The following is a 68,952-nucleotide window of genomic DNA, read 5'->3' as shown; positions in this document are numbered from 1 at the left end:
ATAGCACATTTGTGCGTTGACAAACAAAAATTCCTGACACTTTGATTCCCCAAACAGCTGTCAGATCTTACTCCGCTTGAGAAAATAGGAGACAGCACGAAGGCAGCTTGCCCAGAGCTCACAGAACGGTTTTATGATTTTAAGAGCCTTCCCTGAAGGAGGGAAATGACCTCCGTTTCTGCGGCTCTTATGAAGGTGCACAGATGGGAACCAAAACCCGCAGGCCTTAGAGAGGCGTCACATGCCAGGGAAATTCCTTCTCCTCCATTCTGCCTTCCTTGTTTTTGGTTCTTCAAGACACGTTTTTCCTCATGGATCCTCACTTGTGGAGGTTAAACACAGTCATGGGTCGGTGATCGCGGGGGATGGGTTCCAGGACCCCCTTGAACACCAAAATCCGTGGATGCTCAAGTGATCTTATAATAACCTCAGCACATCCTCCCGTATCCTCGAAATCATCTCGATTACTGGTGATGCCTAATCAATGTAAATTCTGTGTAAACAGTTGTTGTACTCTTTTGTTTAGGGTATAAAGACAAAAAAAAAAAAAAAAACTGTACATGTTTTAATGTAGGCTCATTTTCCCCCCGATTATTTTTCTATCAGAGATTGCTTGACTACGCCGATGCAGAATCTACGGATAAGGAGTGCTTACTGTAGACATTAACTGATGGAAAAATTCCAGAGTTTTGACATCATTCTCAAACTGCCCTACTTCCCTGCCTTTATTCCTTAAACAAAGGGCTGAGGTCTCCAGCCTGCTATACAAATGCTGTACCTCTGAACTATGGCCCCAACCCCGATTTTTTTCCCTTTAATTAGAACACAAGCTGGTGCTGAGAGCGAGTGAATGCACCACGCAGGCAACTGCCACAGCACATCTGTCCAGCTTCCACTGCCCTCTTAAAAAGGCAATAAGGATGATTCAAAAATTCTTTGCTTACCCAAATAAAGCCTTCAGAGGACTCTGGGCCTGATAAGGCTCTTGAATTCCAGTCTTTCCTAATTTCTATCAGGCATTGAAAATAGTTCTGTGGCTACAACTAGGTACAAGATAGTCACAGAAGATAGAAAATTGCAAAAGAAATGTTGATAAATTATAGAAGTATCATAATAGAAGAAGAGCAAGGTGATAGACGAACAACTATTAGGCTAGTAATCTAGCTGGGTACATGATACAGTACTTTGTTTTAGGTATTTTTCTAACATTGCCCAGTTTCAACTGATTTTTAAATCATTTGATTTAAATTTTACTGAAAAACAGTCTTAATAATTATATATGCATATATGCTTCATAAGTAATACTCAAATACATCTAGAGTACTTTCATGTTAATTCCAGATATTTAGACAACATAAAGAATATCTGTCAAGGCGTAGTGAAATATATCTGATCAAGTCCCTAAAGTAGGAAGTTCAGCAAGGTATTTGAAATGAAATTATCATGAGAATATAAAAAGGCAGAATCAGCCCAATTGAGTACTCCTAGAAATGGATTATGCTCAAGAAAATAAATGAGTAGGGCTGGGGTTGTGGCTCAGTGGTAGAGCCCTTGCTTAGAATGTGTGAGGCACCACATATAAATAAATAAAGAAAATAAAGGTCCATCAACAACTTGTAAAAAAAGAAAATAAATAAATAAACTGAAAGAGTAAATAAATCTACAAGAGACAAAAATGCTAGGCAGCCAAGTAAGGAGAGCCAAGAAAAATACTTGAAGGATTGAGAATACATGAACCAAAGTGGCATGTCATTCCCCAGACTAATGTCTTCTTGTGTCTATTAGAGTGAGTAGAGGGAAACATGAAATAGATTAAGAAGGGAGGTGATAGAGAATCAGTTTGCAATTTCAATGTTTGGTGGCACAAGACAGTTTTCTGTGGGCAAGAACACAACAGAATGTGTTCAGGCTCACCATATCTTGTAGAGATTCTTTCAAAGATGGCGAAACGCAGGATAATGGGGGAAGGAGCTATGAGATGAACTGTAGGCAAAAGGAATGGAGAGGAAGGGTCTTTGAAAGAATGCAAGCTAGAATAAATTTCCTATATCAAAGAGTTGTACAGTGGCAAGGCTTTCAAAGAATATGGAGAAGAGCAACCATTTTAGATTCTTGCCACAAGGGCAGTCAAGGAGAACCAAGAGAAGATACTGTAGCTCATTTAAATTATATTCTCCTTTTCCTCCTCTCCTGGATCTCTTTAGCCTCCACCATGTATGCAGATTCCAATTTCTCTATGTCTTCTCCAAAAGTAGTTATTCTCTTTCTCTTGCTCTTTCTCTCTCTCTCTCTCTCCCTCCCTGCCACACCCTCTTTCATTATAGCTATCCTAATAGAACCATAGTGCTGTAGGGAAGTGGCATCACATTGTGTGTTTGATTTGTATTCCCTAATGACTAATGATGTTGAGTATCCTTTCAATTGCTTATTCGTCATTTGTTGCCCTCCCCCCTTTGGAGAAAGGTATGTCCATTTTTAAATTGGGTCATTTTTTAAATTGTTGAGCTAAGTGCTCTTTATATATTCCTGATCTAAGTTCCCTATCAAGTATATTTGAAATTATTTTCTTCCATTTCCCATTCTATGGGTTCTTTGCACTTCCTGGATGGGGTCCTTTGGAACATAAAAAGTTTTTTAATTTTGATGAAATCTGATTTATTTTTTCTTTTGTTGCTTGTACTTCAAACTAGGCAATGGTTTCTTAGTACATCAAAAGTTACAAGGATTTACTCTTGTGTTTTCTTCTAAGATTTTTATAATTTTAATTCTTACATTTAAGTTTATGATCCAGTTTAAGTTGGATTCTGTACATAGTGTCAGGTAGGGGGTCTAAATTCATTCTTTTGTATTTGTATATTCATTGCTCCAACATCACCTATTTTGCAGTATTAGGAATTGAACTAAAGGGCTTCTTTACCCCCTCCTTTCTTCCTGATCTCCCTAAGTTGTTCAGGCTGGTCTCAAACTCGAAAACTTCCTGCTATAGATCACCTCTCCATTTGTTTCAAAGACTTCTTTCCCCATTGGGTCATTTGGGTATCCTTTAAAAAAAAAATAACTTGTGAAAATTTATATAAATACTCATTCTTTTATTGTGATGCCCTTTGGGGTTATTATAATATATAGGGTTGTTTGTGTAGTACTAAATTATGTTTTATATACATTTTAATTTTTCATTTGTGCATTATAATTATGCAAAATAGTGGAATTTCTTGTTACTTATTCATAAATGCACACAATAGAACAATATAATTTGGTAAATTTTATCCCCCCAGTACCTATTCTTTCCCCTCCTTCTTCCTCCTGGTCTCCTTCTCTACTCTACCAGTCTCCCTTCAATTTTCATGAGATCTCCCACCCCTTTCCTTTCCCTTTTTTTCTCTCTACCTTCCACATATAGAGAACACATACCACCATTGACTTACTGAGTTTGACTTGTTTCTCTTAGCATAATGTTCTCAAGTTCCATTCATTCTCCTATAAATGACATAATTGTATTCTTCTTTATGGCCAAATAAAACTCCATTGTGTGTGTGTGTATATATATATATATATATATATATATATATATATCACATTTTTTTAATCCATTCATCCATTGACAGACACCAAAACTGGTTCAAACCTTGGTAAGCATAAGTCACTACAGTACTCTGACTTCAATTCTTTAACATAAATATCAAGGAATATTTTTCCTATTTAGCTGGGTCTGCAGTGGATCCAGATAGCAGTTCCATTCCTAGTCTTCTGAGGAACCTCCACACTGGGTTCCGTCATGGTTGTACTAATTTACCATCCCACCAGCAGTTCCTTTTGCCCCACACATTCTCCAGCTTTTATTATTATTTGTATTCTTGAAGCCTGCCATTCTAACGGAGTGAGATGAAATCTCAGTATAGTTTGAACTGCATTTCTTTCCTTGCTATAGATATTGAATACCTTGTCATATATTTGTTGGCCACTTGTATTTCTTCTTTTGTGAATTGTCTGTTTAGTTCATTTGTATTTTGGCAACCTTGCTGATTTTTTTTTCTAATGGTCACAGTCTGAGACTGCCATTGATGCCTTGAGTAAATAATTGAGGTATTTAGGTTTTTTTCTTTAACATTTTCAATGCATAACGTACAAACTGTGATCCCCTTTCCACCCACCATTCCTTTCTTATGCACTTTACTTTATTACAGAGCAGGGTCAACTCAGTCCCCAGTCTTCCTTCTAGTGGGACATTCATTCCAGGTGGCCACAAGTGATAACTTATTTTATAAGTCAGAGATTCTTGCCAAACACTGCCAGATTTCCTTTCCTTTTTTTTAAACATTAACCTTTATTTTATTTGTTTTTATGTGGTGCCGAGGACTGAACCCAGGATCTCACTCATGTGAAGCAAGTGCTTTACCACTGAGCTACAACCTCAACCCAAGATTTCCTTTCTTGATGTTTAAATTCTTCTGTATTTGACACGATTTCCTGAAGTTAGGTTTCCTGGCTCGTACTCTGGTTACAAATGTCTTTGTGAGGAGAAATGCTTTCATTGGCATCTTTCTTGAAACCTGGTTTGTTCTCCTTTGGTACTTGAAGGTCCAATATAATCAAGTAACAAGAGATATTAGCTTTAAAAAAAAAAAAGACTATATCAGTATATATTTTATTTCAAATTATTGAAAGTTCATTGGCCACAACCTAGGAATAAACTGTGCAAGGATTTCCCTACAGTACAATGTAGATCTGCTTGAAATGAAAGAATACATTATATTCTTCACTAAATGACCTTAATTCACAGCTAATTTTCTCTAGTCACAAGGATTTAAAGAAACTACTAAATGGAGTCAAACTCAGGGTAGGCTCACAGGAGTTTCATTGCTTCTAAACGGGAGTCTTTGTGCCTTTCTTTTAAATGCTAAGAAGTAAATATCAACAAATAGAAGTATTTTCCCTGACTTTCAGCTCTCTGTTCATTTCTACATTATTAGAAAACAGGCTTTTCCTACTTTTGCTTCTATTTAATAGTCTTTGGGCAGGGGGAAAAAAATACTACAGAAAATGAGATCAAGCTTTATCTAATTAAAATAATAATCTATTGAAATATTATTAAAAGTATTTTTATTTTCCTATCAGGGATCCACAGTCATGTGATAAAACATGAAGACAGCCCCAAGTTATGAATGTCAACTTTTCTATGAAATAAATTTATTTCAGGACACTTCCTATCTTCTTTCCTCCCATTAACAGATAGCCTCAATTTTAAATGTGGGGAAGCAGGGTTTAGGGTACATCTCTTCTGTCCCAGAAATCCTTGAATTATTATATGAACCACTTTCTTCCCAGCAAGTAGCTTTGCAAATTAGAGATCTCAGGAAATAGCAATTCTGGATTTATAGTCCTGGGATAATTGTGGTAGAATTAAAACATAAACAAAAGCTTCTCTCAACTCAACACAACTATATGTGAAGAAATTTTTACATCCCTTTGATTACTTCATCTGTCCTTGATTATAAAAATTGGGGACATTATATATCTATGACTACTTTAACAGTCAATGGTGTCTCTAGATAATCTCAGCCTAAGAAATAAACTTGCTAAATATACCTCCTGAATGTTTTCTCCCACCTTTGTGGATATTTAAAGATAATTTAAAGAGAGACTTTCTAAACTAGTGATTCTCAGTCTTGACTGCATTCAAAACACCTGGGAGAGGGGGTTTTAAAATGCCAACAATCAAGCTACATGTAGATAAACTAGAATTTCTCGAAGAGGGATCCAAGTGTCAGAAAATGTCAGCACTCTCCATGTGATTCCAACATTATCCCAAGTTGGAGAACCACTGCTTTAGTTTAATGAAATTTGGTGGCTGGGGAAACTATATTGATTTCTTTCTCCTCCCACAGGGCACACATCCCCTACTGAATGAAATAATTAGGACATTTTTCTTGTACTATAGCTACATTTCAAAACAAGTCTCTGCACAGTTGGAAACAGAAATTTCAAAAAAATAATCTTTGGTTAATTGATTGTAATTGATCTTAATCTGGTGATGGCCTTGATGTGACAACAAAAGAAGGAAAGGTGGAGGGAATGGTAAGGAAGGGGTAAAGAATAATTACAATTTGAAACTCTTTACTAGGTAGAACTCCTGGTATTTCACAAGCTCTAGCCTAGGTTGTGGGTCATATAGCAGAATGAAAATACCAGAAACCAGAAAGGATACTGATCTGTAATCTGTTTCCTCATTGGCCACTCAGTTGATAGATGCTCTTTATATATATTATATAAAGAATATAAAATATACTTTTTATTTAGTTCAGAGAGTTCTAGTGTCTTCAGAGTTACATCAGGGTTACATTATTATAGACCTGTAATAATTATTAGCAAGAGCAATTGTTCAATAATTGCCAGCACAGAGGCAAATGGATGAAATTGGAGAATATCATGCTAAGTGAGATAAGCCAATCTCAAAAATCCAAAAGGCGAATGATCTCACTGATAAGCGGATGATGACACATAATGGGGGGTGGGAGGGGGGCAAGAATGGAGGAAGGAGGGACTGTATAGAGGGAAAAGAGGGGTGGGAGGGGTGGGGGGAAGGAAAAAATAACAATGAATCAAACATCATTACCCTATATAAATGTATGATTACGAAATGGTATGCTATTACTCCATGTACAATCAGAAACAACATGTATTCCGTTTGTTTACAATAAAAATAAATTTAAAAAAATAATAATTGCCAGCACAGGATGATTTGATCTTAAGGTAATAGATGCTCAGGGCATCGCATTTTCATATGCCCAGTCTAAGACCCATACTTTAATTTTAGTTTTCCCTGGAGAGTCAGGTGGCACAAGTACTGGATACACCTATGGCCAACTAGAGTCCGGACATAAGAAACAGTAGGTAGTTATAAATACTTTTTAAGAATTTGGTACCCGCCTCTCATGTCCATAAGCTTGACTTCACTGCAGCCAGGCAGAAAGTTGAGGTTGCTGAAGGCTTGACCAAGGGGGAAAAAAGAGACCACAGAAAGTTCTGTAAATTTTCTTTACTTGTTAATGCGACAGGATGTCACTAGTTGGAAGCTGAGGTGGAAGCTCCATGATAAAAAGAGATGCCGCTTCCCCAAAGGTGGCTAGACCTCCACTGAAGAGACAAAGGAGCTAGCCGGAGAAATTCGGACTCACAGGCGAGACATCAAAGCGCCAGTTTTTAAATTTTTTTTCTTGAGAGGGAGAATTGAAGTGAGCAGTTTGAGAATCAGTAAGGCATATATAGAAATTTAAAAAGAGATCACATCCAAAATGACGGGGATGCTGTGAGATTATTGACAAAATGCAATAACTGGGGAAGGAAAAAATGCCTGTGTCGAAATGCTTCTATTTCACCACTTGTGTTCGTTTTCTGAGAGATCTGCCGCCTTTTGAGCTCAATTTACCCAATATTTCATAGCCTCAGGCCTGGCAATAGAGCATTTTCCTTCCGGCGAGTTTCCGGTGAAATCCATCATCTCTCCGGAGCCTGGAAGGGTGAAACCTGAGACAGGCGCTCAGCCTACCGGCCCATCCCCCACCCCAGTCCCTGCACCAACACCGAGTGGAAACACTAATTGATGCACAAACTCTTCTAATTTAACATTTACATAAGCGAATATCAATTTTTTTTCATGGAACATAGTGAAAAATTGTTTTCCCTCGTGAGTCACCATATGTAAACGCTGCTGAGGACAGAGAAGAATGAAATGTAAAAGTCGAAAGGGCCACAGACAGCCGGAGCAAGATGGAACCACTGGGACAAGACGAGGAATTTTCGGAATCTGCATAAATGGGCTGTGATTGTAATATAGAAGAAATATTCTCCAAGTTGTAATGCAAAAGGCTGGAGATGCTGGGGATCGAACCCGGGACCTCATGCATGCTAAGCATGCGCTCTACCACTGAGCTACATCCCCGACACGGCAACACTGGCCTTTTCGAACCACTTTCATGAAAAAAAAAAAAAAAAAAAAGCAGATTTACTCCCTTTAAATATTTATATGTGCTCTTTGGTGAGCGAGAGTGAGAATTTCCATCTTCCTTTTTTTTAGAAATTTGCCACCAAGGAATTCAGATTACCCCCATTTTGCTGCGTTTTGTAACGAATGAGAACGGCCTGGTATCGGAAATCTCAGCAGGAAACACTCTCCCTGATCCTCCCTTTCTGAGTGACTTTCTGTTTTTTTAAAAAAAACTTCAGGATAAAGCATAGATCCTTCCAGTAAAGATAGAAAACACTTTACCAACGACTCTCTTTAACTACGTAAACTTCTGAACTGCCCCCAATTCCTTCCCCCATCTTTGCGTCCTATATTCCCGGACTCCAGAAACCACTCTGCACCTTTTCTTAAAAGACGAGGAACCAATGGAGGAGAGATTTCTGCTAAAATGATAATAATAATAAAATAAACTTGTCCCACTCTCGGAACAATTGGGAGGTTTAACGGGTAAAGATGTTAGATTTGCTCCCCGCAGCCTCCTGGTCGGCAATGCGAATCAAATCCAGACAATGAGACTCCTGGGGTCTTGCTCGAATTCTCCAGAACAAAGAGCCAGGAATGAAGCAGAAACGTGTTACTTCTGAGACCGAGGCGCTCTGCCTCCGTGTTGTTATATTTTCTGCTGAGGGGTTGATTCTATTCGGACTTCTGCCAAGAGAGTTCAGGAAGACCACAGATACAGTGACCTGTGAGCAATCAGGAAGGATGGACACGGAATGCCAAGTAGAAATGAGGGCAGAGCTAAGGATGCAGTGTATGCAGAGGCATGGCAACGTTCAGCATGCAAGGTGAAGATGAGGCTACAAAGTTGTCTTGACGAGATGACACCAGCATTTCTCACCCCTTGTCCCTTACTGAGGGGACCTAAATTTACTAGTAGACAGTTTGCTTAACTAATGAGAGGTTTAAATTAATTATGGATGGGTTTTTTTGTTTTGTTTTGTTTTTTTGCCAGTGATAGTTTGAACAGGGGTCTGTGACCTTCTGGGGGTTAAGACGTAATGGGCAGTCTTCCCACAGGACTTCAGATTCCCTGCCCCCAATAAAAAGAAAAATGTGATTTCAGAGGCTTGCATTTTATTGTAGCATTGCTATTTGCTTTTCAAGGAATGTAATCAGTGATAACACTCAGGAATCTTGAGAGAACTAAAATAAAAATCTTTCTGTGTAAGTAATGATTAACTAAGAGAAACATGTAAATAAGTTGCTGTTGTTTGAACAGGAAACCATGTTAAATTACATTAACTGTATCCCAAGCTCTAGACACTTGATATATATGGAATAGACTAAATACAGGATGAGACCCAGGCTACAGAAATTAAACAACTTTTTTCTTTTTTTTTTTAATTTTTATTGTATAAACAACTTTTTTCTAAGTCACAAAATTATTAATAAACAGTTGCCAGACTATTTTATTATACTATCTCACTAGATTTTTTTCTTTCAAAATGTGAATTTTTGAAAAAGACCTACTATAAATGTTATTTGTTGCTGAACGCTCTAAAATTTAGTTGGTTGGAAAAGAGTTTTATTATCTTATGTATTCTATGGGTCAGGAACTCAGGAGTGGCTTCATTGAATGGCTCTGGCCCTCCTGTCTCTTGAGGTTGAAGTCATGGTGTCTACAGGGTCTTCAGTCCTAGGAAGATTTACCTAGGTCTGTAGAATCTGCTTCCAAGATGGCTCCCTCACACATGTGCAGAGGTCTCAGTTCCTTCCCATGTAAGATGTGGAGATGAATTGGAATGGGAGGAAATTGTACAAGGGTTGGATTGGGAGCCCTCTTGGAGGTTAGCTGCTATCCTATATTATCTTTTCTTCTATATAAGTGTTTATTACAATACCTGAAATAAGTAAATATCTTAATTATTTAAGAACAGAGTAAATAAGTGGCTGGATTTACAGATAGAAGCTTATGTAAATGAATAAAATGGAGAATATTTTCAGTGACTGCTTAGAAGATTCTCAATATCAGAAATTGTGATGAAATGGAAAAGAACCAAAGTAATGCCATTTTGTTCTGACCTGATTCCATTGTATACTTGTTTATAATGGTTTTCCTTTCAGCCTCCTGAAACTGTATCTATGTTGACAGTATAGTATGACCTTCCTATGTCCCTATGGTCCTGATGTATAACAAAATGACACTGAAGCATATAATCAAAACAATTCTCTAATGTAATCAAAATAACTGTCTCTATAGGACCTTTCTGACCCATATGTGCCTCAATTGTTCTTGTGGATTTTGTGGGTTTTGCTTTTATAAACTCTGTACTTCCAAAATTAGGGGCTGGGAGTTCTTTGAGGCATTATCCTGCTCCTAACCACTGCTTGCCTGGCATGCTCATTAAAGCACCCTTTTTTTCTCTCTCAATTTGACTCAATATGTGTGGTGGTTTGTAATTCTCATGCACTCTGTAGCAATGAGATTTGCCTTGAGTTCTCTCAATTTCATTAGAAGAAATGAAAAATTGAGGCTGGGCTTGGTGGCACATACCTGTAATCCGAGCAGCAGTGGGAGGCTGAGGCAGGAGGATCACAAGTTCGAAGTCATCCTCAGCAATTTGGCAAGTCCCTAAGTAACTTAGCAAGACCCTTTCTCAAAAGAAAAAAATAAAAAGGAGAGTGGTTAAGCACCTCTGGGTTCAATTCAATCCCTGATACCAAAACATAAAAATGAATCCGAAATTTAAACAAAATTTTCATGAAATATAATTTCCAGTGTGGGACCATTTTATTGGCAAGTTCTATGATATCTTAAAGAAAAACAATAACTCCTATTTATATAAAATATTCCAGAAAATTTTACAACTCTGTTATTTTAGGGTATAAGCATAATATTGATACCAAAGCCCAATGAAGATAATGCAAGAAAAAAATTATAGGATCAATTCACCAATGAACATAGAGGCAAAATCATTAAAAAAAAAAAAAAAAAACCACAAAAAAAAACTAGCAAACAAAAATTAAAGTACATTTAAATATATCACTATGGAATGAAGTATTGTGAACTGTTTGGTTTTTGGACCTCCAAGATTCTTTTTTTGAAATTCTAACCCCCAATGTGATGACTTCAGAAGATAATAAAGTCATCAGGGCCAAGTGCAGTGGTGCTGGTCTGTAATCCCAGCAGTTTAGAGACTGAGGCAGGAGGATCACAAGTTCAAAGTTAGCCTCAGCAATTGAGTGAGGCCGTAAGCAATTTAGTAAGACCCTGCCTCTAAATAGAAACATTGTTTTAAAGGGTTAGGAATGTAGCTCAGTGGTTAAGCATCCCCCTGGGTTGAATCCCCAGTAGGGTGGCACCCCTATGATGAGAATAGTGTCTCTGTGTCACATAAGGATAAAAGAAGACAGACAACTATGAATCAGGTTACAGGCTTTCACCAGAACCCAGCTAAACTGGCACCGTGATGTTGGATTTCCATCCTCCAGAACCGTGAAGATAACTGTTGTTGTTTAAGCCACCCAATCCTTGGTATTCTGTTATTGCACCCTGAATTGACTAAAACATGGAGTTTATTTATTTATTTATTTTTTATGCAGTGCTGGGGATTGAACCCAACATGGAGTTTAATAAAGGAATACATGTACCAATGAACATTATAAAGCACATTGATTTAATTCAGTACACTAGGGCATTAAATATTCTCAAGTATTTTCCTCATTTCTAAGAGAAAAATAGAAGTTAATTGTTCTAAATATCTTTTCCAATTCTGACATTCACATAATTAACCATGGACCACTCTAGATCTCAGTGCATACTTGATAAACAGGGAGCAAATCCTCCAAAACCCCCAGACAACTATGAAGGCATATTTATGGAAGCTAATTTTTTGGAGCCATAGTTACATATTCTCATCTTTTTCCAATATGATTCACTTTAAACTATAGAATTTATAAGTGGGAGAAGTAAAACCACTGGCTAACATACAGTAACAGGAACCACAATTTCTATCCCGCCTTTTCTAAGAAGGCAAAATATATGAAATAATAGTTTTTAAGACATTGGGTATTCAGCAACAAAGGATCCTTGAGAGTGGGAAACAAGAAGAGCACAAAGACTGTCTCAGGTTACTGCCTCTTATAAGAGTATCTCCAGGCCATGCACAGTTGTAAAAGTTTAATTTGCATATAAACTAGGCTAGGCTATAATACCCAGTTACTTGGTCAAACATCAATCTGAACATTACTGTGAAGGTATTTTTTATTTTTATTTATTCACTTGTTTTCCCCTTGTACTGGGGGTTGAATCCAGGGGTGCTCTACCATCCCTGGTCCTCTTTATTTTGAGACAGGGTTCACTAAGTTTTTTTAAAAACTTTTTAGTTGTAGATGGACACAGTAACTTCATTTTATTTATTTATTTTTTTGTATGGTGTTGAGGATTGAGCCCAGTGCCTCACACATGCTAGAGGAGTGCTCTACCACTGAGCCACAAGCCCAGTTCTGCAAGGGTTATTTTTAAGAACTGAAACACTTATATCAGCAGAGTCTGGGTGCAGCAGCGGGTGTCCATCCATTATCAGTTGAAGGCCTTAAGGGAAAAGGGGGAAAAGGAGAAAGGAATTCTGCTCCCAGCTGGCCTTCAGATTCAAGACTGCAACATCAACTCTTGCTGGAATTGCTAACCTGCAGCTCTACAAACATCGTTTACAATAACTGCTTGAACCAATTTCTTAAAATAAATCTCAATCTCTCAATGTAACAGGAGTCTGCTTCATGCTTTGAACATAATCTTTGCTGTTCTGCCACATGGTTTATTTTAAAATTGACATTTCCCCCAATTTCTCTTCCCCCCCCTACCCCTCTCCCAACCTTGGGAGAAACCCTGTTTTTATCCTGTATCTAGTTATCTGTCTTTGAGTAGACACATCAAAGGAAGGAAGTAATTAAGACTTTAGGGATGGTACCAGAAGACCTAAGAAACAGCTATTTCCCAAGTCTACAAATGAATTACCACCCCTGACAAGGCACCCCTGGAATGTAGCCTCTGAATCACCTCTTTAAAAGCACTCTTGTTCCCCCTGACTGGCAGAATCGCAACTTCAGGGACATGAGTCCACTGTGTATCTCTACAAGCAAAGCAGTAAAACTTTTTCAAAACTATGTCCTCATTATTGAATTGACATTTTTATGGAAAGCTTCATCCTCATCCCCAATGCCAATTCAATAATGAGGACACAGTTTTGAAGAAAAGGAAAAAAGTTTTATTGCTTTGCTAGCAAAAGAAAAACACTAAGGACTCCTGTTCCAGAGGCTGTGATTCTGCCCATTTGGGGGAACTGGGGGTTTTTAAAGAGGTAGTTCAAAGGCTCAAGACGTGTTGTCTGTCAGAGTTGTAACTCACCGGTTAATTTGGGAGATGGTCATTTCTGAGATCTTCAGGTCCCATCCCCAGAGTCGAATTAACTTCATTCCAGTGGTGGGTGTGTGCTCAAGGACAGATAACTCTGTCTAAAATGGGGAAGAAAGGTAAACCTATTTCCCTTGAGATTACGGAGGGGGAGAGATTAGGAAGGAGCAGGGAGAGAGGAAAGAAAGAAACATGTTCATTTTAAAAGTATGTTGCAGTGGCAGAGCAGCAAGGGCTATATTAAAAGCATAAAGTGGACCACTGTTACAATTTCACTGGTATATGTATATGCCTAAATCTATCAAACTGCGTATACGTGTAGGTTTTTGTGTATCAATTTTACCTCAGTAAATGTTTTAAAAAGTAGTTTAAAAAAAAGAAAGGATTTGTTAGGTAGGGCAAGGACAATTTCTATGTAAATTCTATGTAATTGGCACTTCATTTCCGCTTCATTGTTGGGTTGGTACCAGGGACAAGGACGCTTTAGGTAACAAAATCATCTTCACAATCAAGTTATTAAACAAATCTAGAAATAGTATTCAGTCATAAAGAAGAATGAAATTTTGGCATTTGCTGGTAAATGGAAGTCTGGAGACCATTACAGTAAGTGAAATAAGTCAATCCCAAAAAACCAAAGGCCAAATGTTCTCTCTGATATGAGGCTGCTAACACAATAAGACTGGGGGAGGGAGGGAAGAATAGAGATTCATTGGATTAGACAAAGGGGAATGAAGGGAAGGTGGGGGGGATGGGAACAGGAAAGACAGTAGAATGAATCAGAAATAACTTTCCTATGTTCATACATGAATACATGACCAGTGTAACTCCACATCATGTACAACCACAATGGGAGGTTATACTCCAGGTATGTATGTCAAAATACACTCTACTGTCAAGTATATCTAAAAAGAACACATTTTTAAAAACATATTCATCATCTCCAGAGGTTTCCTATCAACTTATTCTCTGTGTGTACATGTTAAGAACACTTGAGATCTACCTACTCTGTTGACCATGCAGTATGATTAACTTTAAGCACAGTGTTGCCTCAAAAATTTTAAGAGCCAGACCTTAAAAATTCCTTAAAAAGGAATCCACAAACTCCACAGATTTGGTGAAGGTAAGTTGAAATCATTGTCTCTAAAGAGTTGACTATTCTTTGGTAATGGATGGAGGTTGGGGTCCTCTTAACACAATCACCTGAAACATTTGTATGAATTAACCAAAATTTCGTATCTTGAACAGCAAGAACAGAACCTTAAAAAGCATTGTGAATACTTATAATGTGAATTGTTGAGGAGGTAAGAGAGGCAGTTTTTATTGTTTATATTTTGGGGATACATTTCATGTCATTTCATGTTCTAGGCATTTTTAGATTTTCCAGAGAGCTGCCACCAAGGATTGGGCCACATCAATAGGCTCTTGTTGCGCTATCCTGTCTTGAAGATATTTTCAGCTCTTGAAGAATACTCCTGTGAATTGGAAAGCAAAGGAGAAAGGGAGTAGGTAAAATGGATTGAAGTAAAATCTGCATAATAAGGAATCAATTGTATAAAGATAAAAAAATAGAACATTCCATAGAGAAAGAACAGAAAAGATAACAAATCTTGTGGTAGGAATTATGTTAGTCAGTTGAAGAATCATTTTAAAAGGTAAGTATGGTTGAAACTTGAAAATTAAGAGTACTAGTTTTCTGAACCTTTGTTGCATGTATGAACACAAAGTTTACTTTTATCCTGAATGCTTTTCACATTCAGTGAATAATCCAGGAATATTAGTATTTTGTAAACTGTGGAAATGTTATATTTCAGAACTTAACTAAGATTTGTTTTGCCACTTTGGAAAATCAACTGGACAAGGTGGGCATGACTTTTTGTTTTATGCATTCAACACAACACACTGGTGTCTTCATTTGTATTTATTCATTCATAATGGTTCTTTTTAAAGATATATGAACTAGACTATACTGTTATATTTTTCTAAAGTAGTCATTCTCGAGTATTTACATACAGAAATAAGTATTTTTACTATATATTTAAATTTCTTAATTTTCAATGCATAATTATACAAAAGTAATTATACTGTCTCAATCATAGCCCAGTTGTGCTTGGGCAGTAGGGTAGGTTGTTGACAGAACAAAAAAAGTTCCCAGAGAGCACAAGAGACATGGTTTACTGGGGAAAGCTTACATGAAATTAGGAACTGCTCCAAGAAGAATTCATGGCAACAGGCTGACAGCATTTCCATCCCTCACAGTGTTTTTGCCAAACTGTTCTTCATTCTGGTGTTTTGTCTAGTGGCGGTTGGCCGGATGAGTGATATGTATCCTTTCCACAGTGCCCTCAGTTCCACACCTGTCCCCAAAGAGGGGTTTTTATATATCAGGCTGAAGCAGGGCTTCAACATCAGCTTGCTTAATTTGCTTGTCTTAACAATGGCAGAGAAATATTTATTGCCATTTTCAATGTATTTTTTAATGTGAACAGAAACAAAATAAATTTACTATCAGTATTCCAAAGTACTCAACTGAATCAAAGAATGAAACTAAGTGCAATGCAGAAATCACATAAATGGAAAAATTCATCTGATTGATTGTCCAGAATGCAACCTTAGTTGGGTTTTCAGTGCTGTGAGACAATCTTTTCTAGGTTTCTGAAAAACTCTGTCTTCCATTTCCACAGGCTATTTCTAACCTTTGCTACTTTCCTAGTCCTTCTGTGCTGGATATGAACAGTTCTCCTTAACAGAAATCTTGAGATGGAGTGAAAAATAAAATGACAATTGGGGTTAGTATAGCACATGAGGAAATTATTTTTATGGTTCTAGGGTGGACACTTGAATACCAAAGTACGACACCCACCCTCAATATTAAAAAGGCACACTACCTGGTCCCTCTCCCATATCTACCACCAACTCTCCACAAAAATAAATAAATACGTAAATAAAATAAATAAAAAAATACTGAGACATATTATTCTCAGATTGCTTTCTACTGTAAGTGGGAATGGTAAGGTCTCGTTTTAATACAGGCTGAATCATTATTTTATATGCAGCTGTATTCCCTTTTCCTGGATTGTCGCTCTAGCTTTGCACTGCTCACAACATAATAAAACACCCCAGGGAATGCTCCAGGAAGCAGAAATGTAGGTTGCTAGTTAACCAAATGGAAGAGAAATAAGCATAAAGGCAAGAAATAGCTCGAGTTAAAGGAAATGATGAGGAAAAAGAAACTAAAATATTTAACAAAAATAGCAATAGAAAGCTAGGCTGGAGATGCCGGGGATCGAACCCGGGGCCTCATACATGCGAAGCATGCGCTCTACCACTGAGCTACATCCCCCGGCACAAGAGAGCTGTGGAATAGAATTCCTGTCCTGTTAAAACCCCGAAGTGTTTTGCATAATTACCCTGCTATTTTGTGTCCAATTCGGGAGTAGTAGACTCCAAGCATGAATTCCACCTAAAGTGTCATACAGATTACATCCAAATATCTTTCCAGGGCACACCGACAACATGCAGCTCGTATTGTTACTGAGAGTATAGTACAAACCGAAAAGCTTGAGCACAATGGTTCCTTTTATTTACCAAATAGAATTCCAGGCTGAAAGAATTAAGGGTCCCCTCCCCCGCTTTCCTGTACTCTGAAGAATGTATTGCTAGTCAAGACTCATGGAACGTGCAACCCTAATTCCTTGTGGCTGATTTAGGTTGAATGGTCGCTCCCCCGGGTCCTGATTGGAGAAGAAAATTGTCCATGCAATTGTGAAAAATCTGTCCTGATCTTTGTCCGCACAGGCAACGGATACACAGACCATTTAACCCACTGACATCGGAGCAGGTATCTGTGAACTTTGACTTCACGAAGACTCCTAGGTCCTACTCAGCCTCCAGAAGGCTGCTACGTAGAAGAATGAACCTGGAACCAGCCTTAGGCCAGATACGCGAAGGCCAGGAGCAGCTGCTGCTACAGCGCAGTAGCTCCGCTGTGATTCATTAAAATAGCTCTTCAATTAAGACTCCGCTGAGCAGCTGGGGGCACAAAGGTTTTTAGCTCTTGGTTTAGAAGTTCTAAAGCAGAGAATAATGACTCTTCAAGACTAGGAGTGACAACAACAAAGGAATGATTCACGAAAAGAAGTAATTTATAAATTAGTCTTCATTAAAATTAAAAACGTAGGCTCTGGGAAAGTTCCTCTCAAAAGAATGAGAAGACAAGCCAGACTGGGAGAAAATATTTGCAAAACACGTATCTGATAAAGGACTGGTAACCAAAAATATTCAGGAACTCTTAGAATGAAACAATAACAAACAATCTGATTAAAAAATAGCACATCAACAATGAAATACTATACAAACCTATCAGAATAGCCCAAACCCAGAAAACTGACATCAAATGCTGAGAGGGATGTGGAAGAATAGGAACTGTCATTCATTGCAGATGGCAATGCACACTAATACAACTCTTGGAAGATATTTTGGCAATTTTTTACAAAATTAAACATAGTCTTACCATGTAACTCAGCAATTGCATTCCTTGGTATTTACCCAAAGGAATTGAAAACTTCTGTCCACACAGAAACTTGCACACAAATGTTTAAAGCTGCTTTATTCATAGTTGCCAAAATATGAAAGCAGTAGGTGCATGAATAAACCATAGTCATCCAGACAATGAAATACTATTGAGAGCTGAAGAGAAATGAGTTTTTGAGCCAAAAAAAAGACATGTAGAAAACTTAAATGCATATTACTAAGTGAAAGAAGTCAATCTGAAAAGCCAGTTGTACTGTATGAGTCCAGTTATACAACATTCTGGAAAACAAAACAAGGAAGACAATAAAAAGAACAGTGATTGCCAGTGCTTAGTGAAGAGGAAGGGATTAACCGGCAGAGCACAGAGGATTTTTAGAGCAATGACAATACTTGGTATGATACTCCAATGATGGATACATGTCATTATCATTCATCAAAATCCATTGATTGCTGGGAAAACTGGAAACCCATATGTAGCAAAATGAAGTTAGACCCCTATCTCTTACCCTGCACAAAACTCAACTCCAAATGAATCGAGGATCTAAGCATTAGATCAGAGACCCTACACCGAACAGAAGAAAAAGTAGGTCCAAATCCCATCATGTCATCTTAGGAACCAAATTCCTCAAAAAATCTTCAAAAATACAAGAAGTAAAATCAAGAAACAATTAATGGGCTGGGTGGGTGGTGAATGCCTATAATCCCAGTGGCTTGGGAGGCTGAGGCAGGAGGATTTCTAGTTCAAAGCCAGCCTTAGCAAAAAGTGAGGTGATAAGCAATTCAGTGAGACCCTGTCTCTAAATAAAATATAAAAAGGGACTGAGGGTGTGGCTCAGTGGTTAAGTGCTCTTGAGTTCAATCCCTGGTACCAAAAATAAATAAATAAATAGGATAGTATCAAACTAAAAAGCTTCACAGCAAAGGAAACAATCAAGAACATGAAGAGAGGCCTACAGAATGGGAGAAAATCCTTGTCACCTGAACCTCAGATAGAGCATTAATCTCCAGGATATATACAGAACTCAAAAAACTTAACACCAAAATACAAATAACCCAATCAATAAATGGGCAAAGGAACTGAACAGACACTTCACAGAAGAAGCACAATCAGGAACTGGGATTGTGGCTCAGTGGCGCAGTGCTTGCCTGGCACATTTGAAGCACTGGGTTCGAGCTTTGGCACCACATAATAAATAAATAGAATAATATGTGTCCATCTACAACTAAAAAAAAAAAACTTAGAAAAAAAACAAGAAACGGGATCAGTCAACAAATATATGAAAAAGTTTTCGACATCACTAACAATTAGAGAAATGCAAATTAAAACTATGCAGATTTCATCTCACTCCATCCAGAATGGCAATTATCAAGAATACAAGTAACAATAAATATTGATGAGAATGTGGGGGAAAAGATCCATTCATACATTGCTTATGGGACTGCAAATTGTTGCAACCACTCTGGAAAGCAGTATGGAGATTCCTCAGAAAATTTAGAATGGAACTACCATTTGACCTAGTTATCCCACTCCTTGGCATATACCCGAAAGACTTAAAATGAGCATACTATAGTAATGTGGTTACATCAAGGTTTATAGCAGCTCAATTCATAATAGCTAATCTATGGAACCAACCTGTGTACTCTTGAACAGATGAATGAATAAAGAAAATGTAGTGCATATGCACAGTGGAATATTACTCAGTCATAAAGAAGAATGAAATTATGTATGGCATTTTCCAGTAAATGGATGGAACTGGAGACTATACGCTAAGTGAAATAAACAAATTCCAAAAAACCAAAGGCCAAATGTTCTCTCTGATATGTGGATGTTGACTCAAAATAAAAGGGTGGGGAGGTTCACCTGATTGGACAGGGGGAAAGGCAGAAGAGAGAGGGAATGGGAATGAGAAAGACAGTAAAATGAATTGGACATAACTCCCGTGTTCATATATGAATACATGGCCAGTATAAGTCTACAGCATGTACAACCAGAAGAATGGAAGTTTTACTCCATGTATGTATGACATGTCAAAATATATTCTACTGTCATGTATAACTAAAAAAACAAATAAAAAGAGGAAAAAAAAGAGTAAACCCTAGGGCTGGGTTTGTAGCTAGTGGTAGTAGAGTGCTTGCTAGTGGGAGGCACTGGGGTGGATTCTCAGCATTGCATATAAATAAATAAAATAAAGGTCCATCAACAACTACAAAGCAGCACAAGCAGAGGTTTTTTTTTTTTTTTTTTTTTTTTGTTGTTGTTGTTTTTAAAGAGTGAACCCCTAGTATAAACCATGGGTGTCTATGATGTGTCCGTGTAGGTTCATTATTTGTAACAATTCTACCACTCTGGTGGTGAGATAAGTAGGTTCCTGGGGAGAAAGAAAAAGAGACCTTTAACAGATGGAGACCTGGAACTAGGAGAATGACCAGTCATGTTTGTCCCATCTAACATGAACAAAATTTCCAGTATATGCTTGTAATAGATCAACTAGAACAAAAATGCAATGAATTTAAATGTCACCAGATTCAAATACAATGTGTCCACAACTGATTTATGGCTAGACTGTTTAGCCAAAAAGAAACATTCAAACCCCAGATTTCAAATGATTACCATGAGATTTGATTTTCAAAGAAGGTTGCCTGAAAACCTGCACATTTATGCAGGAAAATCATATATGCAATCAAATATCTCAATCCTGAGTGTGTCACTTGTCTTCTCTTTTCTGAGAGGCACGTGGTACCTGCACTCTGCCTTTGGGGTGTATATACATTTGCTGTCCTTAGAAAAACCTCTGCTTGTGCTTTGATTTTAAAGTGTCAGTGACAAACACCAAACACTCACCCAGGCAGAACTGAGGTCCCATTGCTCCCTAGGGGGAATCCCCTGGGTCCATTGTTCATTGACTGTGGAACAATTGTGGAAGAGGTTGTGCCAGGGGAGGGAGGGCAGGTACCATACAAGAAATCTCTGTATTTTCCACTCAGTTTTGCTAACATGACCTTAAGAAAGGCGACATGGAAGGCATACCATTACATGTACATCCTCTGCCTGTAGCCTTTACATAAAGGAGAAGGTAAAGGAAACAGTTTCCAGTAGTATATTGTGGTTGGGCAGCTAGGATTGCCAATTTGTAAAGCGTTAACTATAGCTAGGGACTTGCTTCTAGGTGATGAAAAAGAAATACTCTGCCAAACATGATCTTAATCCAGGTCTGATTCTCAGGCCTAGTTACTTAGGACCTAATTAAGAGCTGCTAATGCCTTTTGCTCCTCCTTCTTTCACAATAACTTCCTTCAAACAGATAAACCCACTTCTCTGTTGTCTTTTAAAAAGGCAATGGGAGTGGGTAGTCTGCTGAAATCTACCCAACTGCCTACACTAATGCTTCATGTGTCAAGGTACTCCCACCAAGGAAGGACTTAATCACTGGACAATCTGAGAAGAAAATTCAGCTCTTCCAGTTGATGATAAAAACAGATGTGTTGCCTCAGCTCATTAAATTAGAATACTATACAATGGAGAAAATGAACTTGGTATTTTAAAATTTACTTTTAAAAAAGAGCATTTTTTAGAGTACTTTAAGGTTCACAACATAACCAAGTACAGAGTTCCCATATGCCCTCTCCCCAACACACACCCACACCCTTTATCTATTGTGCGCTCAATTTGTTAATATTTCACTAAGGATTTTTATATCTATGTTTGTAGTGTTCTCTCCTTGCAATATCTTTATCTGGTTTGGGTATTAGAGTAATTCTGGCCTCAGAGGAATGAGTCAGGAAGTATTTCCTCTGTTTCAGTCTTCTGGAAGATTATAGAGAATTGGTATAAGTTCTTCCTAAAAGTTAAAATTCACCAGTGAACCCACCTGATCCTAGTGCTTTATGTTTTGGAAGAACATCAATTATTAATTTATTTAATTTATTTAATAATACAGGCCTAGTCAGATTGTCTATTTCTTTTTGTGCAAGTTAGTGTATTTTCTTTTCCCTTTTCCTTTCTACTGTAGAATATTTCAATATGTAAAGAACAAAAGTATTGCAGTGAATTCCTATGTACCCATTACTCACCTTTATTATCAACTGGTGGTAATCTTGCTTCGTAATCAAAGTTCTGATGTGCAGTTCTGTTCTTGTGATGATTAGAATGAGACAGAAGAGTTGTCAGAGACTGAGTCATGAAAGACAAGGTAATATATTATAGAGCAAAACAGAACTAATAAATTGGTATGTATTTATTTCCTACTTAGTCTTTCTAGGAACTTTCTTATTGGATTTGTGTTGCTTCTGTATTATCTGAACACAAATTCAATTTTGCTCATATTATTTCAATATTGATGCCTTTTTTTTTCCTTATAGCATTGCTGCTTGACATGATTTTATCTGGCCAAGTTTTTAAGTGAGGTAATGACTACATTTTTAAATGTACGAAACTTGTTCATGCTAAAGAAATTTTTGGTCCTCACTAATTTTCTAAGATGACAGGTGATGGATATGAGAATAAGAAGTTCCCAAAATAATGAGGCCTGAGAAAAAGAAAAGGGAGTAAAAACAAAGGCCATGTATTGACAGCTTTCATCTCCCAAGATGAATGTTTTCCATCCTCAAAAGGATGTTTTATCATCCTCAGAAGAAAACAGTCTCTAGGAGGCATTATCTCCTCCAAAGCAAAATCCTTTTTAGGCTCTGTCCACAAATCTTGACCAAAAGGCTCACATTCCTGACTAAACAAAACTGACATATGTTCACCCAGTTCCTTTTCTTTGTTCAGTGGCTCATTTTCCACCAGGAGAGTGGGTCCATGGGCACCATTTCATCCCCCTGAATAAAGAGCTGAGATGACCTGTGAGGTTTGCATCCTGCCCGGTCTTTTTGTGCTACCAACAGGTATAACAACAGAAGTAACTTTTGGCTGGGCACCGAGTATGCCTATAATTCCAGTGACTTGGGAGGTTGAGGCAGAAGGATTGTGAGTTCAAAGCCAGCCTCAGCAAGAGTGAGGTGCTAAACAACTCATTGAGACACTGTGTCTAAATAAAATACAATGGGGAACATGGCTCAGTGGTCTAGTGCCCCTGAGTTCAATCCCTGGTATACCCCCACTCCACAAAGAAAAAGAAGTACTTTTGGCATTAATGATACGGTTATAAAGTACTGGATTGTATAGTCCCTAAAGTGATACATAATCTGATTTCCATCTTGAGTTCACTATTCATGGTTATTGCTATAATTAAATTAGATATCCACACAAACTGTATAAATGAGTAGTACTTCATAATGGGTGATTATTTATGTATATATATGTATGTGTGAGTACATATGTAATTTATATTTACACTATAATGTATATCTCTATGCACATATATATATTTGTTAACATAAGCAAATTTATTTTTGCTAATATCCAAATAAGTGAGGACTGGTTCTGAGATCTTTTTCTAAATGAGTCCAATGACAAAGTAAACATGGAGTTAATTATCACAAGTTAATTGCTGGAAAACAATATTTTTAACAGCATAAATTTATTTTCTTACAGTTTTGAAGATTGAAGTCCAAGGTCAGGATGCCAGCAAGGTTGATTTCTGGTGGATTCTTTCTCCTTGAGTTGTAGATGACTGCTTGGTAAATAATTTTTTATGATAAACATAGTTTCTACCCCACCGCTTTCTACCCCAACCCTCATCACCATGACCATTGATTTAGGGACCAGTAGTCTTGAAGATACCTTACTAACTTCAGTCCTCTACAAGTTTGTTACTTGTAGATAATAATTTTCAGGTATTTTAGAAGGTGTTTTATTTTCTCCTCCAGTATTAGCAAATATTATTCTAGTATAAGGATTCCTAAGAAAATCAAATTGTCAAAGCAGGTAACAAAGTTATCCTCCTACTCCTCAATACATACAAAGAGAGAAAAAGGTTGGAAATACAGCTGAATTAAAGAGTGCCTCCCTAGCATGTGAAAGGTTCTGGGTTCAATCCCTAGTACTTAGGGACAAACAGAAGGGAAAGCACAGTGTTAAGGATGGTCACTTGTCTGAAATGTAAAAGCATCATATTCTTTTATTCCAATTCCTTCAAAATCGCTCTGTTCCTTCTGGTCCCTTTATTCTAAATTGCAGAAATGATTCAACTTGGGTATTTAACTATTTGACGTAACTTTGGCAATTGACCTGTGATAAAAGTACAGTAATCCTTTTATCAAAGATTCTGATTGGAAATCTGAGACATCATTAAACAAAAACTTTCGTATGCATATAATGAGCCTGAACTGAAAAACATATGTGAAATTTGTGGGGAAAATAATATTGTATTATTTATCCTCCATTTCTTTAAACTTTTTGTCTTTAGCATTTAACATAGACCTGAAATGAAAGGGGACCACTGAATTGTGTATATGTGAGTAAAGTATGATGTTATAAAAAAAGTAATTCAAGATTTGTAGTCCTGGGATTGTGGCTCAGTGGTAAAGCCCTTGCCTAGCATGTGTGAGGCACTGGGTTCAATTCTTAGCACCACATAAATAAATAAAGGCATTGAGTCCATCTACAACTAAAAATATTTTTAAAATAAAATGGATTTTCAGTCCTAAAAACTAGATCTTTAACTTAGTGCTATTTAAAAGTTGATGACATATAGAACAACCTCTGGAACATACTTCATTACTGTTTCAATATCTGTAAAGCAGGGCCATATAAAAGAGTTTTTGTAACATCAGATAATATCATATACGCTGTGTGCAATGATATCTCAACAAGTGATATTCCAACACAGCTTCTCTAGAATACCTTCCAAAACAGCACTCAGTTGACTTCTTTTTCCTCTCAGGATATAGGTAAATTGAAGAGCTGGGGATATAGCTCAGCTAGTAAAGTGCTTGCCTAATATGTACAATGTTCTGGGTTCAATCACCACCACAAAAAAAAAAAAAAAGGATATAGGTGAGCTAGACTTAAGTTTCATATATATTTGGGGGCCTTCTCTATATGGTATTTATGTGTTTTGTCTTCTGAGTAAGATTTGGGTTCCTCAGAAATTTCTGTGACTTAAGGATTGAAGTCACTGCCTTACATTGAAAAAATGTTTCAAGAATGTTGTGCAAAGAAAGACTGGGCCCTTGCCACAAAATTTCATTAAATTATTTATGAGGTATAACTGGAGACAAATGGGAAGTTTTTTTCATATCAGAAATATGTTAAGAATCTGCTTGGAATATAGTTTGCTCTAATCACAATGCAGAGGAATGATTTACCAGAGACAGCTGACATTATCCTAATTGTGCTTTATACCCAGCCCTGAACCAAGTTTGAACCACCCCTGTCCCCATACCCAAACATAGGTGCCTGAGCACATTTGCATATAACACTATATTAATTCTCTCCCTCAGGGAGGCCTGTCCCTTTTATGTTTCCTATTCTCACATTCCAGCAGCCTGACCAGCTTTTTGGACCAAATGGAGAGACAAGTTCTGTCAAACACATGGGGTCCCTCCCCAAGTTTAATAACTGTCATGGGATTTCTTTTTCTCATGAAAAAGAGTCTCATATGGGCAAAGGAGGGGGAGGGAACTAGTAACAGCTTCTTCTGAATATCTACCCACTTAATGAGTTTTCTGAGGAAGTTCCAGCAACATCAGGCTAACCAGAATGAATCTAATCGCTCTACTTTACCATGAGGTTTTTCCATAAATGCTGTTAGTGAGATACCACTCTTCAAATCAGAATGAACCCTTTTGAAATTCTCACTCTATCTCTTTTCTGTAACTTCAAAATAAAAATTCCAGTCAGAGATTCCTGCAGAGTTACAGTCTCAGGAAGTGAGACTGTGCTTTCTAAATACCTTCACAAGATTGCATCTTAAATCTGTAAGCTTTTTAATCAAACCCAAGTGCCTCCTTCCTTCTGGTCCCATCCAACAACCACAAAGCAAAAAGAAAACAACCTATCAACAAACAGAACATTCTTCTCTTGTTGTTTAGTACCACCATTTACACTAGCAAGGAGACAGGTTTTATTTTTTGAAGATGCATTCTCTTTTCTGTTTTTCAAACAAAACCTTGGTCTCTTATATTTAGACCTCCAAACAAAATCCTGAATTCTTTTTTTATACTATTAAAAATTTGTTCTTTTTAGTTATACATGACAGTAGAATATATTTTGACATATTATACATACATGGAGTATAGCTTCCCATTCTTGTGGTTGTGCACAATGTGAAGTTACACTGGTTGTGTATTCATATATGAATATAGGAAAAGTTATGTCCATAAATCCCTGAATTCCTTAGGCCATTAATTACTTTTTCTATCTAACAGTTCAAGATCAAACCCCTGAAATGGGAAAACACATTTAGATAATTTTAGAAAAGGGAAAACATCAGTAGTTTTACTTGAACAGGGACTTGAACCCTGGGACCTCAGATTAAAAGCCTAATGCTCTGCCAACTAGGCCACCCTGGCATACCCAAGTGTTAGTCCCCTGACAGCTTAGGTAAAGCTGAACACATTTGTTTATTGTCTTCTATTCCAAGGCAATGTATATATGCTCCTGCCACAATCATTTAGCTTCCTTGTTGTCTTTACAAAGCCACCAATACCAGATACTACTGCACTTCACACAAAAACCCAATCACACTGGTGGGTGCCTTCTGAAGAACTTAGATAAATGCAAACAACCCCCAGACACTCAAAAGCTGACAGTTTGGGTAAAGAAAAGTGGAACCTTCCCATGGGACAAAAATTTTTTACCTGCTTTCCTTAAAGTGCTTAAAGATCCACATTCCAGCCATCTTCTCCCCACTTTGCTAATCCCAACCTCCCCACATCACTTCCCTTTCATCTCCGGTCCAGTCCCCCTCCTCTTGGGTAAGATCTTTCCAGTAATTCAGCCAATGCCATCCAGGCTCTGGGTTCTTGGCTTTATTGATCAGGTTTCCTACATCTGCCAGATTTTGAATCTAGGGAGATTTTGAAATGGTATAAATCACTATCCCTGCATGCAATGTGCTTTCAGTCTTTACTCAAGACTCCTATAGAGGTTAACTATCATACAAAAATAGTGGCAAAAGGAGAAAAACTTGGACCATTTGCACTCAGTGTTAAAAGTTTGAGACACTCTCTAAGTGTACAAAACACTGGTTCATTTTATAGATCACGCCCCAGCCTCACACATCTTTTCCCTTGCCCTCTCCTTATTTTGCGGAAAATTCCATCTAAAAGAGCTATGTATCCAACAGTTAATAATAGTCTACCTCCTCCCTACTGCCTTCAGTTTTTCAAATCTAAACTTCAGTCACACACACACACACCAACTAGGTCCCTAGACTGGCTAAACATACACTATCACTTTACATGTGAATTCTTACAGTTTCTGTCTTATCTCCTCTGCAAGGACCTAAATTTCCCCAGGCAACTTTTAACTTGTCTTCATTACATCTTTGTGTTTTACCTTTGTCATCTTTGCAGAGGTTTGCAGAAGGAACTGGGGAAAGGGGGAAATTTCAAGACCTAAGAAAATGCCCCAGTCCAGGGACTTTTCTTCATGATGGAATGAAGTATTCATCAGAGTGGGCAGTGGAACTGACCTTGGAGAATGCTGATAGACTAGTAAGATTCCTGAAACAAAAACAAAGAATCCCAGAGTCCAAAATCAGTTTAAGGACAAGTTAGTATTTTGTTTTTCAGAAATTCACCTAATTCACCCGATTCTTAGGATCCTTTTCAGTCTTTATGCAACCTTGACTTCAGATACCTTCTCCATAGCCACAGGAAAATCCATACTGCCCAGAAAAGTAAGAGAAAATTCCCATGAGTCATTGTTTTTTCTCTTCCTGTTTTTGTACATTCTTCCATGACATGCCAAATAAAACCCAATTTGAATGGGCTAGTGGATGTGCAGGCTCTTGGTTAGAAAGTAGGAGATCCTGGTGGAGATGGCTCCTTTTTTGTCCTCTTCCCCCTTTTGCGAATGCTTTGCCCTAGGATGTGCTAGCCTGAAGGAGTAGAAATGAGAGAATACTAAAATTAAACCACTAGATTTCCTTTTCGTATGACCATGGGAAATACAGAAAAGGGAATGAGAGGAAGGTAGTTGATAAAAAGTATTCTTGGAGGTGCCAGGAATTGAACCAGGGACCTTGTGCATGCGAAGCACATGCTCTACCACTGAGCTACACCCCCTAACTGATAAGTAGTTCAGATCTTTCTTAAAATGTTATTACTAGTTTTCCAGAAGCTTTTTTTTTTTTTTTTTTCAATTTAAAAGTTGGCTGGAGGTAGTCCACTGTACTAAATTACTTCTAAATTGTTAGAACTATATACTGTCCAGTAAGTTCATTAGAAGAATAACTGCCTTGTAGTTTGAATAGCACATTTCTGATTTTAGGACCTTCCCACACCTGTTACCGTGCTTCTGGGTCCACTCACCAGCAACCTATAGTGCCTTGCCTCTATCAGGCAAAGACCCAGAAAAATCTTATGTCTCCAACACATGTCTCAGCAATGTAGATTCAGAATGAAGTGCTCCTCAGTCCAGAGGTAGCCTTCAGCTTTAATTCAGCTGGCAAATTGAGCTTTACACAGTATTGCACAGAGGCAGGCCAACATTCATTTTCCAGCTCTCACTGCTGATTCAGAAATCCCATGTCCTGAGATCTTCTTCCTGATTTCTGATTCCATACCCCATCTTTATCCTCTATCCTCATTTGAGAATTATATCCACAAAACATTTTTTTAAAACAACATCCAAACTTCATCAACTTTAAGTGATGTCATCTTTTATTCCCAACTTTTTTTGGGGGGGGAGGGGGCAGGGGGTGGAATGAACAGGGCAAGGGCTGACGCAAGGTGGTGGAGAAAAGTTGGAGGATCCAGCAAAGCTGTCAAAATGCCTTCCCTCTGCGAACCCACTGACATAAGGAAAAGTCTTGCTATACAGATATTTGAAAGAAGGAAGGAGAGGCCTGGAAACTTTCAAATGGTGCCATCTGTGAATTGGAAAATTCAAAGGGTTCCTGAGTACTGCAAAGCAAATAGGATGGGATTGTCTGGGCAAGGGCAGAGATTATAGCCCTTGGATCACAAGTTTAGTTTGTAGGACCAGTGTTCTACGTATTGACATCAAAGCCTCAGGTTGCTTCTTTCCTGAGCCAAGATGCTTAGATAATTTCGACAGAAGTAATTCAGGCAGGTTTTCATCTGAAGACTTAAAATTCCAAACAAAACTACTAATTGGTGAAGCCAAGGAACCCTGAATGCATGCACTTTTGATGCTCTTCACCTTAGCCCTCTGGAAGATTTCCTTGAGAAAGTGAGTGCAGGGGGATGTTTGTGAACAAGTTACAGCTGCCAGAGGAGATTTTATTGTGTAAACTGTGGGCCTTTTTATGGTCGAAAAATAAAACTAGATCCCTATCACTCACCCTGCACAAAACTCAAATCAAAATGAATTAAGAACTTAGGAATTAGACCAGAAAACTTAGAACTGCTAGAAGAAAACATTTCAACATTCTATCATATTGATGCTGGAACTTATGTCCTTATCAAGACCCCCAAAGCACAAGAAATAAAACCAAGAATCAATGGCAATTATCAAGAATACAAGCAACAACAGGTGTTGGCGAGGATGTGGGGAGAAAGGTACACTCATACATTGCTGGTGGGGCTGCAAATTAGTGCAGCCACTCTGGAAAGCAGTGTGGAGACTCCTTAGAAAACTTGGAATGGAACCACCATTTGACCCAGCTATCCCACTCCTTGGCCTATACCCAAAGGACTTAAAATCAGCATATTACAGAGATACAGCCACATCAATGTTCATAGCTGCTCAGTTCACAATAGCCAGATTGTGGAACCAACCTAGATATCCTTCAATTGATGAATGGATAAAGAAAATGTGGTATATATATACAATGGAATATTACTCAGCCATAAAGAATGATAAAATTATGGCATTTGCAGGCAAATGGATGAAACTGGAGAATATCATGCTAAGTGAGATAAGCCAATCCCCAAAACCCAAAGGACGAATGATATCGCTAATAAGTGGATGATGACACATAATAGGGGGTGGGAGGGGTTAGTGTTAGGGTTAGAGTTAGGGTTAGGGAGGGAGGCAAGAATGGAGAAAGGAAGGACTGTATAGAGGGAAAAGAGGGGTGGGAGGGGTGGAGGGGAAGGGAAAAATAACAGAATGAATCAAACAACATTACTCTATGTAAATTTATGATTACACAAATGGTATGCCTTTACGCCATGTACAGAGAAACAACATGTATCCCATTTGTTTACAATAAAAATAAATAAATAAATAAATAAAACCAAGAATCAATAAATGAGATTCCAAAAAATTAAAAAGCTTCTACATAGCAAAGGAAACTATTAAGAGCATGAAGAGAGAATAGGGAAATATAGAATGGGAAATAATATTTACTAGCTACTCCTCTGACAGGGGATTAATATCCAGAATATATAAAGAACTCAACAGACTTAATATCCCCTTCAAAATAAAAATAACCCAATCAATAAATGGGCAAAATAGCTAAATAGAAACTTCTCAAAAGAAGAAACACAAACATATGAAAAAAGTGTTCAACATCTCTAGCAATCAGGGAAACGGAAAATAAAACAACATTAAGATTTCATCTCACTCCAGTCAGAATGGCAATTATCAAGATAACAAACAATACTAAATGTTGGCTAGGTGTAGGGGGAGGTACACTTAAATATTGTTAGTGAGACTGCAGACTAGCACAACCACTCTGGAAAGCAGTGTGAAGATTCTTTAAAAAACTAGGAATGGAACCACCACATAACCCAGCTATTCCACTTGTTGGTATTTTCCCAGAATAACTAAAATCAGCATACAATAGCAATATAGGCACATTGATGTTTATAGCAGCATAATTCACAATAGCTAAAGTACGGAATCAACCCAGATACCCATCAATAGATGAATGGATTAAGAAATTGTGGTAGATAGATTTGTACTTAGCCATAAATAAGAATGAAATTTTGGCATTTGTTGGTCAATAGAGAATATTGGGCTAAGTGAAATAAGTCAGACACAGAAACTCAAAGGTCAATGTTTTCTTTCATATGTGGAAGGTAGAGAAAAAAGAGGAGAAAAGTCTAGGATGTCATAAAAATAAAGGGAAGATCAGTAGTGTAGAAGTGGAGGGATGGAAAAGGGGAGGCCATGTTATGTGCATATATAAATATACCATAGGGAATTTCATCTTTATGTATAAATAAAAAGAACCAATCAAATATAAATAGGTGAGTGAAAGGAAGTCTAGTAGAGTTAAGGAAGGAGAACGGAGGAGGGGAGAGAAGACAGGAGAGAAAAAGGGGAACTGTGAACTGAAATCGAATTCCATGCATATATGATTTTGTCTGGGTGAACCCAACTACTATGCATAACTATAATACTCTAATAAAAATAATGTAGGTTTTTCAAACTCTGGGGAATTTCAGACCCTTACTCTAGGACTTTCCCAACTGAGTGATAATGTCTACACCTTTATGTTCACTGATAAATGTGGAAAACACTTCATTCTTTCAGAGCTCTTTCCCTTTTCCCTTCATTTATAAGTTGGAATGAATATCCTGTCATATTTGGTGATTGATCCAAATACTGCCATCTGTGTGTGGAAGGAAAAGTGAGGACTTGAAAAATCAGTTAGTAGATTTTTCTCCTCCTCAGCTTTTACACAGGCACAACTGGGAATACAAAAGACTCTATTTTCAAAGATTGGCCAAGGGCCTCCTCCACTCCCCATACTTCTTCTACTTTTCTGTTCCTCAGTACACAGTGAAATAAACCCAAAGGAGTGGGAACTTACTCCTGAATACTATGGTGATGGCATAAAGATGGATATGCAGACCACTGGAATAGAAAAGAGTTCACATGTATGACCAAATAATTTTCATTGGGGGAGGATAGAATTTTTTCAACAAATGAAAACTGGGAAAACTGTACATCCATGTGCTAAAGAATGAAGTTGGACCCTTAACTAATATTATGTAAAAATATTACCTAAAAATGGATCACAACCTAAATGTAAGGCCTAAATTTATAAGACTGTTAGAAGAAAGTAGCGCAAAATCTTCACAGCACTGAATTGGGCAATTATTTTTTTAGATACAACCCCAGATGTAGGCAACAAAAGAAAAAAAGGACAGAGTGGACTTCATGAAAAAATTTTAACCTTATGCATTATAAACAAAGTGAAGAAAAGGCAAGCCAAAGAATGGAAGAAAATATTTGCAAATTACATATCTGATAAGGGATTAATATTCGGAATATATATAGAACTCCCAAAACTATCAACGACCAAGAAAAATTGCATTTTAAAAACAGGCAAAGAACCTGAATAGACATTTCCAAAATAATAGACATTTCCAAAAGTAATATACAAATCACCAATAAGCACATGAAAAGATACTCAACATCACTAATAATAAGGGGAATGGAAACCACAACTGTTAGGATAGCAAATAACAAGTGTTGATGAGAATGTGGAGAAATCAGAATCCTTGTACACTATTGGTGAGAATGTAAAAGGGTGCAGTCAGTGTGAAAAAAGTATGGAATGGTTTCAAAAAGGCTATCATATGATCCAGCAAATTCTGTATATATATATATGATAAAAAAGTCTTAACATGTGTACCCCCATGTTCACAGCAGCATTATTCACAATAGCTAAAATGTGGAAGTAACCCAACTGTCTATTAACAGATGAATGACTAAGCCAAACTGGTGTGTACACATAGTGGAATATTTTTCAACCTTAAAAATGGAAAGCAATTCCACAATGTAGTACAACATGGATCCATCTGGAAGTCATTATGCTAAGTAGAATACTCCAGTCACAAAAAGACAAATACTTGTATGATTTCACTTTGTGAGGTACTTAGAGTAGTCAAGTTACAAGCAGAAAATAGAATGGTGGATACTAGTGTCTGGGAAAAGAGCAATGGGGAATTATGTAATGGGTTCCAAGTTTCAGTTTTGCAAGTTGAAAAGAGTTTTAGAGCTAGTTGATTGGTTATGGTTGCACAAAAATATGAAATATACTAATGCCACCAAACGAAATGCCATTGAACTTAAAAATGAATGCTAACAAATTTTATGATATGCTCGTTTTCATACACACACATACATAGAATGTGGGGGGCAGGGGAGAATGACCAAATGTTGGAGAAGCCAGGAATAACTGAGGGCACTGAATTCTGTTTCTTGCTGTGCCTTTCAGAAATGAATGCAAGAAGATATCTGTGAATTAATATAAATGACCTGAAAATCATTAATTCATTTTGACCAAAACCAACAAACTTCCACAGGAAAGAGTGGGAGTTAAATCGTTCTCCTAACTGAAGTGCTTTTTTTGTTGTTTGCTTGTTTAGCACACTGTAACATTTCTACAAATATTTTCTCATCTGTCTAGTTTTCATACTATAAGGATCCTTGGGAGTTCTTTCCTGGTGTGTCTACCCACTCCCTAGACTAGGAAGAACTGGCATCACAACTCTCCAAGACTGGTGACCCAAATGACCTTTTACATGCCAGGCATAAATGGATCCATGCGGGGGTTTCTGCCATACCCCACTTGGATGAGAAAAGGGTAAACTGCCAGAGGATGATGTTGGCTATAAACCAATCAATTACCCATAAATTTATCTAATCAATAAACACACAAAAACCAATACTCTTTTTAAATGAGAGGGGGCATGACAGATCTGGCCTCTAACATGGAATAGCCCAACTCTCTTTTAATTAGTCACACAGGTAAAGGGGCCCCTGCCTGGAGGGGCTTCTTCTGTGATGAACAGGAGAGGGTAGAGTTAGGAGGGCCATTTTCTCAGGGAAACTAGACAGGGAACCACTCCCACACAGCGCCACATACTTCCTGGCAATCTGGGACAGACCTCCATGGCTGCTAGTTCCTAGAAGTCAGACCTCTGTGTGCCATGGCTTAATCTAGTCTGATTCTGTTAAATAAGGATGGCTCCCCACAGGTACATGTGAAAGGAGAGTGAAGAGTAGGAAAAAGAGAAGAAAGTGAAGTCCTTCCTTCACAGTTGTGTATTGATATGGACATGGGGATGTGGGAGTACAGGAGTAAATCTCAAAGAAGTTGCCCAGGGCTTCTTACACTGCCTGCCCCCCTTTTTGTTGTTTTCTTCCTTTTTCTATCACAACTGAATATTTGGTACTGATTCATTTTCATTCAAGAACCTCCATTCCTCCCAATCTGGATGCTTCGACACAACAGAAATGCCATCACAAAGGAAAGAGTGTTGACTCTAATTTAGTTGTGTTGAAGTAGGCAGATTGAGAGGAGTCAACCAAGAATATACCTGGAGGTGCTAGGGATTGAACCCAGGGCTTCATGCACGCTAATCAAGTGTTCTACCACTGAGCTACACCCCACTCTACACATAAAACAACTCTTACATACCTGGATACCTCAATTGTCTGCCAGTGTTCCCAGACATAAGCTTAAGTGGCAGCATCTTCAGCTCTGCTGTCCCTGAAACACTCAAGTTTCTTTCTGGATGGAAAGTTCCCATTAATGCTACTAAGATCTTTCATACCTGTAGGACCAAACCCTGCAAGGACTGCTTCCAGCACTTACTGAGTGACAGTTCTTTTCCACGACCAAGGAGAGTCACAGAATGGAATATTCTCTTAAAGCAACAACTTCCTTCCTTTGTAAGTGCTGCCAGGAAAACATAAAAGGTAATGTTAGGGAATATAAAAACCAGGAGAGATGCTTAGGAAATTTAGGTCCAGGTGAGGAGACACAACTGAAGTGGGATCAATTCACACTATCATAGTGAAATGAAGAGAAAAGAATGTGTCAGTCACAACTGGTAAACAGATGTGCCCAGTATTCTTGTCTGGAAACATGGAAGTGGCATTCTACCCAAGATGCTTGCCGTAAGTTTGAGAGCCCTAGGGATGCAAGACCCCAATGAAAGGATTAGAAAATGTACTCTGTTGATTTAGTGCTGCTCACAGGCAGAATCCTTTCCCCAGTGAAGTGAAAACAAAGGAAACACGAGAAAGGAATTAGCTCTTAATAAAGTCTCCCTATACCTGGACTGGTGCTCAAACCCTATGTGTTCCTGGGGCACAAATGTAGAATTTCTGCCTTTATTCAAAATGTGTAAAACTCTGAAATTCATACTAGTTGACATTAAGTTCTTAGAAAGCCCAAGTAATAATCCCAGCAACTCTGGAGGTTAAGACAGGAGGATTGCAAGTTCAAAGCCAGCGTCAGCAAAAGCGAGGCACTAAGCAACTCGGTGAGACCCTGTCTCTAAATAAAATACAAAATAGGGCTGGGGATGTGGCTCAGTGGTTGAGTGTCCCTGAGTTCAATCCCCAGTACCCACCCCCAGAAAGAAAGAAAGAGAAAGGGAAGAAAGAAAGAGAAGAGGGGAGGGGAGGGGGGAGCAGGGAGGGGAGGAAGGGAAGAAGGGAGGAAAGGAGGAAGGGAGGGCGAGCTAGCCCAGGTAAAACCAATGTCAAGCTACTGCTTCCAGATGAGGTGATTGTTAACCAATCTTTGTCCTCTGTCCACATAGAGTCCCTTATTTACTCCTGGAGTTCTCTTTCATGTAAAGAACTTACTTATTCTTTAATATTTGGCATAACTGCTCTCATATCTGACCCCAGATAGTCATATCAACCAGATAGAATTTGAGGATAAGAAAGAGGGAAGCAATGGGTCTCATTAAGGAAAACATTACACAAATGCCCCACCCAAAGGTATATGGCAGGTATCTGTAAATTTATTCTGTAAAGAGCCAGAGTAACTAAGCCAGGCTTTCAGGACTAAGGGACTCCATTGCCATACTCAATTCTGATGTTGCAGCTGAAAAGTAGAAATAGAGGATTCCAAAGTGAATGAATGTAACTATGTTTTTGGACACTGAAAACTTGAATATCAGAATTTTATAATGTCATGAGATTTCTTTTGATTTTGTCAACCATTAAAAAAAATGTAAAAACCATCCCTAGTTAGTAGGTCTGCAAAAATGGCAAATGATGGTAAGTCATAGTTTTCTAACCCCTGCTTTAAAGAATCTGTAGGAGGACTGGGGATGTGGCTCAGTGGTAGAGGGCTAGTGCAGGAGGTCCTGGATTTGATCTTCAGCACTGCAAAATAAAAGGAAAAAATCTTGAAATCTCTCACCTAAAACCACAGTCTTAAAAATTATATCAGAAAAATCTGATGTTATTTCTAATTCTTAGGAATAATTAGAATGATTAGACGGCTTTGGTAATTTAGGACAAAAAAAAAATTTTGCTTTTTACCTAACCATACAATGTGAAATGAGAAATATAATATTTTTTAATTTATTTAAGATTTAAAATTTATTTACTCACTATCTCCTGATTTAAACCTAAATTTTAGTGGTTTTCTAGATTCACTTTAAAAAAAAATATTTTTAGTTGCATATGGGCACAATACCTTTATTTATTTATTTTTATGTGGTGCTGAGGACACGTTCTAAGCATGCGCTCTACCACTGAGCCACAACTGCAGCCCTAGGTTCACTTCTTTGGGAGGCCCCAGAGTACCAGAAAGAGAAGGAGGGAGAGAAGACAGGAAAGTCACCAGACTTTGATGTAGATCTGCCTTCTCTGAAAAGAAAAAGAAAGAAGGGGAATTGAATAGGTAGACCAGTGGTGAATCTTCTAACTAAGGTCATAGGTGTGTCACAGTATAGCAAGAATAGGCCTGCCTTTTGTATTCCTTAACTGAGAACAGTGTGTGGAAAGTGTAGTGTAGAACCAAAATGGTGGTAGAGTCAGAACTAGATCCAGAGTACAAGAACCGGGGCCATTTGCCAATTAAACTGCTCTCAGTGAGATCTATGACTGGTGCATTTCCACTGTCACCACAGGACAGATAAATATTTTGTAGAAAGAAAAACTTATGTTATTAAATTCTGTGTTCAACTAAGTTATATTGTAATGGCAGATGTGTGTGAAAAGTTTTGCTGTCTCCTTTTATATTACAGCCTGCATTGCAAATTTCTTCTGCTGTCTGGATTATTAAAATTTTTAAATGTTATCTCTTTGTATATTCTAGATAATAGGCCCTCTTGAATATGTGATTTGGAACTATTCTCTCTCAATCTGTAGCTTGAATTTATCCCATGAGCAAAGTATTATGCAGAACAAAAACTTTTCATTTTGATGGAGTCCTATTTTTCCTTTTATGGATTATATTCCTAGGAAGACTAAGAAGTCTTTGCATAGCCCTAGGTCCTAAAGATATTTTCCTGTTTTTTTCTTTAGAAGTCTTATAACTCTTCTTTAATAAGATATTGGGAAAAACGGATAACCACCTGCAAAAGAATGAAGGCTGATCCTCACCTAAGGCTTTCGATTCTGTTTTTAGTCAGAATGCTCTAAGAGAGATGTTGTGTCCTCATCAAGAGGAGCATGGAGTCAATATTCCCAGCATGGTGATGTCAGTTTGGTCATTTGGGGTGGTATGATCTCTTGGATTTCTTTAAGTTATTTCTTGGGAAATAACTTTGAAACTGTATAAATATCTTGTTCCTTGTCAAACTTGCACTCATAACTTTAGCATTGCTTAATCAATCTTGCCTGAATTGATCATTGCATGATAGTAGAAAATAATTACTGTCATTCCTTCTACATTTATAACTTGGTAACTACTGTAAGAAAATCTTTTCTTTCTCTTGTTTTTTCTTATAAGTATGCCCTTGAGTATTATTATTTTATTCAACAGATTATATTCCTTTATTGTTCAATTTTTTAAAAAATGCTCAGTGTTTTAAAAATCTATTAGGTCCTGTGTTCTTTTGAACATCACATCATCTTTTGAGCACCTTCTTACATGATAGCACATAAAGAAGTTCTAGGCTTATTCTGTACTTTTCCTGCTCCACCCCTTCTGGACAGTCTTTAAAATCTCCTGGAAGACTTGATTCCTTATGATGGAGATCTGTATAAAACTAGTTCTACTCCTTGCTACTTCCTGTATTGTTTTTGCACTCTTTAAGCAGAGCTAGGACAGGGCTGTTTTTTGCCTTTCTCTGTCCTAGTTTCCTGTACCCCCTTTTGTCAGTGATTTTAATACTCTCAGAGCATCATAAAAAATAACATACTTAGTAGAATTCAAGATTGGTTTGTAATTCTGTTGTGTCTAGAATGCAGTTGTAAGGTCAAAGTACCGTGTAAAACGGATTCTTGCCATTTTGCCCAGACTGACCTGGAACTTGAGATCTTCTTGCTTCAACCACGAAGGAGTTAGGGTATAAGCATGCAAAACCGTGTCCAGCCTTGTTTCCTTTTTTCTATTTACTGTTATATTATTTGTTTGAAATAACTTTGGTTTTTTTTTTCTATTTGTATTCAAGTTTAAAGTACTTTTCCTTTGTCCTCTTGATTTGATTTTTAAATTTGCCTATATAAAGCGTTAACACGATTCCAGAAAGTTTCTACATAGAAAAGTGTCACTCGAGAAATTTTCAAAATGCAAGAGATTATTGTGTCTTGGGACGCCCTCATGTGGAGAAATGTGTCCTTCGGACGTCTTCTTGGGAGCCGACTTTTGGGTAAAGACTGACAAGAATGCATAACTTCTATGAATAGTGCCTTTCTGTCTTATATTGTTAACTTTTTCTTGACTTAGCTGTGAGACAGAATGCAATGTAGGGGGTTTAGAAAGAATAGAATCATAAAAAAAGTTTTTGTATGTATTAAATTTCTGGTTCGGGGACGTGGGGGCGGGGAGCACAAGCGGAATGATGCCACTAATATGTTTTTGAAGCAAAGTTAAACCAGCGGGGGTGTAGCTCAGTGGTAGAGCGCGTGCTTAGCATGCACGAGGCCCCGGGTTCAATCCCCGGCACCTCCAATTGGAGAACCGTCCCTTTTTGTAAAATTTCTGTCTGCAATTCTTAGTTTTTCTATTCATTGACGACGTGCTCTTTTACCAAGTTTCTTAATCACTTTGGGGTAGACTCGTGCCTTTTTATGCATACTTATTTTTTTCATGAACTATATACATTTTGTTTTATAAGCATATTATTTGACAAAATTGTATGTACTTACTGCATACAATTTGAAATATATATATTTTATATGCCTATACATATATATATATTATCCACATATTACATCCATGTCTTACCTCATATAATTTTGTGGCCACAACATTTCTTCCTTCTACCTGTCCAAAACTCAGACTCGCGCAAATTCTTGATAAGGCTGCAAAAATAGAAATGGACCTAGCATTTATGGACGCATCAAAGAAGGGTATTGATACACTGTCTATACTGATTTAGGAGAATTATTTTAAACTCGTGGGATGATTCGACTCTCAACAACAATGAAAGTGCACTACCAGAACAAATTAAATTCCCTGTTGACATTACTCGTTCAACGACACGATACAAATATTTTCCACAAAGTATCTGCTGATGAATAACACAATAAATAGCTATCGACTTATATTTTTATAAGCTTTTAAACTTGTTCAAGTAAGTCTTTTTCTGTTCCTCTCATAATTTTACCATCACTAGTTATAATTTCACTTAGCAATTTTCACTACAGGTTGTAATGAGTGATTGCTTTTTCGACTTCTTAGAAAACACTCTCACTTGTAGTTGTCCCATGTAGGCGATTCACACAGTTTATTTCTTCAATCATTTTTAAATGTTATTGACTTTTTGAATGAACAATCGAGTAATATTGGTAATAGTGTAGACTCATTAAGCACCAAGGAAAAATCACACAAAATTACTTACCTTATATTTTTAACTATTGATGTCACTCCCATTATCTTGAAGTCTTCTGTCAACCATTTTCACAAGTTTATTTTCTCATGACAGAGTTCTTTGGCTACCAAAGCTAAAGGCAGCTCATCATAGCAAAGTTTTCCTTTCATGGCTATGCTTGGTTAAAGCCTGAGTTAAAGGCTTGTCTCTGTTCTGAGGAACTGGGGGTTCGAACCCATGTTCTTCAGCATACCAGAAATATTATTCTGCCAGTGTATTATACCTCCCAGTCCTCCCCTATCATTAAAAAAAGAGGTTTTTATGAAGAAAAGCTGCTGTGATGAGAAGTGCCATTTTAAATTTTCTAATTTTTCTGAGAGTTGCATTCAGGTTGGGAATATTGTGGTGAATACTTTGCTAACGTTTACATATATTGCATTTTCTTTGCAAAGTTATAAGCATCGAGTTCCACTTCTTGATATCTTTAAAGATTATGAAATATGAAAAAACTAAAATAAGAAAAAATAAGGAACCCAAGACAAATTTTTCCCCAATTTTCTTAATTTTCTGAGCTGTGTCTGTGGAAGAGCAGAAAGACTTTATTATTATTATTATTATTGGTGCATTATAAGTATACTTAATGGTTGGATTCATTATGCCATATTTGTACCTGCACATAACAATTTGATCGATCTCATTCCCATTTACCTTCCTTTTTTTCCTCACCTCTTTCTTCTCCCTGGTCTGCTTGCTCTACTTTACTTATCCCTTTATTATTTTTAGTACATTATAATTATATACAAAAGCGAGATTCATTGTGGTATATTCCTGCATGAACAGAGCATACTTTGGTAGATTTCATTCCCCAGTGCTTGCCCATACCCTCCCCTTTCTCTCCTCTATTGGTCTCTCTTCTATTTTCGTGAGATCCCAAGAAAGGGTTTCTTTTAAATCCCTGTCCCCTCTTTTCTGTCTCCCTCCTCCATCTATCCACACCACTTTACCAGGAATTTGATCTAACCAATTTGTGTGGGAGTCTTTCCGGTCAAACAAAAACAGAATCTGAACCAGTCTAAAAATGAAAGTTGAAAACAAAATATTGGAAGAGAAGTGGAAGAAAACCCCTCCTCCAAGCAGCCGAGATAGCTCAGTTGGGAGAGCGTTAGACTGAAGATCTAAAGGTCCCTGGTTCAATCCCGGGTCTCGGCAAGCTAACTGTTTTAGTTGACCACAGAAAAAGGATTACTGTGCTAACAAAGAATTACTGTGCTTTCTAAGTAAAACGATTGGTTTTTCATTATATAGCTCAATAATTCTTGCTACACTTATAATTCAGTAATCAAGTGTGCTATGAAAACAACTCTTTTGACATATTGCATATTAGTGAAAAAATTGTGGTAGAAATGTGCATGACACTGAAAAGGTCATGCAAATGTCACTGAGTCACTGCAGGTTAACACTGTTGCTGTAGCCAGTGAACTGCCATAGACAACACATAAATGTAGGAGGTGTCTGTGTTGAAATGAAATTGTGTATGTAGCCACTGAAATTTGAAGTTTAGCGGGATGTGGTGGCACCTACCTGTAATTCCAGAGACTCTGGAGGCTGAAGCAGGAGGATCACAAATTTGAAGACAGTCTCAGCAACTTAATCAGATCCTGTCTCAAAATATAAAATAAAAAGGACTGGGGATGTCATTCAGTGGTAAAGTACCCCTGGGGTCAATCCCAAGTACACTCCCACCCACAAAAAAGAAAGATATTGGAATTATATATATATATTATACTATATTAATATAATATAATTATATAATATAATTAATATTATATATTATATCATATATCATATATTATATATATATTATGTATTGTATAAAATTCTACTTGTTAGGAAATACTATTCATTATTTAATTTTTTTAGTCCTTTAAAATGTCAAAACCTTTGTTTACTTTGGCAGCATACATACTAAAATTGGAATCATATAGAGATTTGCCTGGCCCCTGTACAATAATGACACAAAAATCATGAAGCATTCAATATACATCTTTTTCTTTTAATGTAGAAAAATATTCTTAGATTGTAACCAATCTTTTACTAACCTAGGGTAGAGGACCCCATTGCAAATACCAAGATCAAGAGCAAGCACAATTTTGGTAGCCTTCTGTGAGTTAGAACTGATTAGTAGCAAAAGCAAACCATCCTATACAGAGTCTCAAAACTTTGTTCCTCAACTTGGTGACTTAAGAGCTTGCTAACTGAGCTACATGGACCTAAAGATTTGGATGGGGCACATGTACTCCGCTAATTCATTTGATAGCCCTTGTCCTAGTCTGTGAATCTCCTTTGTATTGTTTAAAAATTCCATTTTTTTTTTTTTAAAGAGGATATCATTGTTAACTTACAAGAATTCAGTTTTTCTCTCTTCCATCTTTTTAGGGGGTTAGAATCAAACCTTGTGTTGTGCACTAGAAAAAAGTCACTGGAGGAAACACAGGGCCTTACACTTGCTGTGCATGTTCTACCACTGAGCTGCACCCTCAGAGTCCACGATCCCCACAGAAGCCACTGAGGTTATTAACTCTCCTTCATTACACATTCACCTTTCTTTTCAAACATGTGCAAGTCATAACGTTAGGGAACAGACAAATGTGAATGATGGGAACATGAGGTTAAGAGAATGATTGTAGAAAATGGGCCCACCGTGCTGACCCCACATACTTGCTTTGTCAAGAAGCAACTTGCTTGCAACCCTGCCTGGCCTAAGTGGACAGGATATATCACATTTCTCAGCAAATGATCTGTTAACTGAAGGAGAAATACAGGCCCAAAATAATGTTGATAAGAGGAGCCCACATCACTCAGAAGAGGGAGACTTTTGGGACCAGAACCTGAAACTCTGGAAGATAAGGATAGTTCCATAAAATCTGTAGGAATGTATAATTAAGAATCCAATTAGAGTTGGGTGCAGTGGTGCTCATCTGTAATCCCCGAGGCATGGGAGGTTGAGGCAGGAGGATTTCGAGTTCAAAGTCAGCCTCAGCAAAAGCAAGGTGCTAAGCAATTCAGTGAGACCCTGTCTCTAAATAAAATACAAAATAGGGCTGGGGATGTGGCTCAGTGGTCAAGTGCTTCTGAGTTCAATCCCTGGAACCCTGCACCTCACCTCAAAAAAAAAAAAAAAAAAAAAAAATCCAATTAGAACTCATCAACATGGGCCAAGGTGACCTAGAATTGCTATGGCAGTAAAGTCTGATGTCACCCTGCTGTCAGTCAAAAGTCAATAGGTGAACCTGGGTAGGATTCTTTGGAAACTTCACTGGGATTCTGCAATAAAACTGAAGGGCAGGATATCCCGCTCCTCTTTGAAAGGACCCACTCTCTCCCTTGAGACGGACCCCTTTCCCTTTTCAATAAACTCATTACTGTTACTCTGAGTAACCTGTCTGAAATCTTCCTGACTTGGTCAGAAGAATTGGGATTTGAAAGGTGGGTCTTTACACTGCCTCAGTTTCTTGGAAGGTCCTAACTCTGTAATAGTAGGAATTGCCTGAGCAATTTTTAGGTTGTCACCTAAAAAGAAAGAATTGGTGGTTCTTAACCGCTATCACAGACTCAACATAAACAAGAAGTCAATTGCCTTAGACAGACTGAAATGAAAATTCTCTGGGAGCAAATCAATGTGTCAACTGGTTATAGTTGTGCTTGATTTGCTTGTATTGCATTGAACAGTTGAAAAAGTTAAAGAAAGAAACTTTTCTGATCTCTGCTTTCCATAGAAATGAGGATACTCTCACACTGTGGATTTCAGCAGTCTGATGGACAACAGATCTAATTATGAATCCAAGGGTAAAATGTTCAAGTTCTTTTATCACAATTCCCCTTTATCTACTATTTTTAGCTTGGCCAAGTGCTAGGAGCTACAATGACTTTATTGAAGGTTTGTGATAAAGATCAAAGATCATACATGGAAGGGCACTGCCAAAACTCAATACCATGGCATGAAATCTGTTTCCTAGTACACCAAATTCCAAAGGAAGAAGAGAAAAGCGTCACCTCAGTTGTAAGCTGGACAAGGGGAATAGAACTTTTACAGATATTTCAAGGAAGTATCAGAATCACAATAGCAAATACGAGACACACAGGTTCCAAGAGTTGCAAGCTCATTCTTTTGTTTTCAGAAAATATCCATTATGAGCTCTTATTCTTCCAATTCTGCTTGCTAAGTTCTCACTATACCAACATTCCAGGGTCCCTTTTCTCCATGGCCATTTGAAAAATCACTGATTCCAGACTCAGTGATTCAGACTGTTTAGTATACATTTTAATAAGACTCTCCTTCAGGCATCTTTTATCATATTCTAAACTCAATTCATCTCCTCTATCTAACCCCTGCCAAAATTCCCAAATTGCATTCATGTGCCCAAGAACTGAACAATAAGCAGAAAATTTCACTCTTCCTCTTCCCTTTACTGTCACCCTAAAAGGCACCATCATATCTACAGAAGCCAAATTAACATTACTTGTCTGCATTCCAGGTGCATTGCTCCCTCTGCTTCCCCAACTCCTAAAGTGTCTAATCCTATGCCTTTAAACTTTCTGACTCCATTTAGGTTCCTCTTCCTCATCCTTAAAGCTATTCTTGAGTTTATTTATGGAACCACCCCAAGGGTTTCCCTTAGTTGAGTGGTCTCCCTTCTGTTGTCTCAACCCTTATGTTAGGACTTAGTAGGGTGGTTTGTCAGTGTTTTTGCTGCTGTGACTAAAAGACCTGACAAGAACAATTTTAAAGGAGAAAGAGTTCATTTGAGGGCTCACGGATTTCAGAGGTCTCTATGCACAGAAGGGCAGCTCCATTCCTCCGGGCTTGAGGTGAGGCAGAACATCATGTGGTGAAAGGGTGGCTAAGTGTGATCCTCAGGAAGCAGAGAGAGATAGACTTCACTCACTGGATACAAAATATATACCCCAAAGGCATACCCCCAAATGCCTACCTCCTCCTGCCACACATTACCAGCATTCACACAGTTAATGCCCATCAGGGGATTAATTCACTGATTGGGTTAAGGCCCTCATAACCCAATCTTTTCACCTCTGAATGTTCTTGCATTGCTCACACATGAGCTTTTGGGGGACACCTAATATCTAAATCATAACAGGCGGCTGTATAATCAGTTGTGAATAATTTTATGACAAAGGCTTTCCCCAGTCACAGTTCTATATTTCAGACTGCCATCGCAATAAGAATAAAAGACACCATTGAAATTGTCCAGAACAGTTTATTCAAGAGAACACTGACTTTTAGTGGACTACTTTCTAAAAGTTTAAGGTGTAGTGGACCCTGGACAGATTTGGAAGTTAGACCCTCACATTCAAAGTCTGATCCTTTACCATCTGAGATAAGTAGGTACAGGGATTCAAATTCTCCTAAGAATTTTACTCAAGGAAAACACAAACTTTGCTTTGCATTCTAACCAGAAGGCTTTAAAAATCAACTTCTTCCACCTGTTAGTGATGCTCAAACCCAGAGCTGCTGGTTTAGTTTTTTTTTGTTTGTTTGTTTTTTTTGTTTTTTTTTTTTTGACACACCACAGTTGCTTTTGCCATAAGTGCATGATCAGGACAATCAGGTTTTCCTGTGACTCTTTGAGAGCCATCAAACTAATGGCTACTGTAGGGGAAAACAACATATGAAATCTCAGTAGTGCCCTTATAGTGTTCAGCCTTCCTATTCAAACTAGAATGGTCATATGATTTCCACCTGAAAGGTCTTGGGAAAAACAAGCCACATTTGGGTAGGAAGGATGCTTCAGTCAACTTCTCTAAAGGTAAGGCGGGTCTCTTTGCTTCCCATTTACTTGTAGGAAGCACAGGAGAAACAGGGAACTTGAACATTCCAATACTAGATGTTTTGGAAAACCTGCACAAGCCCTCTTCCCTCAGGCTGTTCTGGGTGGTTCTTCCCCCTCCCTCAAACCCTGCTGCCTAACTTCCTCAAGACTCCAGGCATCCTTCTGCTTGTTCCTCCACTCCCCAACTTCCTATTTCCAGTGATGTTTACAGTATTTCACCCTATTCACATTTACTCATTGCACTTTATAGGTGGTTCCTAAACCTGGCTGACCAGAATCATCAGGGAGGATTTTAAATCATTAAGATTCTTGCCCATCCCTACTTATTTTTAATTGATTTAGGAGTTGAATAGTAGGTTCAGGAATCTTTATAATGTTCTCAGCTATTCCTTAGATTTAGATATTACTGACTTTCTTTAAAAGCATTATGGGTCCACTACTCTCTGCTAAAAGTAAAGAGAAAGCACTTTCTGTGGGCTCCGTGGCTTAGTTGGTTAAAGCGCCAATCTAGTAAACAGGAGATCCTGGGCTGGGAATCCTGCAGGGCCTTAGAGTTCAGCCTTTGGGAAGTTTGTTCTAATGTTGGTGTAGTTCATTTTTTCTACCCTTGATGGCTCCCTTCCACCCCAGACTTGGGACAAAAGAGGTTCCAAAAGGCTTAGGGAAAAAAATGGAACTGATTTTGGAACATTTGCACAATGCAGAACTGTATGAAAAAAGAAAAGATCAGACATTAAAGTATCCTTTCTACCCTATTTCGTTTTCCACACCTCATCTACCGTTGGGTTTTTGCTGTGTAGTGTTATTTCAGGAATTCTAGTCTTCATTTCATAGGAAGAGCTAAGAACTACCAATTAAAGTTCAGAAACAGATTATTGACTGTGGATGTGGATTTTAATATGATACCTGCTAGTGATCTAGAGATTAAAATTCAATTATATCACACCGAAATCAGATAAGGAGACATCAAGGAAAGAAAACTATAGATATAGTTCATTCCTGATGAATTTAGATGCAAAAATCCTTAATAAATATTAGCAAATCGTGTTCAACATTTAAGATTGTACACCACAATCAAGTTGGTTTTATTACAGAGATGCAAGTGAAATGGAAAAGAACCAAAGTAATGCCATTTTGTTCGACCTGACTCCATTTTATGCTTGCTTAAAATATTTTCTTTTCAGCCTCCTGAAGCTGTATCTATGTTGACAGTGCAGTAGGACCTTCCCATGTCCCTGACTATGGCCCTGATATATTACAAAATGACTCTGAAATGTATAATCAAAACAATTCTCTCATGTAATTAAAATAACTGTCTCAACAGGGTCTTTCTGACCTACGTGTGCTTCAATTGTTCTTGTGGTTTTTTTGGTGTTTGCCTTTATAAATTCTATTTCCAAAATTCAGGTGCTGGGAGTTCTTTGAGATGTTAGCCTGCTCCCAGCTGCTTGCTTGGCATGCTCATTAAAGTACCTTTTTTTGTCCTTTCGATTTGGCTCAATAAGTGTGGTTGTTTGTAATTCTTGCGCACTCCGTAACACAAGGATTCTTTAATATATGCTAATCAATAAGTGTAATTCATCACATAAATAGGATTAACAATAATCACTTAGTCATCTCAATAGACAGAAAGAAGGCATTCGAGAAAATCCAGCATCAATTCATCATAAAAACACTGAAGAAACTAGGGATAGGAGGAGCCTACCTCAACCTCATAGTAAGTGGGGAAAAACTGAAAGCATTTTCTTTAAAATCTGGGACAAGAGAAGGATGTCCATTCTGACCACTCCTATTTAATACAGTGGTAGAATTCTAGCCAAATCAATTGGATAGAAGAAGGAAACAAAAAGAATAAAAATAGGAAATGAAGAAGTCCAATTATCACTGTTTGCAGATTATATGATACTTTACCTAGAAGATTCAAACAAAACAAAACAACTCCACCAAAAGACTACTACAGTTAATGAATTTGGCAAAGTAGCAGGTTACAAAATCAACATGCAAAGATCAATAGCTTTCCTACATACCAACAATGAATCTCTGAGAAAGAAATCAGGAAAACAATTCCATTCACAATAGCCTCAAATAAGATAGGTAAGAATAAATCTAACAAAGGAAGTGAAAGACCTCTACAATGAAAACTATAGAACAGTTAAGAAAGAACTGAAAGCCTTGGAAGATGGAAAGACCTCCCATGTTCATGGATATGCAGAAATAATATTGTTAAAATGGCCATACTACCAAAAGTGATATACAGATTCAATGAAATCCCCATGAAAATACCAAAGACCTTCACCACAGAATTAAAAAACGCAGTTCTAGAAGAATAAAAGACCCAGAACAGTCAAAGCATTTCCAAGCAAAAAAAAAAAAAAAAAAAAAAAAAGGCATCACAGAACCTGACTTCAAATTATACTACAGAGTTATGGTAACAAAAACTGCATGGTACTGGCATAAAAACAGACACATAGACTAATTGAACAGAATAGAAGACGCAGAGACAAACCCACACAAATACAGTCATCTGATCCTAATACAGTCATCTGATCCTTAATAAAGGTGCAAAAACATATATTGGAGAAAAGACAGCCTTTGAAACAAATGGTGCTGGGAAAATTGGTTATCCATAGGTAAACGAATGAAACTAGACCCTTATCTCTCACCCTGTACAAAAATCAACTCAAAGTGAATCAAAGACCTAGGAATTATACCAGAAACTGCAACTCCTAGAAGAAAACATAGGGTCAACACCCCAGTACACAAGCAGAGGCAACACCTTTTTCAGTAGGACCCTTGAAGTTCAGGAAATAATGCCAAGAGTTAATAAATGGAATGGCATGAAATTAAAAAGCTTCTGCCCAGCAAAGGAAACAATTAGGAATGTGAAGAGAGAACCTAAAAAATGGGAGAAAAATCTTTGCTAATTACTCTTCTGACAGAGGATTGATATTTAGATGTATAAAGAATTGAGAAAACTTTACCCCAGAAATAACCCAATTAATAATGGGCCAATGAATTAAACAGTCATTTCTTCTCAAAAGAAGAAATACAAATAGCCAACAAATATGAAAAAAATGTTCAACATCATTAGCAATTAGGGAAATGCAAATCAAAACTACACTAAGATGTCATCTCATACCAATCAGAATGGCAGTCATCAAGAATACAAATAATAATAAATGCTGGAGAGAATATGGAGAAAAAGGAATACTATTACACTGCTGGTGAATTGTAAATTAGTACAACCACTATGGGAATAAGTAAGGAAGTTTCTCAAAAGACTAGGCATGAACCCACCAAATGACCTAGCTATACCACTTCTTGGTATTTATCCTGAGGAATTAAAGTCATCATACTACAGTGATACATGCATACCCATGTTTATAGCAACATCATTCACAATATGAAACTATGAAACCAGCCAAAGTGTCCATCAACAGTTGAATGGATAAAGAAAATGTGGTGTATGTATACACAATGGCGTATTATTCAGCCATAAAAGAAATAAAATTATGTCATTTGCAGAAAAATGGATGGAACTAGAAACCATTGTTATGCAAAATAAATCAAACTCAGAAGGTCAAGGGATGTATGTTTTCTCTCATATATGGAAGCTAGAGAGGAAAGAGGAAAAGAAAGGCAGGGGGGGACCTCATGGCAATCAAAGGGAGATCAGTAGAGGAAAGGGACCAAGGGATGGAAGACAGACAGGGAGAGGGGAAGTGCTGGGGCATGATATTGGTCAAATTATACTGTTATATTGTGGGCATATATCAATAAGTAGCAACAAATTCCATTGTTATGTACAACTATAATGCAACAATAAAAATGTGAGACAAAAGGAAATAATAATTTAAAAAATTCAACTATAGGTGTGACTAGGTTCAGATGTCTTCAAGAAATTTGTGAAAGCATGCTATGAATGTCAATTTAATACCAATTAGGGCCTCCTACACCATGTGCAGGCCCAGTACAAAATGAAAATATGAGGTTCCTTAATCAAAAAGCAAGAGAAAGGTGCCATTAAAGGTATTAAAATATATTGTTTTTCCTTTCTTTCTCAGTCTATTTGTGTGTGTGTGTGTGTGTGCTGGGGATTGAACCCATGGCCCTGTGCTTGCAAGGCAAGCACTCTACCAAATGAGCTATCTCCCCAGTCCCCTCAGCCTATTTTTCTTTCCCCTGGCCTCTCACAGCATCTTTTAAATTTGCTATGAACTAAAATTGTTAATTCTCAGCATAAATTTAGGTCATCTTTATTTTGCACACCAAAGCTCACAGGATATCAAGATCTCTCTCTGTGTATATGGGAATATAAACACATCTTCTACTCATTCCCTTTTGCTAGGGTGTCTTCAAACTCTACAAAGCACAAATTCAAAGACATAATTCAAGCAAGACAGGCTCAGTAGCCTTTCAGGCAAACTTTTCAGACAAGAACTTACTTTTGCCAAGATCAGGGATTGAACCAGGAACCTTTAGATCTTTAGTCCGATGCCCTCCCAACCGAGCTACCCTTGTTCATCTGATTCAAAGACTTTCTTCCATCTCCCTTTCAATACTTTGTTTTTGACTTTTTAGAAAGTTGCAGATTAAAGTTTCTTAGAAGTTGTTTACCATCCAATGTACTTATACATCCAGAAAAATTTGGAAATCTATTGTCTCCCATGCATACTGGTAGGATCCAATTCCTGGCAGCTTTGGATGGATCCCTAGAAGAAGCAGACAAAAATTGTGACACATTCAAAGAAGGCCTTTCTGTTGTTCTTCTACATCCTATCGATTAACCCAACACAGTTCAGAAAATTTTAAAAACTAAGGAAAATATTTCTTGAGCTCATTATTTTTTCTCCTCTTTTAGTTCTTTTTGTCTTTTATAATCTTCAAAGGTGCTAAGAAATGGAACCCAAGGTTAATTTCTGTGAAGTCAGAATTCTCTCCTGGAGATGATTACCAGTAAACTGTTTCTTTATCCTCTTTCATCTACTTTTTTGCCCTAGTCTTTTGTCCTGGATGGTGCAGAAGTTTATGGAGTACAACTGGCGCAGCACTAATGGAAGTCCATTGTATCATATTTATGCCAGTAGAGAAATGTGAAAAAAGGAGAGGGTGTTGATGAAGAGCTAAAGAGAAGAAGGATCCAGGAAATGAAATGGAAAACACATACATTTTAAGTACACATTCTACTACCCAACAATACTCTCATAGGTAGCCAAGCTCCATAATAGAGCTTGAAATGCTGTCAGTTTCTCTAGTTTAGAAAACCTAATAGTTGGTAGGAGAAAATCCACTGAAAAGTAAATCTGAAATCACCAAACTAGACCCTGTTTAATTGCTACACCAAGAGAGAAATTATTGTATTTCAGATCAACTGACAATTCATGTACTCCTAGGACATTTTCAGTCCAACCTGAAAAGTGTACACTATTGTTGAAACATAATTAACTCTAGAAAGTGCAAACTAATGTACAGTGACAGCAATTAGATCACTGGCTGCTTGGGAATGCAGAGGCAGGAAGGAATGGGAAAAGAGTTGAAATTATCAGCATGTTCTCTCTCTCATCCTCTTTTCTGGATTTGTCAATGTGAAGACAGTTCTCAAGATATGAAATTGAGGGAAACAATTCGATTGGAAATAAGAAAATGTGATTTTAATTTTGTATATAGAATAAATTTTGTACATAGTGCTTCCTAGATTTTTCAGGGACAGATATCTTGGTCTTATAGATTGCTGGCAAGAAAGGCAATTTGGTCTAGAATTCCATTACTCTCTGAGCATGGCTGCAAAGGGGTAAAAGAGAAATAAAGGGAAGGAAAGAAAAGAGAAAGGGGAAAAAAATAAAAAACTTTCCAAAAAATACAGAAAATGTGCATCATATTTCCTAATACAGATAAAATGAGAGAGAACATTTATCTGTGTGGGGGTGTAGCTCAGTGGTAGAGCACATGCTTTGCATGTATGAGGTCCTGGGTTCGATACCCAGCACCTCCACAAGTATGTGTTTTGGCTGTTTGTTAATTCTGATGTCTTATTCCCCAATTTTTTTTTTTTTACATTGATACTTCTCAATTATGTCACAAATGTCACAATGAAAACAATCATTCTGTATAATTGAGAAGTACCAATGTAAACAAAACAAAACTTGGTCAATTTCACTCCCGATAACCCCCCCCTACTGTACCCTCCTCTGTCCTCCTGATTCCCTCCCTCTCCCCTTCAACAGTCACCCTTCAACATTCATGGTGATCCTTTTTTTCCCCTGTTCTTTCCCTGTACCTTCCACTTATAAGAGAAAACATATGACATGTCTCTGAGTCTGACTTATTTGGTTCAAAATTATGGTCTCCACTTCCATCCATTTTCTTGCAAATGACATAATTTGGTTCTTCTCTATAACTGAATAAAACTCCATCATGTATAAACACCACATTTTCTTTATCCATTCAACTGTTGATCGATGCCTAGGCTGAATTCATAACTTGGCTATTGTGAATTGTGCTGTGATAAATATGGGTATGCATGTATCTATAAAGTATGCTGTCTTTAATTCTTTTGGATAAGTACCAGGAGTGGTATCTCTGGATCGTATGGTAGTTCAATTTTTAGTTTTTTGAGACACCTCTCTCTACACTGATTTCCATAGTTTTTTGAGAAACCTCTATTATCAACAGTACATGAAAGTACTTTCCCCCTGCATCCTCATTATTCATTGTTATTTGTATTTTTGATGATTGCCATTCTGATTGGAGTGAGATGGCATCTCATTGTAATTTTTATTTGCATTTCCCTAAAGGTTATTAAAGATGTTGAACATATTTCATGTAATTGTTGGCCATTTGTGCTTCTTTTGAGAAGTGTCATTTTGGTTTCTTTGTTCATATATTGTTTGGATTATTTGCTTTTTTAATGTTGAACTTTTTGAGTTCTTTATATGTTCTGGGTAATAATCCTTTGTTGGAAAAAAATATATAGCTGGCAAAGATTTTCTCACATTCTGGCAGTTTACTCCTTGCTTGGTTTTTTGTTTTTTCCCTTTGCTATACAGAGCCTTTTAAAGTGTTGGCATCCCACTTGTTGACTCTTTCTTTTAGTTTGTGTACAATAGGGGTCCTATTCAAAAGGTTTTTTACCTGTGCCTATGTGTTGAAGTGTTTTCCCTATTTTTTCTTCTCACATTTGCAGTTTATTATCTTATATTTGGATCTCTGATCCATTTTGTGTTGACTTTGAACAGGGTGATAGATGGCGATGTAGTTTCCCCAACACCACCTGTTGCTGGCATCCAACAATTTACCATCAGTACAAGTGTGAGCCCAGGCTCTTCTAGTTCCAGTGTGTAATTTCCTGAGGGAACGGGTCGGGGGAGCTTTAAGAGGAATCGGAATTGCGTGCCTTTAATTTTCCTATCTTCACCCATCAGTACTAATATTCAATATTTTAAACCATTACATTCAAACCTTGCTGGAATACTTCCGTCAATATCATATCAAAGATCCTGAAACAGAAGCACATAAGACCTGGAACTCTTTATGGAGGTCATCCGCCAAAGCCGAAAACATCCCAGTGAGAGAACAAGACTTTGCTTCTGCTCTTCCCTGGCCATCCAATACAACCGCTTCATGTTTTCCAGGGTGCCCTTGCGTTTTCGAATTGAATGATGGCAATCTGTGAAGATTGCCAAGACGCTTTGGCTTTAGTCTTTATAGTGTCTACTGTATGTGTCCAGCAGGGTCTTCTATTGTGATAGCTCTGCTGGGTCCCCCAACTTTACTACGCCGCCTTATGTTTGCTGATGCCTTTTTCCTTTTCTCGGTCTGAAAAAAGTCAGTTATTCAAAGTTACTCCACCGTGTGTAAGGTTCACGCTTTGGTCCCCAGTACAGAGAAGAAGGAATTAATAAAATGCGTGGGATCTTGGTGAATTCTTTTCTTGAAATCCTGAAGGGATGGTTAGAGATGGTGGTGTGGAGCCAAAATTAAGGACAATTCCAGAATTCGTGATGCGTGAGTGAAGATCGAGTCAGTTGTAAAATAGATGCTGACTCTGCACCCAACCCAATGTGATGTGCAGTTCAACTTTCCAGTTCAACTAAGGCGGGCGGTCGCCTCTCAACTGAGAAGCACTTCGTTCGAGTCAGTATTGCTGGAGATTTGTGGTGGAAAGATTTTTTTTTTCCTGGTGGGGGCAAGTAACTTGAACGCAGTCAAGAAGACAGTGGAGCAGGCTGACAAATATGACAAAGTCCTAAGATCAGAAACGGTGTCATTCAGACCAAAATCTTTAGAGTGCTAGTAAAGCCACCAGATAGTACCAGGTTAATAATTTCACTAATAATTTAATCCAGCGAACTTTTTCCAACAACAAAAGCTGAAAACGGTATTAACATTTTATAGATGATTTTGAAATCAGCATACAGGCGGGGGTGTAGCTCAGTGGTAGAGCGCGTGCTTCGCATGTACGAGGTCCCGGGTTCAAACCCCGGCTCCTCCACTCAAGGCTTTTCCATTTCCACACTTTACTTCTATTCCTATTTAAGGAGAGACCCCCCCCCCCCGAATTAGTTGTTTACAATTAGTTATGCCATTTCTATTCTGTAAACCTTAGTGTCTTCCAAGACATGGGACTCTACAGAAGGAAAAAAGGAAAGAAAAGAAATGAATCCATCTATGAAAATCTCTCCAGAAGAGATCATGAAGTCTGAAGCCACATTAATAGACCTATTCACTCTAGTTTCCACTTGGCAGTATGACTAAAAAGCAGGACAACAAAGGAATGGAGAAAAAATGAGCAGATCCAAGAAATTTTTCCTTGTGTCTCAGTTTTATGTGTACGGATTGTGTTTGGCAAAGGAGCAGAAAAGCTTCTTATGAGTTTCCTTACTCTTTTCTCCTCCCGGTTCCCTCCTCTACCTCTTCATCCTTAGAGAGTAGGACACAAGCAACAGAAGGGTGAAGTATTAGGTTCCAACTTTTTCTGGGTAAGCCAACATTGGCCAAATGGAAGGTGGCAATTAGAGAAGCCTTTGCCACGCAAACATTTAAAAAATATTTTGGAAGACTGAAGAGAACTGTCTCTTGGTGGTCGAAATAGGTTACAACTTATATCCAGACAACTACCAACAGATTTTAAAGGTTGATCTTGGATTTTGCAATGGTTATTTCAATTCCATATTAAATCAAGTTTCACAGGAAATATAAACAATATGTAATAGGAGACACTCACCAACTCCTCACTATTCTTCAACCCCAACATGTACAACATTCTGAAATAAAATATCAAAAGCACTGGCAAATTATTTTCCTTACTTTTCCTTACTTTCCTAAACCAAACCAAAACAATAACAACAACAAAACCTCACTGAACTTTTTTATTCTGAAATCTTTTAATGAATTAATAATAATTATGGTTTCACCATAAAGGTCCCAAAGGCAGGTATGGCCAAAGGTTGTGTGGGGAATAAGAATATAAGCATAAGTTGCTTGGAGTTCCAAATCCAAGTTAAGGAGTTCATCAAAACTATGGCATAACATATGGCATATGTTCTGCATTTTATTTTCTATACAAATCATGTACGGTTCCATTTTTCTTCACCAAAGCCTTTGTTTGCATACTGTCTTTTGTATTACCACATTTTTCAATGTGAAGTCAGTTTTTTTAAAAAAGGACATTGAATTTCTTTATTTTGGAGAAGCTAAAAGCATATTCCTCGAGGATCTGGAGAAGAAGCAAGAATCAATTACAAGCAAAGTTCCCTCTGGGACTGAAACTTAGGATTAAGCTTTAATCAGCTAAACCATGGAGACCTCTACCAGGGCCATTTCTGGGCTATCCCTGTCAGGAATGTTGTGGTCAAGAAGCTGTTTAAATTATCAACAAATACTAAGTGAATGAGCTTCATTTCTTTTTGATTCTCATTCCTTTGGTTCCTGAATAAGGCAGCAAAAAACAACTTGGACCATCTTCCATTTTGTCAAGCACAAATGCCAAGGCATCTTTTCCCTCTTGATCTTTATAATATCACTAATAGAGTCTGGAGCCCTTTTAACACCTCAGGGAATCTTTTGGGCAGCTGTCAAAAACTATGGAATGTAAGAAGTTTCCATAAAGAAATGGAGCAAAGAAATACATATTCTGAACACATTTTTCCAAGAAAAATGGAAAACCCTAAACTCTAGGACCTTGAATCCTCAGTCAGGGACATGCACAGGCAATGTTAATTCAAGGGGCTTCAGGAACTCCAAATGTGCTTCTCCTTTACCAGATAGTCTCTGAGGTATCATGAATTTCCACCACCACCACTCATTCACAACTTTAGCTTGTCAGCCCAGGTGAGAAATGCTAGGTGGAGGGTACAAAACAACAGAAACTGGAAAATTGCCTTGGGGAATTTATGTCTAGATGGATAAAGAAATACAGGTCCCAAATGAAAAACATAAGTTAAAGCTGTCATAGACAGTAAATCCTCTCAAAAACTTTCCAGTGGAGCATCTTGGTCTTGAAACCAGGCAGTGGCTTTGACTTGGATATACTGCAGTTATGTTTCTAAGACTCACATAGAAACTTAAAAGAGGCATCTTGGAGGAAGAGCAAGGACTGCTAAGCAAATTAAACTTTTGTAAAACCTTCTCATTTCTACTCCATGGACAGATTCTCTAACCTCTGCCATCACGGTGGCAGGAAGAATAGATGCTTGTCAAGATTTGGGGTATCCAAATATGTTCACATATGATTGATTGACCGTACTTGGATTGAACCCAGGAGTGCTTTACCACTGAGCTACAGCCCCAGCCTTTTTCTTTTTTTGAGACAGGATCTCCCTAACTTGCTTGGGGCCTCTCACTTGTGATCCTCCTGCCTCAGACTTCTGAGTTGCTGGGATTACAGGCTTCTACCACAGGGCCAGGTTCACATGTGAGTTTTGGAGGGTCATCCTAAATCATTGTCTTCTCTTTTACTAGAAATTTTCATTCTAATGTTTTTTCTTACCTGTGCAAAAGTCCTATCTTCCTGAATGCCAGAATAAACTAGGTATACATCAATTTTCTGTTTCCTACTCAGCTCTAGTTGTCTCCCATTTCAACCCTGGAAAGACTGAGTGAAGTTCAATAAGAACTGGAAAATCCCTAAAATGAACACTTAAGAGTCCAAAGGATGCTTAAAAGTAAAGTGGTGAATAACACAGCCAGAAGCAACCCTTTAATACAGAGTTTAAAATTTTTAGATCAGAATACATTGGTTCCTGAATGGGAGAACTGAATTTCCACCTTATAGCTCTTCAGAGGACTGAGAATTACTCGATGGGCTGAAGGATGGGGATCTGTATAGTTGAAAAGTCTCTCCTCCTCCCACCCCTCTGTTAATTATCATCCAGGTTAAGAAAGCTAGCCTGTGAAGTGGAACTGTAGGAATTGGAGTGACTTGAGCTGCGGAGGAAATTTTAGTTAGGAAAAAGCAGAAAAAATGGTGACAAAGGGAGATAGTGAAGAAAACTGGGAAACTGGGGGAGGTGGGTGATTGACCAGGAGGAACAAGAGGAGCAGGGGTGAAAGAGAGCTTGAAGCTAGGTCGTTACCGGTAAGTACAATCTGGATGACCCTGAAGGCGCCCGCATGGCCTCATCTCCTTTGCTAGGTCTTCAGATCCTGGAAGCCAGAGGGTCCCTTCCTTCAAAGGAAGTGGACTAAAAGTGTTTGTCCTACAGGAAGGCGGGACACTTATTGCCCGCTGGCATGACTTTGAGATCGACTATCAGCTCTATCTCTGGAAATACTTTTCTCAACTTTGACAGCCTCCGAGTTTCGACAGAAGCGTCGTTGCTTTTGACAGCGTCCTAAACAGTCCTCCACCGAGAGAAAACTGTGGTCAGCGGCGCTCCATGACTGGTTATCCGACCAGCCAAGATTCTGTGTGGTGAAAGTGCAGGAACGTGGGGAAAGGAAAAAGAGAAGGAATTTTTTCTTCTGAGGTTGCAGTCGGTCCACTGACACAAATTCAACTGGGACAGGGAGAAGGAGAGATCTAAAGAAATTTTCCCAAAAACCTTTTTTCCCCCGACTCTTTCTGTCATTTTCTTCTTTGCTTCTTAATAATAATGAGAAATGACAGGAAAGAAGAACGAGTCTTCTGCGGCTGGCATCCTTGTTGCTTTGCTTTCAGGAGATACTGAGCTGGAAGCCTCTTTTATTTCAGTTAAAGGGCTTTATTATGCAAAAGCAGGATAGGAGACCCAAAGAGAGTCAAGGTCCATTGAAATGGGTATCAGTTTACCTTTGCTGTGAGTAGGGAAAGTACTGAGGTTAGAGAAAATTTTGAAACAAAATTGTAATTTTCCAAATGTAGAAATCGGGAGAGCTGTGAAAGAAAACACCAAGAATGGAGGTGCTGGGGATTGAACCCAGGGCCTCGTGCATGCTAAGCACGCGCTCTACCACTGAGCTACACCCCCACAGGTGAGAGCTGAGCGATTTCATATTAGTGATTTACTTTTTGGTTCAAAGGTGGTGCTCTAAGTCCTGGTAGGGTAAAGACTCCTTAACTTCTGTTTCCCAAACCCCTGAATTGAATCTGTTCTGGGAGCTGCTCTAGAAGGAGAAATGCATGTTTCCTACAGTCGTGCCCTTACAAAGACTGCTTTTAGCTGTCTTTGTGTTGGTTCCAGTCCCCTTGAGGGAAGATTTCCATATTGAATCTTCTAATATGTCTTCAAATTTTCCCCTCTGTAAAAGTCCGTCTCTGACTATGAAGCTGCCAAAAAGACCAAAAGTAGAGCTGGAGAACACAAAAACAAGTCCTGTGAATGCTGCAGAGGGGATGTAGATCCAGGTGGAAAGACAGAACAAAAATCAATTAAAGATGGATTAAAGATTTTAACCTAAGACCACAAATTGTTATACTCCTAAAAGAAAACAAGGACAAATCTTCTTGACCGTTTGGAATGTGACTCAGTGGTTGAATGCTTATCTTGTGTACGTGAGACCGTGGACTTCATTCCAAGCACTACCAAAAAACAACACGACACATAATCTCTGACAAAAGAAAAAGAAGTATTTAGATTCCAATCTAATCAAATACGTGTAAGATTTATTTTCTAAAAATTAAATAATAACCAAAATCTAAATAAATAGAAAAACACAAACTCAACATGGTAAAGATGGCAATTCTCCCCAAATTGATATGTAGTTTTTTTGTTTTGTTTTGGATACTGGGGACTGAACCCAGGGGCACCCAACCACTGAGCCACATCATCAACCCATTTTTGTATTTTATTTAGACACAGGATCTCAATTGAGTTGCTTAGGGCCTCCCAACTTGCTGAGACTGGCTTTGAACTCCCAATTTTCCTGCCTAAGCCTCCCAAGTCACTAGGATTACAGGAGTGCACCACCATGTCTGGATGATATATATAGGTTTGATGAAATTCCTTTCAAAATCCCAGCAAGACATTTTGTAGCTATAGACAAAAGTATTCTAAAATTTATACAGAAAGTCAAGGAATTCAAATAACTAATTAAGGACTTGAGAGGAAATACAAAAACCCATAGAACATACTAAATGTGATATTTAATATATTCCCAATGTTCTCATCTTAATTTAGAGTGTGATTTATGAAACAAAGGTTATTAGTGAGTATCTGAATGGAAGAATGACTTAAACATTGATTTTTGTCATTGATAAATATCATGTTGAAAATATTCACTTCCTACATTACAGTAAAATTCATTTGTCAGTACTGATGTAGTTTCTTGTTATGTCATGTGTATAAGTTATGTAAAAGTTACAAATAAACAGAAAATTTTAGTGCCTTAAAAAAAAAAAAAAAAAAAAAAGAATATGGGGGAAAACCTGATGCGGTGGCACTGGCCTATAATTCCAACAACTCCGGAGGCTGAAGCAGAAGGATCCAGGTCAGCCCAGGCAATTTAGCAAGACCTTGTCACAAAATAAAAAGGACTGAGGATGTGATTCAGTGGTAAAACACTCCTGGTTTCAATCCTCAGTTCCAGAGAGAGAGAGAGAGAGAGAGAGAGAGAGAGAGAGAGAGAGAGAGAAAGAAGAAGAAGAAGAAGAAGAAGAAGAAGAAGAAGAAGAAGAAGAAGAAGAAGAAGAAGAAAAAGGAGGAGGAGGAGGAGGAGGAGGAGGAGGAGGAGGAGGAAGAGGAATCAATCTACCTGTTTTCAAGACTATGGTATAACTACAGTAATTAAAACTGTATGCTATTGATAGATAGACAGACACATAGGTCAATCAAGTAGAATGGAGAAATAAACCCACACAAATATTCCCAACCATTTTTTGACAAAGTTGTTGAAGTGATTCCATGGAGTAAAAATAGACTTCTCAGGAAATGGTGCTGGAGCAGTTGGGCATCCAGATAAACATAAATGAATCATGACTAAATAAATGAGTGGAATCTCAACCTACATTCCACACCTTACACAAATATTAATTCAGAATGGATCATGGATAGAGATATAAAGCTATAAAACTTTTAGAAAAAAAAAAACGGAAGAAAATCTTTGGTATATAGGACTCAGCAAAGAGTTTTTTTGAACTGCCATCAAAACATGATCCAGAAAGCTTGTGAAAGAATGCTGGTTTTCCTTTTCCTCCTTCCCTTGCCAACTGCCTTAATTGCCTTTGGTGATGGTGAGCCTGACCACCTAGGACTAGAACTAGAACTAGAAACAGAAACAGAAACAGGAGAGCATCAAAGGCAAAGGCTGGGTATGGTGGTGCACACCTGTAATCCAAGCTACTCAGGATGCTGACACAGGAGGACCGTGAGTTCAAAGTCAGCCTTAGCAACTTATCAAGGCCCTAAGAAACACAGTGAGACCCTGTCCCTAAATAAAATATTAAAAAGGGTTGATGATGTCGTTTAGTGGTTGAGTGCCCCTGGGTTCAATCCCCAGTGCCAAAAGCTCCCCCCACCTGCCACATAGGGTTGTATTTTTACTTTATATGTGATCAAGAAATAGGGAAGAGGGCTGGGGATATAGCTCAGTTGGTAGAGTGCTTGTCTCGCAAGCACAAGGTTCTGGGCTCAAATCCCAGCACTGCAAAAAAATAAATAAATAAGGAGGGAAGGAAGGAGAAGCTGAGTCAGAACTCCTTGAGAAAGTAGGTTTGAGTCAGATAAAGTAAAAACTAAAAATACAGAGAGTTGAACCTAGGGCTTCAAATTTAAAAATCTAGATAAATAAGGAAAGATCATTACATTATTACAAAATGGAGAATACTCCAGTCTTAGAAACCTAAATTATCTCAAAACTCAGACAAGCCTTTCCTGTTATATACTGAGGGCTAGGCAAAAATTTAGCAGAAACCTTTAAGGGAAAGTTGGGCATGCAAGGGGAAATGTCCAACAGGATTGGATGACAAAGGTGTCTTGTTGCACTCAACCAATTTTCAGAATAAGCTGATAAATAAAGGGTACATTTTGCTTCTTAGTGCTTGCTCAGTCCTTTCAAAAAGCAGATTTGGAGAGCCCAAAGGCAGAAGAGTAGAAGGGAAGAACTTCAGGGAACTGACTAAAGTTTTGTCACAACAAAGCAGAGTATGAGAATTTAAAGTCTTGGTCACCAAAAGCTACATCGTCTCACTCATCTCTGGTATATCTCTAAATTTCTGAAGCTCTGAGTTCGGCACAGTTTGTTAGTAGTATTAACTATAAAGGGTGAATCTAAGGACTGAGGGGTGTGGCTCAGTGGTAGAGCATTTGCCTAGTATGTGTGAGGTCCCAGGTACCATAACAGTACTGAAAAGAGACAAATAAATACACAAGTGGTGAATCTATCATTCTTACTGTGTAGCAGCTTATAACAAGAGGAAAGTATTAGAAAAAAGCATCAGATAATAACTGCATGAAGTTTACATTGCAGTTCTAAGCAGCTAAATTGTTAAAGTTTCAGCCTTCCCATAAGAGTGGTAAGAATCAAGTCTCTGGGACTTTTCTGATTTCCACCAGATATATCTTATCCTAAGATGTAAGGATATTAAAATTAAGCTTTTCCATGATTAACACACTTTGAATTCGGGCAACCTATTAGGTTCTGTTTTTACTATGAGCCGTAGTAGTCAGAATAGAAAAAAGTTAGGTGAGCTAAAGGAATACTGTTTGAGAAATAAATTAGAACGGTTGGGCCAGAGCAAAAGCAGGCAGTGGAGATGCCGGGGATCGAACCCGGGGCCTCATGCATGCAAAGCACGCGCTCTACCGCTGAGCTACACCCCCTTTTCTGAAGCCTCTTTTATTTGGTACTTAGTTAGAAATAAGTTTAATTTTCTGAGGTTTCTTTCCCCGCCCCGCTTTTTCTTTTCTTTTCTTTCCTTTCCTTTCCTTTTCTTCTTCTTCTTCTTTTTCTTTTTTTCCAGTTCTTGACGGTCATAGTAGTATCGGTTAGTCTCAAGGGAACTTAGGCAGTCGCTTTGGGCAAAAGACGCTCAGGAACCAGAGGGGTATTCGGATTGTTTAGCGTATAGGGTTTGAAATGGAAGGCAAAAGATAGAAATAGTGTTAGATAACTACAAGTAGTTTCAATTACGGCTTTGAGTTGTTTGTCTCCTGTTCTTGGCAAGAAATCAAGTTCCGAATTCTTTGGATTTCTTCCAGATATAATCTGAGACACAAGGCTATTGAAATTTCACTTTTTCCTGCCTAATATTTGTTGTTTGCTCAATCGAATATTAGGGGCTGGATTTGACAAAAGAAAACCACCATCAGAAGAAAACCTGAAAGCGATGCGTTCAGCATTTTATGTGTAAGGGTCTTTCCTAACCTACGCACCAGATTAAGCTATCTAATTTAGGAGATTCTACCATGAGTACTAAAAATAAATTCAGAAATCGAGTAATAGTTTCAGAGATGGAGAGAAGGTTTGAATTATGAGAGCGAAACTGAAAAACAGATACCGGATTGAAGGCGGGGCAGTGGTGGAAGCACTTATTTAGAAACACAGGCCGCTGATGCAGAGGCTGGCGGATGCTCCCGCGCCGCGGGGCGGTGCGCCCTCCGACTGCTCCCAGGCTTCTCTTGACAGTTAACATCGAAGGAGCCGGGAGGAGAGAAGAGGGCTGCTGCGGCGCGGGCTGCTGGGGACTGGGGACCGCGGGTCATTTAACTGACCCTCGGGCATCGGCAGGGAAGCAGGTGCCCTCCCAGCCGTCTGGGTCCTCCGATAAGCGTCAGCTCTCAGTCACCGCCGGAAAACTACAGCTGCGTGCGCACCTGGCTCGGCTGGCGCGGGATCACACACCTAGGACTTCCTCCTGCTCGGGGTGCCTCCCGCTCCTGCCCAGTCAAGGTCAGCCTGTTTGGCGATCTCCTCTGCTGGGCCCCAAGGAAAACAGCAAGAGGCTGACTTGCGCCGGGGCGCGAGGGAGAAAAAACATCTCCTGGCAAAGGAGGGGCGCGTTCTTGTCACTCAGGAGAAACCCAGCAGGCGGACTGAGGGTTCAGCAAACTAGAAACTTCCTGCCACAACCTGCGGCTGCTGTCCTGATCTACTTGCCTCCTCCTCCAGGCACTAGGGACCTCTCTACGAGGAGATGAGCGGGTGCACCATCCCCGCAACTTCTTGGGGGCAGGAATCCACTCTGCCCTACATCTTCTCTCACCCTTCTCATTCTCCTCCATTCGATAATGTGGGTTATTGTTTCCGTTATGTATACAAACCTCTTCCACCAGACTCACGTGGATTATTGACCTCACAAACTTCGGGTGACCCGACCTGTGGAGTATTCACCTGATACAAAACAGCTGTTGATGGTGCACTTTCTAAGACAGTTGACTTGAATTCTGAGTAGAACTCTTGCATGGACTTTTTGTGCGATGTGAATCTAGAAAAAGAAAAATGTATCCCCCAGAAACCACCAAAATGGCTTAAATTCCGTTCATCGTGATACCACAAAAATCAATGACATTCCGGGTTTGTAGAACACCACGAGTCCGGACTTCAGCGCTTGAAGCAATTCTTGTTTTAGCTCCCGGCAAAGTGTGCCAGAAACAAGCCGTAGCGAGCCTGTGAGTGAAATATCTGGGGCCAGCACTTCAATGACAACTGTGTCCGAACTTATAACCCCTGGGATGTTACTGAGGTTTCTCGTAAATTTTGATATCGCCTTTCCTGGAATGGAAAGGCACTTCTGGAAACCCAGGGACCTTGTAAATGCCATGCTTTTCCATTTTCAGAGTGTTAGCGTAAGGGGAATTTTTCTAAATGCTGAAGTTTAAGGCAATTTGTAATGACCTATGAGGACGATAAGCTTCTGGATTATGTCTGTTTCTCCTTTTGCCCCTTGTGTCTAATAAATATTTCTGGAATACCAAAAACTTTATGTCCTGAGACATTACGACTCTAAATGATGGCTTCACTGGAGAAGGGCAAGCTGAATTTCAGCCTGTTCTTCCGTTCCTCTTGTGACCTGATACCCATTGCACAGCTGAACCTGGAGGGTTTTTTAAACTCAGAGCAACAGGAAATTATATGCGTTTAAATTTTGGGTGATGTGTCTTTCTTAGCAGCAGGTATGAAAGTGGAAAACTGTGTTGTATAGGAATTGTAAAAGCGTTTAAGTGTTAAAACAATGTTATTTTAATTACAAGTAAATGTAATTTTACTTTTAAAAATTACAAGTAAATGACAAGTATAACAATATTCCTTATTAAAACTTTGGTTTGCCATGGGGTCATGTTGCAGGCCTGTAATTCCAGTGATTTGGAAGCCTGAGACCAGATAATCACAAGTTTGAGACAAGCCTCAGTAATTTGGCAAGACTGTGTCTCAAGAAAATAAATAAAATAAAATAAAAATAAAGGGCTGACGATGTAAAGGGCCTCTGGGTTCAATCACCGGTACAAATAATAAGAAAGACAAGGAAAAAACCTTTGTGGCTAGTGCTTTGGTGTACTTTATAAAATCTCAGCAATTACATTTGAAGGTATGAACACAAACAGACCATTAACAAAGATAAGTGAGAAAAAGGCGAGATTTTTAACAACTCTTTTAGGAACAGGAGGAAAATTGAAAAGTGGAGAAGGTCGTCGACAAGTTTTATTCATGTTAAATTCAAGATACCTGTGGGATACACTTGTGAGGATGTAAAGGTGAACTCAGGCAATTAACTCCATCTTTAGACTGGGATTTGTAAGTGATCAGTAAGCGCAAATACGTGGAAAATGAATAAAGACAGAAAAGTGTGTTTTGAAATTTGAGGATTGTGAGCATATTAATGATATGTCTAGGAAAGAAAGAAATTTGCTTCTGGACAGTTTTTGAACCCTAGGATTTATCATGATTAAAGCTGTTCTTTAAACTACCAAAGAAGACTAAAAGAAAACCCATTTCCTGACAAAAATTTCTAGTGGCTATGAACTCTTCCTCATTCTGGTTTGCCCATATATCAGATTTTGTGAGTGTCCATCAAAAAACAAAACATAACAAAGCATGATCCCTTTTGAAACTGGCAGAATATGAGTTGTGTGGCAGACTCATCCTTTTCAGTTGACTCAAGGGATTTTTTTAAATAATAAAAACAGGATATCATGAGTAATAAGTTTCCCTGAAGGAGGGACAAGAGAAGTGTCACATACAAAACTGATGAATGTGTGTATGTGTTTGTCTGCTTGTCTGTGCATGTAAATCCTGGGAAGGGTTATTTTGACTGTAAAGCACTATTGGAAAAGTTTGTTTTGTTATTGTGTTGTGTTGTACCTGGAGAAATCTGGATGTCTACTGGATTCTTGAGAATTCACAATAAGAAGGTATTTGTTTGCCTCATAAGCAAAATGGGAATTTAAGAAATTAAATATGTTAACATCTAGAGACTCTACCAACATTATTGAAACATCTTTTTGCCTACAAGCTATAGGATGGATTTATGTGACATAGAATTCCTGTGAGAAATTAAATATTTAGTTTTGGAGACAGAGCACATCCATGTCATACATACTCAATTCTTGATAATCTATAAGCCTGCACTGTCCTAGATAGTAGCCATTAGCTCCATTGGCTCTTGAACTCTTGAAATTGCCTAGTTCAAATTGAGAAGTGCTGTAAGTATAAAATACATAAAGAGTGTCAAAGACAATATGATTTTTTATTTTTAAATATTTTTAGTTGTAGATGGACATATCTTTATTTTATTTTTTTTATTTTTTGCTGTGCTGAGGATTGAACCCAGGGCCTTGTGCTTTCTTCTCCTTTATCCCCAGCCCTTTTAATTTTATTTTTACGTGGTGTTGAGAATGGATCCCAGTGCCTCACGCATGCTAGGCAATTGCTCCACCACTGAGCCACAAGCCCAGCCCTAAAAACAATGTGATTTTTAAAGTGTGAAATAGCTCAATCATAATTTTAAGATTGGTTGCTTGTCAAAATACCATCCCAGCGGATTTAAATATATTGTTAAGCCAGATGCTGTGGCACAGGCCTGTAATCCCAGCAACTGGGGAAGCAGGAGGATCACAAGTTCAATGATAGCCTGGGCAATTTAGTGAGACCCTCATCCCAAAATTAAAATTTTTAAGAAGCGCTTGGGGTGTAGGTCAGTGGTAGAGCCCCCTGGGTTCAATCCCCAGTAATGTAAAATTAATAGTGTCTGTTCTTAAAATGTGACTACTAGAAAATGTAAAATTATAAAAGTGACTTTGTATATGAATTGTGTTATATTTCTGTTGGACAACATTGTCTAGTGAAGATGTTATTTGTTTAGGTCCTGTTTTAGGAGAATCCTAGAGTCAAAGAGTGTGGAATATGGTCTTAACCTTCATGCCAAGAGTGAACTTGAGAGAATGCATTCATATGCATGTTCTCCTTGATCTTTTTTTTATCACAACTATGTTTTTTATTTGAGTGTTTTTGTTTTTTTTTTTTAATTTCAGATCCTGAGTTTCTTCTAAATCTACAAGGAAACAACCATAGGATTGGGAACATTGCTTCTGAGATAGACCCATTTGCTGATGAGAAATTTTCAATTCCAACTGGGAAATTTTACCTGAATCCCAGCCTTTTCAGTGTAATATTACACCTACCATATAAAAAATTAATTCAAGTACCCATCTGGGTTGAAGGAAAAGAGTTACTTATGACTTTATAAAAACTGGAACTATGTAATGTAAAATTCCAAAAATGTCAAATGGCACTATATAAGACATTTTTATTTCTTAGGAGAAAGGAGTTATATGGAAACTTCTCATTTTTTTTTTTCTTCTATTCCGCTATGCCTATAGAGAAAAATGGAATCTTGTGTAAGAGTGCTTCCAAGAGGTGAAATTAGGGCAAAGGGTAAACAACTTACATGAGAAACTTAGTGGTCTGGCAGTGCCCCCGTTCAAGGACAGGTAAGCTCTCTGTCCGAAAACCTTAAAAACCTAAGGACATCTGGTTTCTGCTCCCAAGGCCTGGCTCCTGGCCAGATCCAGGTCTGGAGACCAAACCTACTGATGGCACTGAGCCCAGTGGCTCCAGACAATAACTTTATATGTTTACTCCGGTGTATTTAAGAGATGAAAAGAACTCAAAGATGACAAGACTGCTTTCTTTGCTTATGTATGCTGCAAAATACCCATGATGTCTCTACAGTGCTGAGTTGGTATGCTACTTGGGATGGTTTTCCTTTTGTATATACTTTATATGTCTTAATAAATATTATCTTTTCCTATACGACTGGTGGTGGTACATTCAGCAAATCGACCCATATAAATTATGTCTGTGCACAGCCACGGGAAATATGTTCCCGGACAATGCCAAAAATTGAAGGCAAGTCATCCTATAAGGTCCATCACACTTTCTTAACTAAAAAAACTACTCATGCTACTTTTCTTTCAGCTTTGGCCACACGGAAAACTAACTCTAATGTGCTGTATGACTCCACTAACCAGGATGAATAAAACTGTAATATAGCAGCTTCTCATCTTAGGGAGATGAGCAGGGTGCCATCACTGGACTCAAACTGAGTTGTTTGCTTTTACCATTCTTTCAATTAAATGTAAGCATGCATTCACAGGGTTAGCAGTTACACAATCTGGTCCTTCTGTAGATGAATGAAAAAATTTAAAAATAGCAGATGTTTCAAGACTTTTGAAAGAGTTAACAACTTCTTTCTCCAGGAGAAAAAGCCCTCCTTTCATCCAAAAATGTGAATTTACACATGTAAAAATATGTATTTGTACATAACCTCTTTAGGTATATCAGATACCAAATTGATCTTGATATTTTGTCTTTATGCTTCTTTATCACATTGAAGGGTTAACTGCAAAACTGGACCTTTGTTTCTTTCCAGTAAATCTATGTCCAAGATTAGGATTTAGAGATATATTTAACTTTTAAACATCTCTTTCTTTTTAAATTACAACAAATATTTGGAATTTACTGCTGCAGTCTCAAATGTGCTTATCATAATAGTGGCCGAAACTGGAAGACATTTTTTAAAAACCCTGAAGTCATGCATACTCACCATTTATTAGTCATCTTGTTTGGAGCAAAAGGCAAAGAAGTCACAAATACCACGACCAAAGCACCTGTTTCAAATTAAATATCAGCCTTCAGCTTGAAAAATAATTTCTTGATAATTAAGCAAATTGCAGCAGAAGACCCATATCAGTTGCTTTTTTCTTCCTGGAGAAATCAACAGCATAACTGCCTTCTAAGACCTTCTTTCTGTGTTGAATCTGAAAGGTGGAACAAAGGAAAAGCAGTCTTTTCCATTCCATACCATGGAGATAATATGTAGAAAAGTATCCATATTTCAGTAAGGAAAGTGGCTGGATAAAAACAGCAGGACTTATCGCTCTCGAAGACAACATAGAAACACCTGCCATGTCCTGAGTTCAGAATTTTGTTTTGAGATGAGTATAAAAGCACCTATATGTCAGGAAAGTATTCATCCTGTGTGATAAGGATTCTCCCATGGCAGCAGAGGCAATTGGCTTCCCCGGGGCCTGCCCACCCCAGACCCCAAAGCCAAATGGCCAGACAGCCAAGGTGCTCCTCACTTGGTCATCTTTGCTTCTTCTCACATCTGCCAAACCTCTCTCCTTTGATCTTTACAACAGCCCTTTTTACATAGTCATCATTGGCCTCATTTTTCAGATACTGAATGGGAGAGGAATCAAATTTGCAAACTATTCTAGGCCTCCCACCTCAATAGAATATAAAGGAATTATTGCTGTATCAAGCAACAAAATACTCAATAATATTGTTTGTGCAATCAGTAATTTCTAAAGCAAAATTATTTTATTTTTATTATTAACAATTTTGTAGTGCTGGGGATTGGGCCCAGGGCCTTGTGCATTCTAGGCAAGTGCCCTACCATTGAGCTATAGTCCCAGTCCCTTCGATAATTTCTTTCTTTTTTCTATTTTTTAAATTGGTTTCAATAACTTTGTAATAAAATAAAACATAAACTTCTAAACTGAAAAAGTTGAGGT

At 38.1% G+C, this 68,952-nt stretch overlaps 9 non-coding genes and 1 pseudogene across 9 annotated transcripts; 5 read left to right on the top strand and 5 right to left on the bottom strand.

Annotated features, from left to right (window-relative positions):
- Positions 1-7,867: 7,867 nt before the first annotated feature.
- Trnaa-agc (transfer RNA alanine (anticodon AGC)) lies at positions 7,868-7,939 on the bottom strand. Its single transcript has one exon. It is a non-coding gene; the product is annotated as a tRNA-Ala (tRNA).
- An 8,708-nt stretch (positions 7,940-16,647) lies between these two features.
- Trnaa-cgc (transfer RNA alanine (anticodon CGC)) lies at positions 16,648-16,719 on the bottom strand. The gene has a single exon. It is a non-coding gene; the product is annotated as a tRNA-Ala (tRNA).
- Positions 16,720-28,013: 11,294 nt separating this feature from the next.
- Trnaa-cgc (transfer RNA alanine (anticodon CGC)) lies at positions 28,014-28,085 on the bottom strand. The gene has a single exon. It is a non-coding gene; the product is annotated as a tRNA-Ala (tRNA).
- Positions 28,086-38,740: 10,655 nt separating this feature from the next.
- Trnaa-agc (transfer RNA alanine (anticodon AGC)) lies at positions 38,741-38,812 on the top strand. The gene has a single exon. It is a non-coding gene; the product is annotated as a tRNA-Ala (tRNA).
- A 1,998-nt stretch (positions 38,813-40,810) lies between these two features.
- On the top strand, positions 40,811-40,883 carry Trnaf-gaa (transfer RNA phenylalanine (anticodon GAA)). The gene has a single exon. It is a non-coding gene; the product is annotated as a tRNA-Phe (tRNA).
- A 736-nt stretch (positions 40,884-41,619) lies between these two features.
- On the top strand, positions 41,620-41,718 carry LOC124989810 (uncharacterized; annotated as a pseudogene).
- Positions 41,719-51,443: 9,725 nt separating this feature from the next.
- Trnaa-ugc (transfer RNA alanine (anticodon UGC)) lies at positions 51,444-51,515 on the top strand. Its single transcript has one exon. It is a non-coding gene; the product is annotated as a tRNA-Ala (tRNA).
- Positions 51,516-53,942: 2,427 nt separating this feature from the next.
- On the top strand, positions 53,943-54,014 carry Trnaa-cgc (transfer RNA alanine (anticodon CGC)). The gene has a single exon. It is a non-coding gene; the product is annotated as a tRNA-Ala (tRNA).
- A 3,883-nt stretch (positions 54,015-57,897) lies between these two features.
- Trnaa-agc (transfer RNA alanine (anticodon AGC)) lies at positions 57,898-57,969 on the bottom strand. Its single transcript has one exon. It is a non-coding gene; the product is annotated as a tRNA-Ala (tRNA).
- A 3,717-nt stretch (positions 57,970-61,686) lies between these two features.
- Positions 61,687-61,758, bottom strand: Trnaa-ugc (transfer RNA alanine (anticodon UGC)). The gene has a single exon. It is a non-coding gene; the product is annotated as a tRNA-Ala (tRNA).
- Positions 61,759-68,952: the final 7,194 nt, after the last annotated feature.

The sequence above is a fragment of the Sciurus carolinensis genome, chromosome 7 (assembly GCF_902686445.1).
Source record: "Sciurus carolinensis chromosome 7, mSciCar1.2, whole genome shotgun sequence".
In the NCBI taxonomy this organism is placed as follows: domain Eukaryota; kingdom Metazoa; phylum Chordata; class Mammalia; order Rodentia; family Sciuridae; genus Sciurus; species Sciurus carolinensis.
This window is presented reverse-complemented; position numbering and strand designations above follow the sequence as displayed.